General features: G+C 34.6%; 5 protein-coding genes across 5 annotated transcripts; 1 reads left to right on the top strand and 4 right to left on the bottom strand.

Moving 5' to 3' along the window:
• Window positions 1-21,963: 21,963 nt before the first annotated feature.
• LOC106143689 (maltase A1) lies at window positions 21,964-26,789 on the bottom strand. The gene is made up of 10 exons (XM_013345826.2): window positions 26,653-26,789; window positions 25,513-25,670; window positions 25,080-25,259; window positions 24,844-25,001; window positions 24,019-24,600; window positions 23,833-23,940; window positions 23,573-23,723; window positions 22,943-23,138; window positions 22,447-22,584; window positions 21,964-22,123 (listed from the first exon to the last, which is right to left on the bottom strand). The coding sequence occupies exons 1-10, from the start codon at window positions 26,682-26,684 to the stop codon at window positions 22,057-22,059; spliced, it is 1,770 nt and encodes a 589-aa protein (XP_013201280.2). The 5' UTR covers window positions 26,685-26,789; the 3' UTR covers window positions 21,964-22,056.
• A 3,122-nt stretch (window positions 26,790-29,911) lies between these two features.
• On the bottom strand, window positions 29,912-34,416 carry LOC106143688 (maltase A1). Its single transcript, XM_013345825.2, has 10 exons — window positions 34,272-34,416; window positions 33,368-33,525; window positions 33,100-33,279; window positions 32,861-33,018; window positions 32,203-32,784; window positions 32,017-32,124; window positions 31,773-31,923; window positions 31,315-31,510; window positions 30,427-30,564; window positions 29,912-30,024 (listed from the first exon to the last, which is right to left on the bottom strand). Exons 2-10 carry the CDS (start codon window positions 33,516-33,518, stop codon window positions 29,958-29,960), a joined length of 1,731 nt encoding a protein of 576 aa, XP_013201279.2. The 5' UTR covers window positions 33,519-33,525; window positions 34,272-34,416; the 3' UTR covers window positions 29,912-29,957.
• A 1,380-nt stretch (window positions 34,417-35,796) lies between these two features.
• LOC106143687 (maltase A1) lies at window positions 35,797-40,534 on the bottom strand. Its single transcript, XM_013345824.2, has 10 exons — window positions 40,328-40,534; window positions 39,644-39,823; window positions 38,977-39,134; window positions 38,351-38,476; window positions 37,759-38,214; window positions 37,572-37,679; window positions 37,345-37,495; window positions 36,727-36,922; window positions 36,337-36,474; window positions 35,797-35,934 (listed from the first exon to the last, which is right to left on the bottom strand). The coding sequence occupies exons 1-10, from the start codon at window positions 40,491-40,493 to the stop codon at window positions 35,871-35,873; spliced, it is 1,743 nt and encodes a 580-aa protein (XP_013201278.2). The 5' UTR covers window positions 40,494-40,534; the 3' UTR covers window positions 35,797-35,870.
• Window positions 40,535-42,629: 2,095 nt separating this feature from the next.
• LOC106143686 (maltase A1) lies at window positions 42,630-54,881 on the bottom strand. The gene is made up of 12 exons (XM_013345823.2): window positions 54,761-54,881; window positions 53,937-54,095; window positions 53,075-53,254; window positions 52,038-52,195; window positions 49,927-50,052; window positions 49,085-49,341; window positions 48,452-48,650; window positions 47,746-47,853; window positions 45,849-45,999; window positions 44,397-44,592; window positions 43,444-43,581; window positions 42,630-42,767 (listed from the first exon to the last, which is right to left on the bottom strand). The coding sequence occupies exons 2-12, from the start codon at window positions 54,091-54,093 to the stop codon at window positions 42,698-42,700; spliced, it is 1,740 nt and encodes a 579-aa protein (XP_013201277.2). The 5' UTR covers window positions 54,094-54,095; window positions 54,761-54,881; the 3' UTR covers window positions 42,630-42,697.
• A 5,895-nt stretch (window positions 54,882-60,776) lies between these two features.
• On the top strand, window positions 60,777-64,982 carry LOC132904364 (uncharacterized). The gene is made up of 3 exons (XM_060954523.1): window positions 60,777-61,547; window positions 61,977-62,214; window positions 62,293-64,982. The coding sequence occupies exons 1-3, from the start codon at window positions 60,777-60,779 to the stop codon at window positions 64,980-64,982; spliced, it is 3,699 nt and encodes a 1,232-aa protein (XP_060810506.1).
• The last annotated feature ends 7,107 nt before the right edge of the window (window positions 64,983-72,089 follow it).

Raw genomic sequence — 72,089 nt, 5'->3', positions numbered from 1 at the left:
ACGCTTGTCTGTGACGTCGGAGGTCCCGGGTTGGAATCCCGGCGAGGGCATGATGAGAAAAGAACTTTTTCTGATTGGTCTGGATCTTGGATGTTTATCTATATAAGTATTTAATATAAATTATAGTATCGTTGAGTTGGTATCTCGTAACACAAGTCTCGAACTTACTTCGAGGCAGTGTAATTTGTCCCGTATATATTTATTTTATTTAATGCCAAAGGGCATCATTCTATTACATTTTTACACGAAAAAATTCCATCACCGACTTCTAACGTGATTAGTTTGGATTTGAACTCACCAATAGATATCTTACCTACGTCAGATTTATATAAACACTACAGTGTTTATGAAATTAATCGACTCATTTGGAGCCGACTGGTTTCTCAGAAACTATTTGTTGTCTTTAGATACGAGAACATCTCCAGTAGGTAGAAATAAACGCTTCAAATGTGGATATAAATAGTTAGATCATACAAAGTACCTGTAAAAGTTGAGTTGGTTATAACTTATACATTGGTCACAAGGATATAGGCTGTGTTTAGACGCAGCAAGATTCTGTGCCTAAGATATAGAGCAATAAGACCTTGAATCAAATACTAAGGTAGATTTTTCGACGACCTATCTATATATATAAACCTCTTCCGTTACTGAGTGACTGACTGACAGACAACGCACAGTCGAAACTACTGGTCGTAGACAGCTGAAATTTGGAATGTAGGTTCCTTGGGATATGTAGGGGAGCACTAAGAAAGGATTTTTGGAAATTCAACCCCCAAGGGGGGGAAAAGGGGTAAAAACGTTTCTATGAAAAATCTTATTCCTTGGGTTTATAAACTTGAAACTTGGCATGAACACGTACATAGGCAAGTAAATATGTTTGACATTATAAGTTTTTTCAAACTACCCTCCAATCGTGATTTAGGGGGTGCGATTGGGTGACTGATTTATTAACGCACAGCCGAAACCGCTCGGTATAGGAGTCTGAGATTTTGAACAGAGGTTCCTTTAGTAACATAAGTGAGCACTAAGAAGGGATTTTTGAAATGTCAACCCCCAAGGGGGGGAAACGGGATAAACTGAGCCGGGGCTGCGGGAAAGTTCTAACGAGATACTGTGGCCCCGGAACGCAAAGGGCAACTGAAGGAACGAGGTGGGTTTTAGTCATACAAAGTCTGACACTCCCTTCCGTTCCACCCAGAGCGGGAGAGGTCATTTGATGATTTCCCATCCTTAAAAAAAAAGACTTTGTATGACAACTTTCTACTAATATTATAAAGAGGAACAATCTATTTTTTATATGTTTGTTTGTTTACACATGTAATCGATAAACTCCGAAACTACTGAATCGATTTCAAACATTCACCATTAGAAAGCTACATCATCCCTGAGTAACACAGGCTATATTTAATTCCAGTTGTAACAAGATTTCAGCCTGTGGAAGAAAAAGCCCTGTCGAGATCATTAAAAAACGCTATATATAACCGAATTACACGTGGGCGAAGCCGCGGGCGGAAAGCTAGTCTATTATAATTTTGGTCTATGTTTTTCTTATGGATATCGTAAAAGGGGTTGTGGGGCCTAATGGGATTAGAATTTTTAACTAGTTCCAAATTTCATTCTGGCCTGATAGTGAAGAAAAAATAAAAAACAATCCAATACATAACACCAAGTTGTATACGAAAATGTAGCTGAAAGATTATTAAGTTACTTTTCAATCAAAAGTCAAAAGAGATTGGCTTGGAACGAGGAAAAAGATTACATGGTATTTTTTGCTTCACCTGTTAGGCACTTATATTTCCGCACCAAATTTTTCTTTTCAGTTATAATTTGATTTTGACCCATTTATACTTCGACAACGTTAAATAAAGTAGTGTTAAGTAATAATTTATTCTGATCTAACTTAATTTAATTATATCTTTGTAAAAATTATCTGTAATGTCTTTTTCTTCTTAGTCGAACACTCTTGTCAGAGTGGTTTGTTTGTTTGTAAACTCTTTGTTGCACATAAAAATAAATAAAACAAATTACAAAACAGTTATTGGATTTAGAAGAATATGTACAATGGCGGACTTAACCCCTGTGGTCGTGGTTGCGCAGACAAGGTACATGGAGAGGTGTTCGGAGGGTCGTATCGGGAAAGATCCCGAGGACTGTTCTCTCAGTGATTTGCTTCGATTTCTGCCGGTTACAGACGTTGCGAGCATACTGAAGCATGGTAGACTTAGTAGCTTTTTTGATCAGGTCAGTCCAGCGAGTTGGTGATCGAACACGTGTTCTCTTAATCTGTGATGTAGGGTTAGTTTAAGATATGGCACTGGGAACAAAGTTACAATGCTTTTATCAGATAACTAAAGATACAAATCAACCGAAAAAAGTCATAAAAACGTATCAAATCGCCCGTGCGTTGAAATAATGTTATTGAAATGAAACGGTGTAAATTCTATAATTGCAGTTTTAAGACGCTCTGAAATCTGAAAAAGACTTACTTATTTCGTTAGGTATATGAATTTTAAATGAAAACAAATAAATGTAGTAAAGCAATCGAATTCTTTTTACAGTGACAGAGTGAATGCAGTGACCAAATATGTGAACTGTGCCAGTGACTGGATAGTTGATAGTAGGAAAAATGGACAAAAAAGCGGATCCAAGTAGGCAAGGGCATGCACGGCGGGCACGGCGGGACAAAACGCCGGACTTATCACTCGACCCATCGTTCGATGAGTTGAGGAATCGGTTTGATAGCACACTAGCGCACCAAGCGGGGAGTCGCGAAATTGCTTCGAACCCGAGCACTCACGGCAGCGCTATTCGGCAAGTCGTTAGCGGGAAAATTTTCAAGAAATGCAAGAGCGCAACTTTTCAGTTAGATGGCGCCACTTATACCATTGGTAAGTTTTGTAAGCATTTTCGTCAACCAAAAAGAGAGCGCCGTGTGGTTCCCGGCGCCAATATAAAAAGAATAGGACCACTCCATCTCCTTCTCACAGATGTCGTAAAAGGCGACTAAGGGATAGGCTTATAAACTTGGGATTCTTCTTTTAGGCGATATGCTAGCCCATGGCCTAAAAGAAGATCTGTCACTATTTGAATCTCAATTCTATCATTGTTACCTAACAGCTGAACGTGGCCTATTAGTCTTTTAAGACTGCTAGCTCTGTCTACCCCGCAAGGGATGTAGACGTAGATTATATGAATGAAAAAGAAAGAGGGTCGAAATGAGAGAATACTTTTTTTGTTTTATAATGATAACTTTAACATTATTTTAAAAGGATTTAAACATGTGCTATTATTATTTTGGTGGCAATTTTTTAATATTGTATTTTGATCTAAGAGGTTACTTTAGCTGAAGAACAATATTAAGATTCCTTTTGAGTAAGTTTCTCAATTCTTCAATTTTCCATGGTCTATTTTTATACAACGTTGGAACAAATCTTCTCAATAAATTAAATTAGCGAAAATTATACTTTTTCATCATAGTCCACTTTTTCTTAAGGGAAAAGAATGTCTATTAAAAAGTTTATGTGAAAAGGGAAAACTGACATGAAGGATAAAGTTTCATTATCAATTAAAATTCCTGACTTGATTAATTTATAACTTTTGATTTATTATGAAGTTTTTTATTAAGCGAAAAATTCCGTAACTTTGAATTAGCTATATTTTTGGAAGGTTACGTAAAACAATGGCATATGGATTTTTAAAAATATGTATTAAGTTTTGAGATGACTCTGTACGTGGATCTTGGTTTTTTCTTTCCCTAAAACATTGCATTTCTGTAAAATTTTTCATTAATTAATATGATCTGCGGGAATAGCTCTTGCGGGGCAGACAGAGCTAGCAGTCTTGAAAGCCTGATAGTCCACGTTCAGCTAATAGGCTTAGTGATAGAATTGAGATTGAAATAGGGACTAGTCCATCGCCTAAAAGCAGATTCCAAAGTTTACAAGCACAACAAGGATATAGTGGTCCTATTTATTTATGTTAGTGCCGGGAACCACACTGCCTTTTGTTTTGTTTCTGATATTGATTTGGATTTTTTTATTATAGTGTTTCATTATTATGTGTCATTGTCGTAACAGAAGTAGAGTGTATTTTTACCAAATTTGAGCAAAAAGCCAGTTATTACACACTAAATCAATTCAAAATTTGCAGTGATTTTGAGTGAAAAAAAGATATAAAAACTGTCGTTTCTGTAATGTTTGTATACCTAATTTATAGAAATATTGTGGTTACAAGTTAATGGTCAATACTAGTCAGTGCTAGCGTGCCGTTTCACATTCAAAGTTTCAGCCTACAGCCATAATTTGTTTTATCGTTGCAATAGATAAGCCGGAATTTACTTGAATTGCTTTTATATTCGTTATTTTTTTTTTTCATTTTATGAGCTTTTCAGTTTTTTACCGCCGTTTATTTTTAAGCTTGCGCTTTAGAAGCAATAGTAGCTTTATTGATAAACATAGAATTATTAATAAATCTTTCTACTTATTATGTTTGTCATCAATAAAAGATAAGTTTATCCTGTAGATATATAAACTGAAACTAAAAGTTTTTATAGAAGTTTTAGGCATTTCAATCACTATTGGCTTTATCTACCTCGTAAGGTGAAAAGACGTGATTAATGTGTGAACTTTTGTGACCAGTTTTAAGTCCAAAAACTTTGATACTCCTCTCTCGACAGTCGCGTAAAAACAGGATAGGGTAAAATCACCGAAGATTTTCAATTTACCTCTGCAAATGGTTGAGACGTGCTTCATAAAGGATTTACGAGGCCGATTACCCGGACAAACTTTCAGGCGAGTGATTTTAACTTCTTGATTGTGAGCCACGTGCTGATACAATTTTAATAATGTTTATCTTAATGTGTTGAATGGAAAAGGGAATGTTTAGAAGTTTTGATCATGTGAATAACATGAATAAAAGCAGGTTAATTAGAAAATATATAAGGAGAGTGTGAGCGTTAGGATGGCGCGCACCGGGTTTTTTGTAGAAATGAGATGGTTTTCGTAAAAGTCGGCTAAAGGTTAGGTTTAAAAACATGGGATTCTCCTTGTAGGCGATGGTCTAGCAATACGTCTGTCTATTGGCAAAGCTAACTATTTGAAACTCGATTCTATCATTGACACATACAGCTAAACGTGGACTTTCGGTCTTTTTAAGACCTTTTTAGGCTATAATTATAAGTAGCAAGTAGACGTAATTATAAGTATTTATATGAGGATGTAACTAAGATATTATATATATATATATATATATATATATATAGTCAGCAGAAACAAGAAGAAGAAGTGAGACGAACGAACCTTGATCGATAGGGAAAATTCTGTCAAGTATAATATCCCTCTACTTACACTAAACACTAAACATCATTAGATACTAAGTACATAATATTGTACTAGCAATACTGGGTATTTCGACAATGTCAACTTGACATTAGCTAGAGAAAATTACTAACTATTATCTTTTATATTGATTATATAACCTTGATTATTATTATCAATACAACTGTGAACAAACCAATTGTTTTTACGTTGATTTATGTATTTGATTCATACCAACCGCTCTGAGATACCCACAGTTACACAAAAGACTGTTTATATATGAGAGACTGTACATCTATACTGACATCTGCATATATCGTCAGTATATCTATACTGACGTGCTTGCATGAAAATAATGATGAATGTTGATGAAGCAAAAAACCGAACGCGTCATCTGACAAGGCTTTTAAATCATACCGGGTTTAACAATTGAAAAATTATCTATAATGTATGCATGTAGTAGTTCACTGCTATCCATATTGAATTCGATGCATCATTCTGTCTACGTATCCTATCCATTATTCGATTGGATACATCAATCACTCAATGCAATGGAATTTTACAGAGAAATTCTCAGAAATTAATTTCAATGCCACTTGAATAAATATATAAATGAATACGGGACAGATTGCACAGATTGAGTTAAAGCCTCGTTGTAAGTTCGAGACTTAAGTTGAGACTCTTAGTGTTAATATAGGTTCAGTTGGTCTAGATAGAAAAATAAACTATGTTAGAATTATATTTACATGTATCGTAGGTGGGCTATAAGGTAGGCCACAGTACTTTTCTAAATTTAAGTGTTATTTACGCCACCAGAGTATGCAATGCTCTGAGCTTTTTTGATAATGAAGAAATGAAATTTAGTATAGAAGACACAAACAAGATATGAAGAAGGAAGGCATAGTCGAACATGATCAAATCGACGAAAGATCACATCAAGAATACCCGAAGCCGACGAGCTTGCATGAAGAGTTATGAATGTGGATGAAGCGAAAGGGTTATGTAGGGATCATTGCAAGTGGAAATGATCTCTGCTTTCCGGGGAACAAGCGTGATTTTATGTTTGTAAATAAAAGAATACTAAATGAATGAAGACATATGAAAAGTGTGGTTCCCGGCACAAATACAAAACAAAAAAGAATAAGACCACTCCATCTCTTTTCCATGGATGTCGTAAAAGGCGACTAAGCGATAGGCTTATAAAATTACGATCCTTTATTTTAGGCGATGGGCGAGCAACCTGTCACTATTTGGATCTCAATTCCATCATTAAACCGAGCAGCTAAACGTGGCCATTCAGTCTTTTCTGGACTATTGGCTCTGTCTATCCCGTAAGGGATATAGACGTGACTATATTTATATGTACTTATGAAAAGATTGATGAATCTGTAAGGGAAAGAAATATATTTGGTCAATTCCTTGGGGAACAAAGCTTGGAACATGAAAGATTACCTAGTAAATCCTTATGTGGTTAAGAGGAAAAATGGTTTTTTTTTTCACGTATGTGAGTAGTATAATTTCTTTATAGCTAATAAGGCCGTGTAGAAAAACATTATACAAAATGCGATGAAACCTTCCGAGAAAAGGTATGTAATGCCATTGCGCTTCACTTATCTCATCATGGCTGGGACACTCCCGAGGTAATACTTTAAAAAATTCAGGACTGGTAGATTTTCAAACTTATAATTCTTCTTTTCGTGGGTAGGCTAACGAAACAATCTGTCATTAACTATAAACTTAATTCCAATATTCATCAATCCAGCTTTATTTGGACTTAGACACCCAATCCAAGATCCATGGTCAACGGCATACCTCGAGCTCCTCTCCAGAGTAATGAGGATGCAACCAGGACTAAAGCCAGAAGGAAGATAAATGCTAATAGCATTCTCTACCTGTGAAAAGTTTACTGCCAAAGTCTGTAACGAATTTGAAAGGGTAACAAAAGCGTTTGTTCCCTATTTATTGCCCTCCGCCACAAAAGTTCGGAACAAGGAGACTGGTTTTTTAAATTTCACCCTTCAATTTTTTCTTCGGCATCTCCAGTTGAATGGGGTTAGTCCATTGATTAGGTTAACATGATAGAAAGATTATCGATCTTCATAGAATTGTAAACATTTAGTTTTAGAGACTACGTCGTAACAGACGCTGGGAACAAATATTTGGATCGAGGTAAACATTTTGCAAGTAAGCAAAGCAGAATTTTTTTTCTGCCTTTTGGCGTGAATAAATAAATTTAAACTTTATTTCAATAACTAGCAGCCCGGCCCAACTTTCCAACATTGCAAACAGAAACATAATCCGTCCATAACTTTCCGAGATTAGCGCATTCATACAGAAAAAGTACTTTATAATATGAAGTGATATATACACTAGAGTTCGGCCGCGGCTCCACCCACGTAAAAAGAAAAATCTCGTTTATTTCTTCAAAATAACATTCAAATAGAGACAGGTTACTGGCCTGTCCTCTAAAAGTAGCTTTTCCCTTAGTTACCTTTTAAGATATAAGGGGTAAATATTAACAAGTAAGCATTCAATCTTTATATAATTCAAAATGCAGAGCCGCAATGCAATGCATGCAACGATTCGGAAATAAAAGTTTATTATAAGATTTAATGTTTCAATTTCTGTAAGTGTACTTAAAAACAACGACTAAAAACTTAACCTAGCTTTGGTTATAATTAAATCTATAAGTTATAGAGTTATAGACGAATGTTTTTAAAATTCCGTGCAAAAAAACCTGTAAGTTTGTCAAATTACCCAGCGTTCTGACGCGACTATCACGAACAACGTAGCTTCAAAAACCCCTACTGCCTTGACCAATAACGTAACTGGCCGCAAAACAAAAGCACAATAATGATTGTTGATAGATATTGCTCAATGTCCCGGGGATTTCAAATTCGGAACCACGGTTCTAATCAGCAGCTACCTGTGGCGGTTCGAGCATGTGGCTCGTCCGACAGTCGCGCGCAGGCTTCCACGCGGTTCAGTTGCGTGGTCGAGCTCGAGCCATGCCACCTTAAAAGCCGCCTCACGAATTTCCGTCCGACCGCGTCCCCGGCGCGGTTGCAACTGCTTGGAAAATTTTGAATTTCGAGCAAAACGTAAATTTTCTTCTTATTCCATATTTAAAATTAAAAAGCCGAAAATAATAATAGCCGTGCCAATCTTGAAGTCGGAAACCACCTGTTGGTCGCGATTTGGCTAAGTCCAGTGTCACAATCTGTTTACAAATGGGGACCCCCCACCCCTTCGCCAGTGACGCAATCTTTTATGGACGCCCCGTGTACATGTGTTTCTATGGCGAAAAACAACACTCACAACTTGAAAATAGATTTCCGCGTTCCCCCTACATTGCTAAACATTAATTATACGGTGTACCATTCTCTCATGAGTTATGATGCTTAAAATCTCCTGTGAAAATGGGAAACGTGCCCGTGTACCTGTAGGTGACGAAGCAATGTTTGCAAACACACGAAATTAGTTTGGAATTTAGCAGATGTAGAGTTAGCTAATGTTTTCTTAAATTGGCGTGAAACAAAAGACTCTTTATAAGAACTGAGTACGTTTGCATTAGTCTCGGTGCCTGAAAGAAACCCTTGTTTTCCGTTGAACGTCACGGCACGCCGTGAATCAATCAATTAAAGCGGTCCCGAGATTTTTCCACGCCTAAAAAAACAAAACTAAAACATCTTATACATAACAAGAATAACGTATTTTGAAGAAAAATATTGGAATAATTTTATTATCAGTTTTTAGAATAGTTAATTAAGATGAAACATTAAAAATTATCTTAATTGACGAAATAATATAAATTAGTATAACTGGTTCAAATTATTGATATAGAAGGTAATTAATATACGTCATAGGCAAATATCGAACGGAGATTTGAAAGTAAAAATTACATATCCGCTATCAGCATAATCGATAGCATCTCACTCTCAATACCATGTATTTAACGCTATTAAAAATACTAGGTTAACGGTCAACTCTGATATTTGTAAACCAGGTGCGTACTTGTTACATCATTATGGTAATAATTCATAATTTATGAGTTACGAACAGTAAACAAATGTAACCGTTTTGAGAAGTTTACGAGTGAGCTGGATCGTATCAGTGGTGGATGATTAAACATATCAGTGTGTGATAGTGCGTGTGATATTGTGATGATGCGGCGCGGGAAAGCGTTGTTGGAAGGCAGCAGGCAAGGGTCTGTCGACGGGAACAGTGATATGGCGAATGATAAGGAGTTGGTCCACAAGTGTCATAGTGACCCTGGAGGGGGGAGAGCTTTGGGAGCGCACAGGCATCGAACCGCTTCGGGCGCGCTGAGGAAATGCCTAGTGAATGTTGACGGAATCTCCTATGTCATTGGTGAGTGCATTAAGTTTCAGATTAGTGCTGTGATTGCACCGACGTTTTTTTGGATGACAATGGCAGTTCGTTAGATTAGGTCCCGGTTAGGAGGTCCCGGGTTCGAATCCCGGCCAGGGCATGATGAGAAAAGAACTTTTTCTGATTGGCCTGGGTCTTGGATGTTTATCTATATAAGTATTTATTATAAAAATATGGTATCGTTGAGTTAGTATCTCGTAACTCAAGTCTCGAACTTACTTCGAGGCTAACTCAATCTGTGTAATTTGTCCTGTATATATTTATTAATTATTTATTAGCTATAAATAAATTTAATTGTGCTTACACTCTTGTAATACCAAAATTAAGCTTTTCAAGTCAAGTATTTTGGGCTGTATCTACGTTGATTATTTAGTAAGTTTATTTTTTCACATTTATGGATGCTACCATATTCTTAGCAGTACTTAAAAACCGGAAAATCCATCTCGATAAAAAATCGTATAAGGCGACTAAGGACTGAAACTAAAAAAATGTTCATTAAGTGCAAGCTGCCATGCCAGTTTAATGAAGAAGAAAAATTCTTCTCAATCTTCCTTCTTTTGGTTCTTCTTTTTATGATGGGCAAACCACGTGTCACTTTCTGAATCTCAATTCCCGAAACCATACAACTGATCATAGCATTTGACTATTCACTCTGTCTACCCCGTGAGAGATAAATAAATGAAATTTGTGTGTATTAAGTGCTGGATCAGGGCATCAAATTATGCTAGGTCATGTCACATACCTTTAATCTTAATTACTCGAGTATTAGTAGTAATCCCTAAGGTATAGAAGCCTTTTACTGCGCATATGGTATCTTCAACATAGATAAAGGATATCCAGTTATAATACGCTTATGCCTTTGTGATGCGCTCATAATTTTGATAACCAATTTTCCAAGAAATTACTAAATTCCCTCGGAATATGAAATCAGTACTGGCAAATTTAAATTAGTCTTCATCGTACCGATGATTCCATTTAGTTTTCGTTTTCTTTAAGATTTCTTCTCAAGTGTCTAGGATTATAGACGGATAAGACCGTTTTAAATACTAGAAACTTGACTTTTATAGTCTCACTCTTCACCTAGGCAAAAAATGTGTCTTAACATTAAACGTTATAAAAAAATTATATTAGGAGTAATTTAGTCGATTGTAGTAGAATATTGAAAAGAAAACAATGATTTTCCTGTTCGTTTCGATGAAACCATATTAGGTGATTTCCACGTGCACGATGTCGCAGGCAACAGCCATTTTAATAAGTGATGAATTGATGCTATCACATTCCGCTAAAACTACGCAACTGACATGAAGATTTTTTTGACCACATTTCCCACGGGGACAAAGCCACAATCTAAAGCTAGTACTCACATATATTTTCAGCATGGAAACGGTTTCTAAAAAAGAAACTTTTCAGTTCAACATAACTTTATCGGCGAGCTTTAGGCAAAGATTTCAAAGCTCGAGGGCTTTAGATTCTCGTGCAAGCTTTGAACTTATAAGGAATTTTTCTACGTTTTTTCCTTTTTAAATTTCACAAACTCGCTCATGGGTACCTTAATCTTGTTTCCTCTGCCTGATACTTAAATAAGTTAGATTTAGTTTTTAGATTTATGTGTATGTGTATTTTTTACTTTAATCTCTGTAAGTTAAAGCACTTTATTATTTTGTCCTATTGTTCTTTGGCATACAATATTTTGCAATAACAAATGTAAGGCATTACTTATTGATTTTTGACATGGTTATGCTTCAAATAGTTATATGTAAACCGTTTTGCGAAAGAAAGTTATGCTTAAAAATTATGCCATAATACGGTATGCTAAATTATAATCTGGTTTGAATGTTTATGTTATTAGATAGAGGCTCCTTCTCCGTACTCCACACTTTATGTATGTATACAAAATTTCATAGAGATCGTTTCAGTTGTTTTGTCGTGAGAGACAGGCAGACACACATTTACATTTATAATATTAGGAATTTAAGGGATAGGCTTTTAAACTTGGAATTACTCTTATAGGCGATAGGCTAGCAACCTGTCACTACTTGAATCTCAATTCCATCATAAAGCCATAAAGCTGAACGTGACCTCTCAGTCTTCTAATGGGATATAGACGTGAGTGTATGTATGTATAATATTAGAATTTACAAATTATTAAGTATGGAAGGTACGATTTAGTAAATATACATATTGCGTCTTCCTGTTACCAAATGCTCAAACTTCCGAATTTTATCGCACCTTTTTTTTGATGATTCTACGATAAAAGGTTATCGTGATCATATTTGCTGAACTTTAAACCCACATTTTAATCGATTTTGATAAAGAGGTCGTCTTATCATACACTATTAAAAGTGAACAGCGAACTTCAATTTCATTTCCTTTGATATTCTTCCATTTTGATTTCAAATGGAAATGTCTTGGAAATATTACTCGTTTAACAAATACTTGATTTACGAACCATTATGTCCATTTTATTCTACATAGTATATATACTAAGGTTGCGGAGGTCGGACGGGAGTCTTAAACCTGACTCATCCAATCCAGGAGCCATGGTCAAGGGCGCACCCCGGGCTCCTCTCCAAAGTGTTGCCATGCTTCGGGGGCTGATATGTGTGTGTATTTTTTTAGTGAATCTTGAACTATAAACAGTCGAAAATAAAAGGAAAAATCGCAATGTTATCAACCAAAACATTATATTCAGGCACGAGTCCTTTATCTATATATACCGACGATACGCCACAAACAGGCTGGAACAAAGCTTCGATTAATGCTACATCACGGTATCTGATATGTTATCAGTGACGTCATTGTTAACATCACAATCTAACCGTGTTTAACATCGCCATTGTAACGTTAAGTACATATTATGACGATGGCAAATAGCATACATACAGATTATCACGTCTTTATCCCTTACGGGGTAGACAGAGTCAACAGTCTTGAACGAGCGAGAGGCAACGTTCATCTCTGTGACTTAATTATGGAATTGAGATTCAAATAGTGACGGGGTTGCTAGCCAATCGCCTAAAAGAAAAAGTTTACATAATAGGTTTTTTATGTGATGATAAAACATATTATTAATATCTGTATACAATATTCTTCCTCTGCCTAAGGTATAGCCAACCATTCTTATTTAATCGATTAATACCCACCTTATCTCACTCTGCAGAGTAGGGATTTACCTGTGAAGGGATTATTCCTAAAGTCTGGGACTTATAATGTTAGCCTTTGGTGACAGAAGATTGTATTGGACAATATTGTGTAATTCCCAGTGCGAGAGTCACTTTAAAATATAATTTTCAATAATAATTGAACAGGGTTCTTTAGGTAACATAGCAGGACAGTCACTATATTTAGTTATCCATACTGATATTACAAATTAGAAAGTCTATTTTTTTCTAGAATTTGATCAAATGTGAACTGCCTTATTTTCTTTTCAAAATCTAGATAATTACTGATGGTCATTGTGTGAACTTAGCAAATTCGGGTTAAAAAAGCAATCTGATGTGCAATTAAAGAACAAAGAGACATATAGAGTTATGCTATCCATGATCAATAACAAATTATTTTTAAATGCAGCCTGAAATCATAGGAATTGCCTCCTCCCACCTCTGGTGCCTACCCATACCTATGATATGGGGCTTGCAATTCGGCATTTGTTTTCTAATATTTATTATTTACATATTTATGTACATCAAGTAAAAAAATAGAACTTAAACTAAAGAGAAATTCATTACAAGGGCAGTACTTATATCTAAAGAACCTTCTTCCAGTAGGAACACGACAGGAAAATGTAAAGAAAGCCATTGGCTTGTGTACATAATTAATAAGATATAAATTTATATTGTTGAAATAAGTTGCCTATACAGTAAAATTAAAACACTGCTTAAGATATTATAATATAATCTATAGGAACCCCTTTGCGCGCTTCTGCCGAAAGGCTGTTAGGAGGGCGTCGAGCCTTTGCGTAAGAGCGTTCTGCTGGGATCTAAATGCTCTTTAAGCAAACTATGTTCTCATAGTCTAAAATAATGTTATAAAGTACATAGGTAGACTTACCAAGCCATCAGTTCCTCAGATTAATGCACTATCATGCATGTCGGACAATGGTAACGCCACCTAATTACGTCAAACATATGTTGCTTGCCATTGTATGCTAAAGTGATACTTTTAATATTGATAAGCTTATCTTGTCCCATTCAAATCCAGTTTGGTCGGTTCAACTGATTTTAATTGAAATGAGCCAGGAAATTGATATTTCGACAGACATATGTCAATGTGACATTTTCTAATGATATTTAACGGTAAGTACAGTGTAGTAATAACTGACCGCGTAGTTTTAGAAAGCCCTTTGATGTGCAGAACAGTTTAATCACTTCATGCTGTGAATGACACAATTTTTAAAGCAGTAACTAAAGTGATTCAAATACCCTCTAACTTTTGAACCAAAGAACATTTTGAAAATATATTCAAATACCAAAATAAACTTATATGTCTATATTATATATACTTTAACAAAAATAAATATAACGGTACGCAACCCTAGTCCGTATCTCACCATGCCGCTTTTTTTCAAATGCGGTTGATCTGAGGTTATGTTGTTTTTCAGTTTTTTTATACAAAAAATTATTAACAAACGACCAAATCTTCAGCTTCTCTTGTTCCCATTTTCAAAACCTTTCAATAACAGTAGCTAGAATTTTTTTTTTTTTTTTATAGGCGTGGCTAAGTGTCTTGTTTTTGAAAACTTTTACATCAAAATTTTTGTAGCAATTGTTCCGACTCTTTATTGTGAATAGGGTAAATTAATGGCATAATGTGAAATCGTTTATTACCTTAGCAACATGTTTACGACATCTATGGGAAATTTATGAGGCGGAAAACCGGTATCGGGAACCACATGAGAAACTTTTAGCAACCACGCTTAATGAGTCCAATGTATTAATTAAACCGAAACTCTACCCCATTACAAATAACATCACGTGTGTTTTAATAGTAAAATAAAATGCAACATTCGGCAGCACTATATTTACTTCCATACAAAAAGTCCCGAATATTTTTTTATTTTATATGGTAACACTTAAATTTTATTACGCAGTTCCACGACGGTAATTAGTTTAATGAGAGCTCGGATGCTGGAACTTTTTAGCGAATGCAATTCTGAAAGTGATATTCCGTTATTACTATTCAAATTGTGAATGCATTTGAGGAACAAAGGTTAATTAATTTACTCGTATGCCAGTATACGATGGTAAAGTTTTTGGTTGTTATTTTCGTACTACCCGTACACTTTTTGAGCATATACTTATTGGGTTTCATATTAGTAGGTACTTATAGACTACACTGTATATATTCACATTGGAGCCGTGTGGTTCCCGGCACCTATATAAGAATAGGACCACTCCATCTCTTTCCCATGGATGTCGTAAAAGGCGACTAATGGATAGGTTTATAAACTTGGGAGCCTTTTAGACGACAGGCTAGTAACCTTTCACTTTATATGAATCTCAATTATATAAGTAAGCCAAACAGCTGAACGTGGCCTATCAGTATTTTCAAGATACTTTTGATACTTTTTGATTCTGTCTTTTAATTCACAATTAAAATGAAGAACTTTTTTTGGACTTTTCATTTATTACACTTAAAAGCCGAAAATATGTAAGAAATGGGAATCTACGTGCGCCACGTTGGCAGAACCTAATAAATATTGGATCATGGTTACCCATCAAGCAGTTGCCTGAACACGAGGTGATTTTACTCATCGTGAGAGTATACATACATACATATGATCACGTCTACATCCCTAGCGGGGTAGACAGAGCCACCAGTCTTGAAAAGACTGATAGGCCACGCTCAGCTGTTTGGCTTAGTGATAGAATTGAGATTCAAATAGTGACAGGTTGCTAGCCCATCGCCTTAAAGAGGAATCTCAAGTTATCAAGAGTAGAACGAGTATCAAGGTAAGTAATTAAACTTAATTACGTAACTCAAAAAAAATAAATCACTAAGTACATAACCGAAGTAAAATTTGAATCTGTGCATCCTACTCTCTATTCCGCTACCTTAACCGTTCGACCACCGACGCTTTACTAAGTAATTTGATAAATTGAGCAATGTTGATAGAAGAATAACCATTATATTTAATGAATGCCTATAGTTGTTACACTGATTTGTTTCTATAAATGGATGTAGTTATCACAAATGTGTTCTGAGATAGCATGGTGTTGGACTATGGGTGAAGGAAAATATAAAAAAGGACTTTTAAAAAGGATAGGAAATATTCTTGTAACTTATAACAATGTCTAAATTTTAATTTTCCTTTCATGTGACTATTGACTCTTTTTAAATAAAATAAAAAAATAAATATATTTAGAAATTAGTTCGAGACATATGATACGAGATACTAACCTAAAGATACTGTATGTATAATATATTTTTTGACCAAATCAGAGAAAGTGCGTTTCACATCATGCCCTGGCCGGGATTAGAATCTGGGGCCTTCAATTGACAAGTTTCATGTATAACACACATAAATAAAAATAAATAGATAATTATAATTGAAATCTACTCAGCCTATTGTTAGGTATCATAAATTTAAATTAAGAAAATTAAAAGTTGTACAAACAAACTCCTAAGTATGGATTCATTTGTTTTTAACAAAAATATACAGATACACTCATTCTTGTCAATTTCTATCTTCAGTATTGTGCCGATACACTCATTCTAAGGTGTAAGTTGGTAACGTGTATGTAAAAATTCGTCTACAAAATAACTTCAAATTTAAACTCAGTCAAATTCAATATAATATTCCAACTCTCCGGAAAACGTTAATATGATAAATCTCATAATAACTAGTTTCACATAGCATTTATAAAGCCTGGTGGACACTTGTGTTTCATCCGGACCGTATGACCTTTCACTGACATTTCCAGAGCGATTTTAGGTCACAACAGTTGTTGTACACCGAGATCAGAGTATAAGGAGATATGTTTAAATGAACCTGGTTGTATCATTACATTATATTCGTACAACAAAGAAATAAACATTGTGTTTCGTTAAATATTTAAAATTTTGAGTTCCCTACAACCGTCATGATTGTTCTACCACATGTTTGTTAAATTACGTATCACGTACTAACGGCACAAAATTTGCATTTCAATAAAGAACTTTAAAAGATACAAAAGAAGAATAGTAGAAATAAGATAATTACTAACTTTTTTTTCTTCAGCACAGAGTTGAAATAAAAACGATGATCCAAAGTCCCGCTGTATGCAACAAATACCTATACAAATCAATCTCGGCTTACATATCTGCCTCTATTACTGTGATCTATGACAGTTGTGCCCGACCGCGCTAGATTGACAATTTGCAGCGGCGACGTGTGTTTTCGCTGCCGGTTCGACAGCGGTCGAGTTTATTGTGCACCAAGCTTTATGACGAGACCGTAACTATTTCGTCGGCTTCGTGAATACTGTGTCGTTTCAATGTACTGAATTGATTTTCAATTTATTTATTTATTTAAATTGCACTTTGTATTTTTTTATGTTTTTTTCAGAACAGTGTCTTTTTCTTCTTGTTGTTAATACTTTGATGTCTTGCCCATCGAGCAATCCATGGGTTTTCTGTTCTATGAAAATAAGTAAATTTTATATAAATGAACTTTTAATTTTTTAATCAATTAGATCAATAAAATAAATTTTTATTATTTTTCCAGAGATAAAGTCATTAATTTTTTCTATTTATACTTGCTACCCTTTTTACGGGTTTTTGCACAATATATACATACCTACAATATATAAATATCTTATAAACAAACAAATTTATCTCCTCGTAAAAAAGATTGAGATTATATTATTATTTTAATGTTCTAACACTGTCTTCTTATATTCGTCTTCATACTTCCTCCACATTAAATCCTTTATGTACATAATTCTGAATCTCAATCAATCAAATCGATTTATTCGAGTTTATCGCCAAAGAACAGGTTTGACGAGTGGCGATTACCATTAATCGCAGTTAAATCGACTATGTTTAGGTTATTTCTAGTTATAAAAACATAGAAAAAAATTGATTGAATCAATTCGTTACGTCAATGACCAGAGTTGAATGTTTTACTACTTACTGTTATTAACATAGTTTGTTTATTTAGTATGGACATTTTTGTTAAAAGTGTATTTTTTTTATATATTTTGCTATGAAATGCCAAATAAATAAAAAAAATTACAAAGCAAATCTTAAGAATGACCCATATGAACTAAAAGTTTAAATAAAATACATTAACTTTATTGACCTCTGACGGATATCCAAGTTTAAGAAAAAATAAAATGTTCATCAAAAAATTAACAGCGAAATGATAAACTTAAAGAAAATATTATTTATTTAAGTTTATCTTTATTCTTATTTATGTATGTCTCATCAATTCATTTGTGTATCTTTTCTAAATCTCGATCTCAAATTGACACCTCATTATCTAAATATATTTGCTATTTTGTAAAGGTTGTCTGTTAGAGAATGCTATTAGTATTAAGGCACGTTTCTACATGTAAGGTTCGATCAATTTTTAATTAAATTAAATAATACTTTTCTTAATGGAACAAGCACGCATTACTAATTAATAAAAGAAATAAAAGCTTTTAAATATCATTCTATCATTACACTAACCAAATCAATAAATCAAAACAGATTTGCTCAACATATATTGTTATACGTATACGTACCTACCTACGTATAACGTATATGTATATTGTATAGTGGGCCGACAACAGTAATAATACAATGAACATTAGGAAACATGATCCAGTACATTTTGCAATTTAGACGGGTATGTGGCATACAATTCAATTGTATAGTATATTCGATATTACACATCGATTTGTAGTAGTTAATTATAAAATTCATCATTATCTCAGTCTTATAACCAACATGTAGTAAGTACATACATTTATACAATCACGCATCCCTCATAGAGGCGTAGACGGAGACTGCATCTTTCCACTTACTACGATCATTGTATACATATTCACTTCATCGGCATTCATAACTCTCTTCATATAAGCTCATCAGTTTAGGATAGTCTTGATCTGACGTTTCGCCAGCCCCCGAAAATCTATCGCTGTCCCGTTAATAATATTATTTCTCTCTGATCTTACTTAAACAGTACACGTGCATACAATTAATCAATTGTACAACTATATCACTGCAAATATAATTAATGGTGAGCTTTGACGTAACCTACATGGCATTGATGTTAAACATTGAGAAATTGTTAAAACACTTAACTCCACACCTGAGATCTGTATCGATTTAATCGTGAATCTAACGATTTCAATAATGTTTCGGGGTTGTGCAATCACAAACATACTCACCAATTAGTGAGTGAACGATATGTCCAGTCGCAAGGCTATGTGAATGGAAGCCAGTCTGGTGTCTGACGCGTTGTTACCGTCTAGTGCAGTGTTGATGGAAAATGGAATTAGAAACGAGAATAAGTGAGTCATTTTAGCAAATTCCTTGGTTGTTTCCACTATTTTTGTCGCAGTTTAAAAAAAAGGGTAAAATGTTATCATTTCTACATGCTAGCACTATTTTTGTATCGCTCTAGATGTACCTAGTCTGTAAAACACAACTAATTGTAAATTCCTACGTCAAAAGACGCGGTGTCAAGATGCCTTAAGAACCAGGGCATCAAAAAAAACATGAAAGTGTTTTTAATATACTAACAAGATTATTTATTTAAACTTTATTCACGTAAAATGAACAAAATGTGGACTTAATGTCACTAGGCATTCTTCGAACCTGCAGCTCATGGGAATTTCAACGAATCTTCTCTTATATGATTCCTTACATTTCTCAAGAAACGTACGAGTCATATTCCAGTTTCTTACGGCCAATAGTTGTGCATTTTTATTGGTTGTATTTGTTGTTTATGCGTATTCCTGACTGATTTCTTAGCTACTGACTTAAAAGGTTGATATGGCTTACAACATACAGCAATTTAGATAGTTTGGTAAAATTTCGATTTGGTAATTCTAAGCCGTTATGATGATGATATCATAATGTTGCATGACTGCGTGTCACCGACCTTGGGCGAAAATTCCCATGGCATGGGAATTTTTGCATTTTCCCAAATACCCAAGTTGTTAACCGCTTTTTTACAAATTCTATGGACAAATGCATTAAAGAGTGTATAATAGCCAACTTAGAAATCCACATATCTAAGAAATGGAAAGCTTCCATTCTGATCTGTTAAAAATAACCAAATTTTAGGAAATGTCTATATTACTAAATTATAGACTATTTTGAGTTCTATTTTGAGTACATTCATAACAATATTCATTAGTATTCGTAAATCATTCCGATCCTACGATTGAGCTGAATTTTAATAGACGCCATTAACAACGTTGGATATTTTGTCACATTTTTTTACGATATAAACAATGATGGTGGTAACGATAGAGTTTAAATAAAATACGTGATGGACAGGGGGGCACAGGTTCAAATGTAATAAATTCAAAATTATGTATATTGGTTTCAACATTGTACTAGCTGATACTCTTACGGTAAGGGAAAATATCGTAAGGACTTGAAAATTCAGGCAACTAAATTTATGACTATGATTTAAGTGATGATGATATATTTATGTGTAAGCTAAAATGTCTAAAATATTAATGAATATTGCAGTGGAATGAGAGATAAAAGCAACAAAATAGTTGATATTTCAATTAGGTTACATATAAAAAAAAAATATTGAGGTTTTAAATAATATTTTTATTTACAGGTAAGCAACAATATCTTCTAAAACGCGTCAATATTGTAAGTGTAGACGAGAAACAATGTAAGTAAAATATAAATATAAACATCTGTGAAACATGCGGTGTGGTTCCCGGCACCAGTGGAAAAATAATAGGACCACTCCATCTCTTTCACATGGATGTCGTAAAAGGCGACCGTCCAAAGATTGCAAACGCGCAATGAGCAAAAATTAATTCTCGTACGAAGCGATTTTGTTACAAAGAACTAGTAATAGCTCATTATCAACCCAGACACGTGCAGGAAAATGTCCAAGTTATTCGCTTCATTAGTAGATAAGAGAACTTTACGATAGTTCCTAATCCCCTTGAAAGTTTTGGAGCAAGAGCGTCGGAATAGTTCGTGCGGCCTGCCACATACTAAGTTGGTAAATGTCTACGGCATAAAAGTTACATTTGACTTCTTTTTTCAATAAGTATCTAGTATTAATATACACAGATTTATACACGTTAAAGCGTAAAATTTTCGTTTTAAGAAACTCGATTTATTGTCATTTTCTGATACTTGTTAAATTTTCAACGTTTAACTATCTCGAACTTAGTTTCATTATCCTAGTTGATGTTAGTTTAAGTGTATAATAAAGACCTTAAAGAAGTAGAGGTCACGTGGAAAGATTTAGACGGTACCTATATTAAACTGCCAAGAATAAATCCAAAATAAAGCCGACGTCACATCGTTTGCATTTCACCCCTCAATGTGTCTTATGCATAATTCATATAAAAAAATGAGATCTCATAGACACTGAATTCACAAGTACCCGAAATTTCTTATCTATTTGCCGTAGTCACGTTTCATCGATAAGCGAGATCAAAGACTTCTTGTAGTGGATGAAACCGAGACAAATGTCAGGAGGAAGATGATGATCTTTGCGTCTTTTTATTCTTACATGTCTATGGCTTTTAACCATAAATATTTGGTCCAAAATAATGCGACTTCACCGTCAAGTTAGAAGCCTTTAAATTGTTCCTCGTAAGGACAATTGGGGCACGATAGTGAGTGATGCATCGTCTGCATGCTACCGCAGACACGATTATAGCAACTTCCACGCACAAGAGAACGTATTTGCACTCTCCAACTCTTACCTCTTAAAGAAGAGATTTGCGTCATAGGGTGGTTATGAGAGTAGAGGTGGTGTGAGGAGTTGTCGAAAGAAAGGCAGACATAAAGATCTGTCTTGCCTTCAGTCGCTTCATTAGGAGAGATTTTTGGTGGAATATGGTTTCTTTGTATAATATTAATTTAAATGTTGAAGTGTGGATAATTTCTAAATCAATAATCACAATATATTAGAATTTAAAGTCTCTTTTTTTCTCTGTCTGTGTGTATGCGCTAACTTTGCTCTGATTTTGTTATTGTTTGGAATATCATAAGGAAGACGGTTTTTATCTATAAATACTCCCTGTGCGAAGTTGGGGCGGGTTAGTTTCAAATAAATCAATTAGAAATCTAGCTTGCGTCTATTTTATATTTTGCATATATTAAGTAAATTAATCGTCGTCCTTTGGCAAGTTTAATCTGTAGGATCTTAATTTGAGAAAACCGAGGTTCCTCACAAAACTCTCATTACTAGTGCTTCGTTCTCGACTATATTCACAGCTGAAGCGTCCACGTTAGACCTGGAAATTAATAAATAATTACTTAATTAATACGTACAAAGAATCTAATTAATCAAAATTAACCTTGGTTTTGGCAATTTTTTGGATTCTTTTTAGGCGATGGGCTAACAATTTGTCATATTTACTGAATTTCTATGCATCATTAAATCTTTCAAAAATATAGTCTTATCACTATTGGTTCTAATTATCCCGTAAAGTATAAAGACGTGACATGATGATGTACCTATGATTATGAAAAAGGTCACAAAACTATAAAACTTAATATAAAAATATTATACGAAAAAGTTAGTCATACGACAACTAATAATATGAAAATAATTTACCCTGATTTCTTTGGCGATTTTATGCTGCTCACGACTACTTCCAAATTCCCGTTAACATTCTCAAAGTATCTCAAATCGATGGTGTGTGGAACGTTTCTGAAGTTAATGACCACGACGTAATTTTCACCGTTGTACCATCTGAAAAAAAAAATGTTATTATGTATCCATCAAAGATGATAAAAAAAATTTAACTTGCGTTACCCTTCTCTGCAGGTAAGACGTAAATTGATTGATTTTTCCTGATAATTAAGTATTATTTGTCTTTCTTTTCTTTATAATAAAATCCAAAAATCGAAATTTAATGAGAAATATAAAATAAACTTTACAAAAGAAAAACTATTTCAACATGTAAAATTGCAAACAGTTACAGAATATAATGAAGGTTACATAATTTAAACCCTATAATTAAGGGAATAACATAAAAATCGACCCCAACCACATTCACAGCTGCTTAAAGTACAGAAAAAAATAAAATTCAATAAGTCTGATAATATACCTTCTGAAAGCAAAGATGTCATTATTGAAAGCAACAGATTCGTATCTTCCATGTCTAAAAACATTTTCAGCACGCAGTTTCACAAGGCTTTTGTAAACGTTAATATGTGAGCGATCAGTAGCTTTTTGTACTTCCACATTGAGGGTTTCATAACCGTCAGCTACAGGCAGCCATGTCTTTTCTCCAGATGAAAAACCTTGTAAAATACGGAACTCAAATTTAATAGAAAACACAGCTTATCACATAGGATGAAAGTCGCATTCATGGTGTCAGCTTCATAAAGACCATCCATTCTATTTACTGTTTCGTTGATTAAAATGGTAAAAGTAAATTAATGTATCTCTTTTTCATCAGAATGAATTCTCATTTGCCTGCTCTCTAGCAGCTGTTTGCTAACTTATTAAAGCTGATATTTTAGTGAAAAAAAGCTAAGTTTCTACAATAAGAAAAGAGAAGAGGTGATCTTGTTAAAAACTTTTTATGGACTTCTTTTTGATGTATTAAAGCTTTTTTGAATCGCTTTCTACGATATTTTCATTTAGAAATAAAAGTTTTAATCTTCTTTGCTGGAAATATAAATGAAAAAAATGGAATAGAACATGACTAAAAATATTCCAAAAATATCCTCACCAGCATTTTTATCAGCATTCCATTGAAAAGGCGTTCTCTCAGGATCTCTGGAGGTAATCCAATAATTGATAGGGTCATCAGTATTGCAACCACTTGGATCAACAGTATCTTCCCAACTTACGTAACCATCAACCATTCCAATTTCTTCACCCTAATAAAAATTAATAATTAGATTTCTGAACTCAAGAGATATTAAAATGGCTACATAATAAAATGGCATTGCATGGTCATTAACTGAAATAAATCTGTATTCGTCTTACCATGTACGTAACGGCAATCCCAGGTAGAAGAAGCATGATCATATTAATACCATCCACAAGTTCAGGACTGAACCTAGACGCGACTCTGCTTCTATCGTGATTCCCAGCCTGATAATGAAATAAAATTTAAGATCCTAGACATACTGTAAAAATTTCTACTTTGTCTACAACTGCTAACATACTCACCACCCAGTTTGCTAATTTGTTAACTGGTTTGAATGTTAGAAATGCATCAAGTGTATATTTTATTTCAGCTGCGGTTGAATCTCCATTTACATTAGAAATAAATAAAAAGTTAAATGGCATATCTGCGCCTTCTCGATCGCCCTTCCCAAAGTATCTTACAATATTTTGAGGACTAGAATAAGCCTCAGTCATCATTACTCTACTTAATCCATCTTTGGCTTTAAACTCGTCAAAGACTTCTCTAAATTCGCAAACCATGTCGAATGTTTCATCTTGATCTATTGTATATATATGATTCAAATAATTATAGTCCATTGGGTCAGCATTTAAATCTCCTGATAGTGGTTCATCGGGATACTTTCCTCCATGCAATGCTTTATCTACTTCGAACAAATGTACAATAGAGTCAATTCTAAATCCAGCTACACCCTTGTTCAGCCAAAAACGAATAATATTCTTCATTTCTTCTACAACTTCGGGGTTGCGGAAGTTTAAGTCTGGCTGACCGATCACAAATTGATGGAGGTAATATTTGCCGACTTCTTCTCTGTATTCCCAGGCGCTTTTACGGAACACGCTTACCTGTAATCACATAACAAAACAACAAGTTTAAAATGAATCGATTTTTATTCACTTTAAATTGCTAAACGAAAAACAAAACACTCGGCATGGCCTACATACATACATTTATGACGATTGGATATACGGTTTTCTGTGATTATACTTATTATATCTATGCTTTTTTCTTCAACACAACGTGATCTGAATGTTACTTCATTACAATCAATGGATTAAGAGTTCCAACGAGCAGTTAAGTTTTCTTACCCAGTTGTTAGGCGGGCCAAGTTCTCCATTTTCGTTGACTACACCATCTTCCCAAATAAAGTAATCATAATATTTTTTATGACCTTTTAGGGCTTCTTCAAACCATACACTTTCGTTACTAGTATGATTGGGTACGAAGTCGAGAACAATTTTTATATCTGAAATATTTTTCCTTATCATAAATTAATCGATTTTTGAAGAAATTAAAATTAAAGTTTAACAAGAACCTTTATTACCCAATTCATTTGCTTTATTGATCAGTTTATCAAAATCTTCCATAGTTCCATATTCTTCTTGAATGTTATAAAAATCCGCTATATCGTAACCGAAATCATACATTGGCGATTTGAAAATCGGAGACAACCAAGTTGCTTCAACGCCCAAGTCCTTGAGATATTCCAAACTTTCGGTTATACCTGTAATAATTGTAATAATAATGTTTATTAATGATATACCATTTACTTGTTAGTATCAGACACAAATTATAAAAATAATAATATTGCCAACACACAACATCAGTTCATAGTTTACTGATCAAATGATTAAGACACGTTCACGTTGTAATTTTTCGCGTGACTACCTTTTTTTCCATCTTCTTTTTTTTTGTTTTTTTTTTTTTGGATTATTTTGGATATTATTATTAAGAAAACATATTTGCTTTTTTAATACCGTTTAAATCTCCAATGCCATCTCCATCACTGTCCTTGAAAGATCTAGGATAGATTTGGTAGAAAACAGTGGTCTCGAACCATTCAAGTTCTTTCTCCTGGCTATAAACTTGTGCCAGAAGGAACAAGGACAAAAGAATGAGACTCTTCATTATGTGCCTGAAATTAAAAAAAAACAATAAAAAGTTTAAATATAAAATATCAAAAATGAACTTAAAGTTGCATGCGTCAAAATTTATTAGTTCTGATAAAGAACATACATACATACATAAAATCACGCCGTTTTCCCGGAGGGGTAGGCAGAGACTACCTCTTTCCACTTGCCCCGATCTCTGCATACTTCCTTCGCTTCATCCATCACTTCATTCATAACTCTCTTCATACAAGCTCGGCGGTTTCGGGTACTTTTGACCTGACCCTTTACCAGGACGTCCTTAATTTGATCAAGATACGTTCGTCTAGGTCTTCCCACTCCGACCTTTCCCTCCACACTCACCTTGTATATCTGCTTAGTCAACCTGCTTTCATTCATCCTCTCCACATGACCGAACCATCTTAACATACCCTTTTCTATTCCTGTAACTACATCTTCTTTCACATCACAACATTCCCTTATCACGCTGTTCCTTATCCTGTCACTCAATTTCACACCCATCATACTCCTTAACGCTCTCATTTCCACTGCATTTATTCTGCTTTCATGCTTCTTTTGCCATACCCAACTTTCACTCCCATACATTAATGTCGGGACCAACACGCCCCTGTGCACAGCCAGTCGAGCCTTTTTGGATAGTTTCTGACTGCTCATAAAGGCAAGCAAAGCTCCATTAACCATGTTCCCCGCGTTCATGATAAAGAAATCGAAGTAATACCTATAAATTATTCCAAAATATCAGCTAACTTGTTTTTTTTTTTGTACAATGAAGACTTATGAACTTGGTACAACATAAAAAATAGAAATGCCATATATATGAGTATTCAGGTAAAAAAAAAAATATTGATTTCAAAATATTTAGGTCCCAAAATTATATATTTTGTAATAATAAAACAGAGTTTAATTCGGTGATAACCCACTCTCAACTACTATATTTAACATTCGTTAGTAAATTGAAGGAACTAAATGAAACACAAGATCACTCACCTATTTGATCTAGTTTCGGTAACAATATGCATGTATAAATAATTTACGCTCTTTTTATTTCAAACTGTATCAAAGATAAGGCACTAATCAATCGTTTGCCAACGTGGCAGTCATGAGATAAATCTATAGGATTTTAGAGTTATCTACCACCAAAAATTTTGGTTATATCATCTTTAAGTTCCCCGAAAAAGGAAATAGAAGCATGACAAAGCTGCACTTGTTGTTTTTATCGCTAATTCTGTATGATTATGCATTTTTTTTTAATTCCTCTGACTTCATTATTTCTCTTGCTATAACGTAGAAATATCGCACTCGCATCTCACTAACGTATAATTTGTACCCCTCGCATAGTAAATTAGTCCCCACAGCACGCGCGACGCCAACGCGCGAATAACAAAGAAATCAAGGCGTTTGACCGAGTAAAACTCGCACTAACCCCTCTGTTTTTCTCTTGCTATAGCGTAGAAATATCGCACTCGCATCTCACTAATGTATCATTTGTACCCCTGGCATAGTATAGAAATTGGCCGCCGTAGCACGCGCGTCGCAAACGCGCGAATAACTATCAAGGCGTTTGACCGAGTGAAACTCGAACTAACTAACCCCTCTGTTTCGCTTTTTATCATGACTTGAAGCGGGATAGTTTTCCGAGCGATGAAAACGGCGCGGCTTGACATGCTACTGGGGCAATTTAAGGTCACCAAGGTTTAAAGATTTGGGGCAAGGACGTCTGTATCGCAGACTGATAGGACGATAGACGACCTTTGTCACATCTGGTTCAAAGGCTCTTCATAGCCATCCAATGCAGTTATTATCTTGAATATCGATAAGGCAAATTGGAATTCTTCTATTAAGCGAAGCGAAGCAACCTGTCACTATTTAAATCTCAATAGGCTTTCAGTCTTTTTGAGGGAGGGATAAAGAAGAGGTTTTTCCAAGACTTGTGACGATGAGTGTGGTTCCCGGCACCAATACAAAAAAGAATAGGACCTCTCCATCTCTTTCCTATGGATGTCATAAAAGGCGACTAAGGGATAGACTTACAAACTTGGGATTCTTTTTTAGGCTAGCAACCTGGCACTATTTTAATCTCAATTGTATCATTAAGCCAAATAGCTCAACGTGGCCATTCAGCCTTTTCAAGACTGTTGGCTCTGTCTACCCCGCAACGGATATAGACGAGACCATATGTATGTATGTGACGACGAGTTAGGGGGTAAAGTTGCGATAAGGGTGTGTGTGTAAATTAAGACTATCTAACTAGACTTATATTATCTCCATTTTTATCAAATATAATCGTGTGCCAACGTGGCAAGGTGTCGAAATAAACGATAAGTCACCCTTCAGATTGATCTTCTTCAAATTTAAGATTTATTTATTTTAATCAAAAAATAGAATCCCAATCTAATCCGGCATTTTTCAGTAAAATCAATTTTAGCGTTGCATTTTCACCAAGAAATATATAAATTTTTAGCATTACACTGATTCATTACCGTGTAATTTTCTGTCTGTCTTATTCCGATGATTAGATGAAAGATTTGTTTGGCATATGCCGCTCCTTATGCCCCTTAGCGGTGTAATAGTAGAGGTTTACTCGAAATTCTCGTCTGAACGGAATACTTATACGAGTATCAAGATTTATCGTTTCACGATGGCGAACTCGCCGGAATACTGAATGGGACATTCGAATCTTTTCAAGACTATTGGCTCACCACGTAATACGTACAAATATATTTAATCGTAACATGTAGGTATAGTAAACATCTTTAAAATAAAACATAAATGAATATTACTACTAACTAGTGACCCGCCTCAGCTCAGCACGGGTAGCATTTATAAACCTTCATCTTGAATCACTATATGTATTTAAAAAAAACTAACAAAGACTAATAAAATCGACATTTTTTAAATTCCTTAGAAATTTTATTCAGCGAAGTGATATAACACAATTATATTTACTAAATAAATAATTATTATTACAAAATATAAATATGGATATGTCAAACGATCTTTATTAATGATTTAATAAGTCATTATTTATTTACATTTATATTTTATTTTAAAAATAAATCTATTTATAATATAATAATAATATGAAACTGAAAATGTCTCTGCTTTTATTTATAAATAGGTCCTAATTCTAAAAATGTTTGTAAAAAAATATTTTTTTAAGATACATTTACCAGATGTAGGATTTTAGACTTATTCACTTTATGAAGGGCCCTAACAAACTACCAGAGAGCTCTTCTTAGAACAAATACCTCACGGAACTAGCTACCCTCAATTCGCTTTTGTCTTTGGGTACTATAATTTCTGCGTTACTCTTTCCATTCTTCTACTCTATGCCACAAACATTGTGAAACAAAGATACAAACAAACAAAAGACGGCTCTTTCCCAGTGGGGTAGGCAGAGACTACATCTTTCCACTTGCCACGATCCTGCATGCTTCCTTCACTTCATCCACATTCATAATTCTCTTCATGCAGGGTCGTTTCGAGTTTCGAGTATTCTTGAGCGGACTTTTTACCAGAATTTCTCCGATTTCATTAAGGTACGTTCGTCTAAGCCTTCCCACTCCATTAGTCCCATTCACACTCCCTTTATACATATATTTGCTTAGTCAACCTACTTTCATTTATTCTCTACACATTACCAAATACTGATAAAATTTATTTATTCAGAATTATGGTATAATTTCGATGAAAATATAAAAGTAATAGGACCCTTTGTGCGTTCGTTGCCAGAAAAACATTGACTAATTACATTAGTTACTTATTTTGAAGTTTTGTCAAGTTGAGGATATACATATAAATGAATAAATAGTTTAAGAAATCATATAAAAAATATTGCTATGCCTTATTTATTTTAAGTTTTTTTTTCTCTTTTAGTTAGTTGAATATGTTCAAGAAATAGAAAATAAAAATAAAACAACTGGGTAATTCTAAAACGTATTTAATTCGTGATCGTAGATTGAACTACATACATACACATGGTCACGACTATATCCCTTGCGGGGTAGACAGAGCCAACAGTCTTGAAAAGACTGAATGGCTACGTTCAGCTATTTGGCTTAATGATAGAATTGAGATTCAAATAGTGACAGGTCTCTAACCCATCGCCTAAAAAAGAATCCTAAGTTTGTAAGCCTATCCCTAAGTTGCCACTTGGCCACGTTAAGCTATTTGGCTTAATGATGATAAGATTGAAAAATTTAATAGTTTTTGCAGAAAAGGTATAGGACAAAATCAAATCAAAACAATTTTTGCAGTAAATTTATTTTTATTAATCAACGGTAGGTAGGTATTTACAAAACTTTCAGTACTAGTGCTTCATACTCAACGACATTCACAGCCGAAGATTCCACGTGGTTTCTGGAAAAAAATAATATTCATCATTTTTTTTTTATTGTATTATTATTGTATTGGTCATCATTTTGATAATTTTGATTAACTTTTATTAATTACTAGCTGTGCCCGCGACTTCGTCCGCGTGGAATAGTTATTATGGGAATCATAGAAGCCCTCATGGATGAATAATTTTCCACGTTTTTTTCACATTTTCCATTATTTATTTGCTCCTTATAGTTGCAGCGAGATGTTATATTTTATAACCTAAAGCCTTCCTCGATTAATGTTCTATTCGACGCAAGAACAATTTTTCAATTCGAACCAGTAGTTCCTGAGATTAGCGCGTTCAAACAAACAAACAAACAAACTCTTCAGCTTTATAATATTAGTATAGATTATGCGAGATAGTATGTCTAGTAGTCTTACCCAGCTTCCTTTTGTGAGTGTATGCTGCTAACTACTACTTCCAAATGTCCATTGACGTTTTCAAAGTACGTCAAATCTATGGTGTATGGAACGTCCCTAAAGTTAATCACTACGACATAAGTGTCACCATTATACCATCTGTAACAAATGGACTAACTTTAAGAACAGCATCAAATGACGTACTTGCAATACGTTAAGTTGACAAGTAAGAAGAAAGTGATCTGGAAGTAGCTAAAAAAAGAATGAAAGATCATGATAAGGGCAAATATGTAGAGTCTGCCCTAAAGGAATTAATGTTTGATAAATGTTTTTGTTGATATTAAAAGTATCATAATATTAAAAACTTAAAATTGCAAACATTGTATGATTAAACATTATGACGGCCTCTGTGGCGCAGCGGTAGTGCGCTTGTCTGTGACACCGGAGGTCCTGGGTTCGAATCCCGGCCAGGGCATGATGAGAAACGAACTTACTCTAATTGGCCTGGGTCTTGGATGTTTATCTATATAAGTATTTATTAAAATATAGTATCGTTGAGTTAGTATCTCGTAACACAAGTTTCGAACTTACTTCGAGGCTAACTCAATCAGTGTAATTTGTCCCGTATATATTTATATTTATTTTATTGTATGATAAAGTCCAAGTTCTATATTTTATCTTTAAGCTTAAATTTATCATTGGTGTTAAGAATATTATTCAATAACCTCTTGAGATGATACCGTATCTATTGATGACCTGCTTTATATAAAACAACTCTAATATTATCAGAAAAATTTCAAGATTGATCACAATAAGGAGAAGAAATATGTCAACAACTTCAATTTTAAAAGGAACCAAGATAATTTGTTGCTTTCTCAACTTATAAAGATGTTCGTTAATAAATTTTACCTTCTGAACGCAAAGATATCGCTGTTAAGTGCAACAGATTCATATCTTCCATATCTAAAAACATTTCCAGAGCGCAGATTCACTAAAGCTTTGTATACATTCAGGTGTGATCTGTCAGTATTTCTTTGAACTTCTACGTTGAGGTTTTCATAGCCATCAGCCACGGGTAACCATGTTTTATCTCCAGTTGAAAACCCTTTAAATGAATAAAAGGAAACAATCAATTTTGTAACAAAAAAAAAACATTATTGCAAATCAATGATATTCCTTAGGTTTCCTTAATATAAGTTTGTCTGGAACAAATTTTCAATTGCCTTAGATCCACTACTATACATTTCATATAAATATCTAAAAGGTTCTTTAGTTAAATTATAATTGGCTTTAATTTTATAATGTACAATACGAGTACTTCGTAATGTACTTTTAAACAATACATAATTATATATGTTTAACATTACCTGCATTTTTGTCAGCATTCCATTGGAAAGGCGTTCTTTCAGGATCTCTGGACGCTGTCCAGTAATTAATAGGGTCATCAGTATTGCAACCACTTGGATCAACTGTATCTTCCCAGCTTACGTACCCATCAACCATTCCGATTTCTTCACCCTAAGTAAATATCTTATAGTATTATCCAATAAAATCACTAGAAATCACTTCATCTTTATTTGCAATTAATTTAAAACTATAATTAATACATACCATGTAAGTAACAGCTATGCCAGGTAGAAGCATAACAATCATATTCATACCATCTACTAATTCAGGTCTATATCTGGATGCGACTCTGTTGTTATCGTGATTCCCAGCCTGTCGACAAAAAATAATTATCGTATGTATTATTTTTATTACTATATTTTAATCGTAAACATTCAAAATTAGACTCACCACCCAGTTTGCTAATTTGTCAATAGGTTTAAAGGTCAAAAATTTGTCGAGAGCATATTTTATTTCAGCTGCTGTTGAATCACCATTAACATCAGTAATTAGATTAAAGTTGAATGGCATTTGTGCACCTTCACGGTCACCATTTCCAAAGTATCGCATAGTATTCTGAGGGCTAGAATAAGCCTCAGTCATCATGACTCTGCTTAATCCATCTCTGGCTTTATACTCTTCTAAAACCTCCCTCCATTGATAAACCATTTCATATGTCTCATCTAGATCTTGGGTATAAACGTGATCTAAGTAACTATAATCCATCGGATCAGCATTTAAATTTCCTGAACGTGGTTCATCAGGATAGCTGCCACCATACAATGCTTTATCAACTTCGAATAGATGAGATATAGCATCAACCCTAAATCCAGCAACACCTTTGTCCAGCCAAAACCGTATAACGTTCTTCATCTCTTCTACTACATCAGGGTTACGGTAGTTTAAGTCTGGTTGCCCAATTACAAATTGATGAAGATAATATTTTCCAACTTCTTCTTTGTATTCCCAAGCACTTTTACGGAATACACTAACCTGCAATTATATATCAAATTTTAATGTAAATTCAAGTTTATTTTTTTATAAATATTATTACAATGTGAAATCTTACCCAGTTGTTAGGTGGTCCTAATTGTCCGTTTTCATCGACTACACCATCTTCCCAAACGAAATAGTTATAATATTTTTCATGACCTTTTAGAGCTTCGTCAAACCATACACTTTCGTTGCTAGTATGATTAGGCACAAAATCAAGAATTAATTTAATATCTGAAACATTTTTAGGTAATTCATATTTTACTTAAAAAAGTAAGTATTTAATTTTTATTATTTTAAATAATATTAACTTACCTAGCTCATTTGCTTTACTGATTAATTTTTCGAAATCCTCCATGGTACCATACTCTTCTTGGATGTCATAAAAATCTGCTATATCATATCCAAAATCATACATGGGTGATTTAAAAATGGGGGACAACCAAGTTGCTCCAACTCCCAATTCCTTGAGGTATTCTAAATTTTCGGTTATACCTAAAAAAAAATAAGAATTCCTCATAAATATTTATTTTACATAAAATGTTTGGTGTGGTAATGTAACAATATATAGTTTATTATATACCGTTTAAGTCACCAATGCCATCTCCATCGCTATCTTTGAATGACCTTGGATAGATCTGATAGAAAATCGTAGTCTCCCACCAATCCAGTTCTTTTTCCTGGCTGTAGACTTGAGACAGAAGAAACAAAGACAAAACGAGGAGACTCCTCATTTTAAACCTGTAATAATAATTTTAATTTATAGGACAGTAACAATCTTTATAAATAGTGAGCGTTGTGTGCCCGGCTAAAATGCGTATCTATCTTAGTAATCAGTCAATAGCGAACAAAATATTATATTATACAGAAATGTTAGCATCTTCCTAATAATTGAGAGTCATAATATAATAATTTAAACAAAGTGTTCAATTACAGCTCTATTCATTGACCTGTTAGTATTTTTTCATTGTTTCTACTGCTGAACAAAGATCAGTCCCATATTTTTCCAGAACCAAAATATTATATCATTAAATTATTATCAAATAAAAAATAAATAATGATCGAAATCGTTTGGAAATTTATTGTGAAATCAGTGTAAACAATGTAACCTAACAAAGCAGTTGAATGATACTTTAAAATGTGAATAGGCACGTAATGTTAATGACATCGGCCGCAAAATCTATTAACTGCTCAAAACCTCGATTAAAGTTACCCTTTCAAACTTTATAAAGGTTAAACCGAGGGTCAACCAAACTTGATATCTACTAAGCGTAATCCATCAGATACTTAATCTTTACTGTGAATTAAATCGCTCTTTAATTAAAGGCCTAACTTGTGACCTAAGACGTTAAAATGATTTTAATTTGTTAATTTTAAATTGAATGTAATAAAAATGAAAAAAACAAAACAGAAAAAAAATCCTTTATCATAAAATAAATACCTAAATATTTTCTTTAGTCTTAAAATTGATACAAAAATTCCCTCACCTCTTATTCGTCCTCGTTCCAAACACAATATGTTAGGTCGAAATACTATCGTCCATTTTTATGTCATACTATATCAAAGATAAGGCACTGATCGTATGGCAAGGTGGTGTGATAATACGGATTATATTTATCCCAGTTTCAGATGAGTACCTGCTAAATTTATCTGACGATTGTAGCTCTTAAGATACTCTAATCAAGATGACTTTAGCTTTTTTACTCAATATTTTTGGGTAAGATTTAGTTGCGTTCTCAACTTTTTGGGGATGATTCCAGTCCATCTTTGACCACGATCATGGTGTCGGGTAAGTCAGGTTCTGACATGAAGCATCTCCCGGCTGACCTCGCAACATTTACAGACCATTTACAACGTTTCACTCAAAAGTTTACACAAGACAATCACTTTGTGAACAAAACTTAATAAGAAACTTTGGATTATGACTATACGAGCATGCACATCCAGTTCCTGAAGTAAAAGCCTCGGTTAGCAACATATCTACATGGCTGCGGTGGGATTTGAACCTACTCCTATCTACCCTACCCACCTACTCTTTAGTGTAGTGTGGATGTAACCGGGACTTATGCCAGAAGGTACATAAAAGAATAAATATAAACCTGGGCGTCACGCTTTTATAAGTGTTCCTCGAAGTGTTTTTCTTTTTAACTAAGCCATCTAGTGAAAATAGTATTTCAGTTTTTTCGCGAATGTTGGCCCTATCTATTCCGTAAGGAATAAGTCCTCAAACAAACTTTATCTAGTGGCTATATAGCCTCTTTTATAGTTACACTAGCTTTTGCCCAGGGTTTTGCCGTGGAAAATTCGATAAAAAATTCAAACAAATCTATCGAGCAGTTAAGCCGTGAACGAAAATAATAAGCCAGACTTCCGCATTTATGATATTAATATGGCAAATGAATTGTAATCTACTACATTTCATGCTTTGACGAGGAAAGCGATTTTTACTCAAAGTGACTGTTATCTTATCTCATAACTTACAGTCTAGACCCCAAACCTAATATTCCGTCACGAAAATAGCAAAAATATAAATAAAAAAAAAAATATTTTTATTTATTTAAACATTATTGTACAAAATACAAATGTATAGCACAGAAGTATATAAACTATATTTTTTGATTAGCCTACAACTGAATTAGATTTGAAGTTTTACATGTTGATTCTAAAAGTACTTATTCTAGGGGGTACTGAGTGATAATTTCCCTAAATTCCCGAAACAACAGAAATAAGTTTCTATGTTTAACGCGGACAAAGCCGCGGGCGTACTCTATTGATAATATTGAATCAGTAGTTTTAATAACAAATTTTTAAAACCAATAAATAATATCGGTATTCATAGCTTTTCGTGATTATCATCTTTTTTATGCGTTAATTCTGGTTGCGTGCTTAGCTCGCTGTGGAGGGGCCAAGGTACCATGACTACGATCTTGGATCGATTCCCATCTGAGTTCCATTCTTCGATTATGTATTTACAATTCTACAAGTTTGTCGCAGATTTTTTTAATAAAACACTTTAGTTTTTAGAAATTAATTTTATTATCACTAACCATTTTATAAAAATAAATCATAATCAATATTTTTATTCGTCAAACTTTGAGAACAACGCCTTCAAAACCGGCCAATGGGAATGATTCCGCCTTGAACCGATCACTGAAACAAAAAAGGGGTATTTTTTTATAAAATTTTAAAATTCGCTTAGTCAGAATAAGATCAAATAAATAGGTAATTGCAGTTTATATATAAAAGTATATTACGATACAATAAGTGAGTGATTGCCAAAGAAGGCACATTCCAACTGTTGGATCGAGGAACGAAAAATTTACATGTAAATTATGTAGTGTATAGGTGCGCTAAGAGTGGGTTTCCCAAAATTCCCGCGGGAACTCTTGTTTCCTGAAAAATACTACGGCCTTTGTGCCTAGTTAAAAACTGTAATTTATTTCCTTAAACATGCTCATCCGAAGATCATTATCTCTTTTATTCCCAAAGAAACAATGTAAATTTAACAGTTGCGTCATTGGATTCAATTTCAATTATCTGTTGCTCTATTACCCTTCATTCTTAGGCGACTGTACGCTTCGCACAACGACCTTTACATTTCCAGAGACGTTCTCGAAGTGTGTCAAGTCGATTTCATACTCCGTGTCCCTCATATTCACGACGACAATGTAAATATTGTTATTCTTCCATCTGGAAATATTTGTGTAGTTAGTGAAAAGACAATAGTGCCTAACGCAAGTAATACTTGAGGTATCATTGAGATTTACTTCGTTCTTTTTAAATTATCTAAGAGCACCTAAGTATCTAATTGTTATTATGTTATCGCAAGAGAGAAATATGGCAAAGGAAATATTATTAGCCTTGAATATTATTTTGTGATATTATAAGAAATAACATTCTTAGCAACAAATTTCTAATTACAATGTATTGAAATGAAATTACCTCCTAAAAGCAAAGACATCTTTGTTTAAAGCCAGTGAATCATAGCGCCCGTATCTGAAAACGTCATTTTGCCGGAGCTCAGCTAGTGCTTGGTAAACCTTCAGATGAGACCGGTCGGCTGATTTCTGCACTTCCACATTTAAGATTTCATATCCTTCAGCCACGGGCAGCCATGTCTTGTCGGCAGTCGAAAACCCTGTAAAATCCAAGTAAACTACTTATTGACTATATTTTTGTGACGGATGTAAACTTACCAGGAAATCTCTATATTCTGTGTACTTGCGGTGGCTGATGATAGAGAAGTTGGTAAAAAGAGGCTTATACTCGTACCTAGCAGTGGACCGTAGACCGTAGACCGTAGACCGTGGACCATAGTTGTCTGTCATGATGTAATCAAGACCGAATTCCATGATACATACATACATAAAATCACGCCTCTTTCCCGGAGAGGTAGGCAGATACTACCTCTTTCCACTTGCCACGATCTCTGCATACTTCCTTCGCTTCATCCATTCCATGATCGTTGATAAAGTTTAGCACGAATTATGGATCATATTGTTTACAGTACCAAAGATTCAGCTTTTATTTACATTAAGTGTCGTACAATATGATAATTACCAGCATTTTTCTCTGCATTCCAATGGAAAGGTGTACGTTCTGGATCTCTTGATGAAAGAACATAATTGATAGGATCATTCGTATTACAACCACCCGGATCAACTGTATCTTCCCAGCTCACGTAGCCATCAACCATACCAATTTCTTCACCCTTCAAATAACAAAAAATACCATTAGTATTAAATTTAAAATATTAAGTCATAAAATTTAAATAGTAAAAACCATACCATATAGGTTACAGCCACTCCTGGCAGTAATAGCACAATCATGTTTATGCCATCTACTAATGCAGATCCGTATCTGGTAGCCATTCTAGGATTATCATGGTTGCCAACCTTAAAAAATTAATTATTTAAAGATTTCTTGTGATAAATTTAAAATAGATATTGCGTTTACATCCTTAGCTAAACTTACCACCCAATTAGCTTGTTCATCTACTGGTTTGTAAGTTAGAAACTTGTCAACGGCTCTTTTTATATCAGCAGCGGATGATGATGCATCTACGTCAGTAATTAAATCAAAGTTAAAAGGCATCTGCGCTCCTAGTAATTCACCTTCTCCAAAATATCTGACAACATTTTGTATTGAAGCATATACTTCAGTCATCATAACTCTGGTCAAACCATCTTGTGCTTTGAATTCGTCAAATACATCTCTCCATTCGTACACCATATAGTAGGTTTCGTTACGGTCTTTGGTGTAAATGTGATCTAAAGAATCATGCGATCCCGCGTCAACATCAGTTCTTCCTGATGAAGGTTCGTCAGGATAAACGCCGCCAAAGAGTTCTTTGTCGACTTCAAACAAGCAATTTACGGCATCTACTCTGAATCCAGCAACACCCTTACCCAACCAAAAGCGTATGATATCCTGAAAATAATAAAAGTTTCTTCTGTACTGAAGGCAAAGTTGTATAAAGTTATTAAGGATTTTATGGCCTCTGGTCAATAATATGAAACGTTACTAAATTATTTTGTAAAAAGTAAGGATTTTAGAATACACTTACTTTCATTTCTTGGACAACATCGGGATTTCGGTAGTTAAGATCAGGTTGACCAATAACGAATTGATGTAAATAGTACTGACCCACTTCCTCTCTAAACTCCCAAGCACTACCTCGGAAATGACTCAGCTAGAAAAACAAAATGGATTTAATTATAATTGAGACTTATGAAATTATCAGTAATATTGTTAATTTCAAAAATAACTGTTGAAATATAATGTAGGTATATGATATTAAAAACATAGTAATATTCAGATAGGAGCTAGGTTTTGTATCTTCGTCCCCACAGAATGTCCCTTTTCCCAAGGCTGTTTATCTAAAGATCAAAGAACTTTCCCGGTTAAAGCTAAGTATTAGTGTTATGTTAGATAAAAGAAATTGTTGGGGTTATATTATTAAAATTACTTTGTTACTTTGAGTTTGTCTAGCCGGCGGCAGGGGTTTTTCCTTTAATACTTGACCCAAATTTTTGACTGGGCTTCATAGATAAGAATGCTGAGGACGGGCTAATTGTTTTTAATTTTTTTAAATACTTCTCGTTTTTTACATTAGCCTCTTGGCTTTTTCTCTCGCTTGCTTTATACTAATATGATGTAAAAGATACCAAGTTTTCATTGAGATAATATTACCCAATTATTAGGCGGCTGCCTATTCCCGTTCTCATCAATAACACCATCATCCCACACAAAGTAGTTGTAGTACTTTTCGTTTCCATTAAGAGCTTCTTGGAACCAAACACTCTCATTTGATGTGTGATTTGGTACAAGATCAAGGACAACTTTTATATCTGCCAAATAAATCTCAGTTAAGATATCAAACTTCACAACAATGATAAAAATAGGCATTTCTTATATTTATTGATTTAAATAAACTATTTGTTTCAAAGAGACACAAAGAGAAGTAAGCCTATATCAGCATCTTTAGAACAGCTCTGAAATGAATGCTGGTCAATAAGGCAAATATTTAGAACCAACTTGATGCTTATACACAAACAGCTCAGCGGGAATACTATAAGCAAAGATTCGTAATAAAATAGCAGAGATAACAAATTGGGTTACTACATGGGTTTATTAATGTTAATGTTCGTCATAACCTGTTCTCACATATGTACATACATAAAATCGAATAAGCTATATCTTGCCACGATCCCTGCATACTTTATGACTCTTTTTTATAATTCAAGCTCAGTTTTTTTTTCGATACTCTTGACTTAATTCCCACACACAGTTCCCATTCACACTCTTCTTATATATTTGCTTAGTCAACCTATCTTTATGTGTAAGAAATACTACTTACCGAGTTCCTTAGCTCTCTCCAGAAGATTTTCAAAGTCCTCCATAGTACCATATTCATCATGAACAGCATAGAAGTCTGATATATCATAACCAAAGTCATACATAGGTGATTGGAACATCGGCGACAACCAAATGGCACCAACTCCTATCTCCTTGATGTAGTCCAATTTAGATGTAATACCTGTTCATAAAAATCTTAATTTATGTAGAACTCTGACAGTATTTACAATATAGGAGACTATACTTGAAACCATATACTGTATAAGAGTTCAGATATTTGGTAAGGAGTAAAGAAAGGGTGCGCTGTTGGAGAGTAAACGCAAGCGCAGCACACTTCCTCTATGATTCGGCTCGTAAAATCGAAAGGTTAATCGTGAGCAATCAAATCATTCATAAATTTATATACGAGTAGCTTTTTTTCGAGGATTTGCTTCCATTTCAAATGGTTTAGTAGTCCGTAGCTATTCTTTTAGGGGCAAATGTTTTAAAGAAACATCGGTTTCAAAGTCTAAATAATTTAGTGACACATAAGTTAGTCTGTGTTTAAAACCTTTAGTTCTCTCTGAAAAGGAACCTGGGGTATTTTCGTTTAATTTACTCAGATTTATTATAATCATAACAATGTTCTTTGTACTTATGTTGGGAATATTTTTAAATTCACAAAATAAGTTTTCAAAATACATACCATTCAAATCACCAATGCCATCTCCGTTGCTGTCGGCGAAGGATCTGGGGTAGATTTGGTAGAAAATGGTGGACTCCCACCAGTCCTGAACATTCTTATTACTTTTCCTTACTATACTCCCATGACAAAATACTATGAAGAAAGGCAGAATGTACGCCGCCTTCATTTTGTATTAAAAGATTGACGACTAGTCTTAAGACAAGATTAAACTGATATATATACCCACCTAAACCTTATGAAATTTAAAAGTATTAAAAAGGGCCAAGTTAATGTAAAAGATTAATTAAAAATAAAATCAAAAGCAAAGCTGTAAAGAAAAGTTGGTTAATAGGGTAACTATTTAATACATTAAGTACGTTATTTACGAGTATTTCCGAAAAAAATGTATGCCTAAAACCAAATATAGCGTATTTATTCCCAATAAAACATATGTTGACGTAAACCTTCAATTTCATTGATTTTCTTACAAGAATTTTGGATTATTACTTTCCACTACAATTAACTTTTTTTTTTTTTTTTTGGACAAATTACACAGATTGTGTTAGCCTCGAAGTAAGTTCGAGACTTGTGTTACGAGATACGAACTCAACGATGCTATATTTTTATAATAAATACTTATACTTATATAGATAAACATCCAAGACCCAGGCCAATCAGAAAAAGTTCTTTTCTCATCATGCCCTGGCCGGGATTCGAACCCGGGACCTCTGGTGTCACAGACAAGCGCACTACCGCTGCGCCACAGAGGCCGTCAAACTTAAAACCATTTACTTTATTTTAAATATTAGTAACTTGCTTAGATTAGAAATTAAGTAAACTACCGTTTCTTAGCATCAATCCTTGGCTTCAGCACAACCGTGCACCTACGTATTTTGTAAGAATTATATCGGAGGATCTATCAGTGATAAAATTATATCAATTGGTATGGCGCGTGGTTGAAGATGAGAAAATATTATTGTTTTTGACATTATTCTTATTTATTATTAATACTGGCTCAACACAATACATCATTAAAGAATAAAAATAAAAAAATCGAGAAAATTGAACTGAAATTAAAGTAAAAAAAAACACGTATGAATAACATGTCTTTGTCGTGTTATTATTTAAAGAGAAGCTGCCTTCTCAGATTTAAAAATTATAAGATTTGAAAATGAAATATATAAGGTACTAGATAATTAATTCATACAATTTACATATGTATATCCCCTGCGGAGCATAAAGTCTTGAAAGAATATACTAGATAGTGCTAGGTTTTCAAGGAAAAACACAAAAATTATAAGGTAAAAAATGAATTTGTAATCCAAGTACCTTCTGGAATTTTCAAACTTCACTGACCTATATTTATATATTTATTTATAACAATTACGTAACTCATGAAAATTCCATTGAGTGATAATATAACTATTGGAGGGCCTTTCATAGGTATATTTTATCTGCGTCTCAACACCTGTAGAGATAAAAGAAATAAATTTTGTAAACAAAACACTTCTGCAAGAAATATTAATAAGATTTTATGTAAGTGACAATTTTATAGTTATTTGTTCTGATTTGTACAAAACAAGTTAGAACAAATAACTATAAAATTGTTAATACTATTGCTCATTGCCCGTGTTTAATATTTTAACTGGCTTTTAACCGCAGCTTCGTTCGCGCAAATTAAGCGTCACCTTCAAATAGCGACGAATTTAGCACCAGGCGCAATTTACAAAAAACAACGAATAAACCTACACGCGCGAATTAAACACCACGTACAAAAAACAGGTTTATCGCGAATCTCACGGAAACTCATATTTTACCGGTATGGAAAGCACTCTTTATCCTTTTCCAGATTCTTCATTAAATTAATTAATAAGATTGGTTCGCTACATAATACGTAACAAATTAACTTACATTGGCATTTAAATTATTAGTTGGGATTGACTAACTTGGTCGTAAATTTATCAAATTAACTACCTATTGTATGAAGAGATCTTACATCATATTTATACTGAAAAGAATTAAAAGGGTTTTTCCATTTGATTAACGGAACGGGTCGAGTCAGCTCATTCGTTTTGTTCCTTTGGATATTAAAGTCAAGTATTTAATATTTAAACCTATCTGCATACACATAATCACGTCTATATCCCTTGCGGGGCAGACAATTAGCAAGAGGATGCCTGACTTCTGTTAAAAACGTTTCTAATTTTATCCCAAACCAGTTTGTTTTATACTGTTCCATATTTTTAATGTACTCTTCAATTGAACAATAAAGCATTTATTTACTCTCTTACTTACCACTCACTATTATTAAATCATATATATAATAATAATAATACAAAAGTTATAAAGAAATTTGTTCGCTTTAATCAACATTTAACAAAAATACATTTTTTACACCTGCATCCTCAGCACCAAAGCTTCATCTGCTGCCAAATCTAAATAATTAGCCTGCACGTTGTCACTGAAATAGAAAAACTTGAGTTCTAATTAAGCACAAAGTCGTTACAAATTTAATTTTGTCACTGAAGATTAAAGTTAGGTAAATAAATAAAAAAACAAAAGAATTTATTAATAGAATTAGTCGCGACGAATGTGACTTAGAAAATTTAAAGTATAGACACAGCATCAATAAAAAACATACATACAGGTAATCACATCTATATCCCTTGCGAGATATAGAGTGAACAGTCTCTAAAAGGCTTAATGATGGGTTTGAAATTCAAAAAGTAAAAGGTTTCTAACCCATCGCCTAAAAGAAGAGTCGCCTTTTAAGACATCCATACGAAAGAGATGGAGTGAGTGCGATAAATCATTTGTATTCTTATACAAATGAATACATTATCTATTATATGTATGATAATACATACATATATTCTGCCCCCGCTGCAATGCACGCGCGACGCAGTTTTAATCTTCTAAAAACCTATTCGCTGTTTCGCTTTTTTATATGACGTGAAACGAGACAGCAATAGTTTATCGCGCGGTATAACCGGCGTCGCTCGCGCCAAACTACGGTGGCTGGTGCAATAAATAGAAATCCAAAGTTAAACTTGTGCAAATAATTTGGCCGCAAACGAAAAAGACGGTAAGTTGAAAATGCATAAATATTTTTTTTAATAATTTTAATTATTCATCACCTGTAAGATCTTGGAGATAACACACTGCTGACTTCGACCTCCATGGACCCAAATATCAGATCAATTACAGTCAGGTTCACAACGTGGTAGGTTCTACCCACGTTCATCACTACCACATACGTATCATCATTATACCACCTGCAAAATTTATTAAAAATTATATAATTGTTATTATCATTTGGTTCGGGGTTAGGAATAGGTCATTTTTACTTTTTGTTACTTTAGAAAGAGTAAAATCAATGGCAATGTAGACTCCTCTTCCTGGCTATATTCCGGTCACATCCTCACTATTCTGGAGAGTCAGCCTTTGACCATGGATCCCTTATTCAGGTTTTTACACAAAGGGACTCCCATCTGACATCTGCAATCTTTGCAGAAGAACTTAATTCATATTGGCTCAACGTAGATAATTACCAAAGAAAGTAAACTATAACATTTAAATAATGCAAATTTTCTCCCTGACAGCTGAAATATGATATTTTGTTATACCTTGTTCCAACAGCATTCACTTTGTTATTTCCAACGCAAACAAAACTTTATAATTCTATTTTTAGTAACTAGTAATCATTCTAAAAAAAAACAAACATTATCAATTTTTGACAGATCCCTCTTCTATTTAACATAGAAACACTGCTGTCTAATGATAGTCGTCGTACCTGTGATCGTAATTTAATTAACTGACCTCCTCACTTTTGACCATGGTCAGAAACGTACCTAGGCTCTCTTCATAAAAGACGCAGAGTACACGTAATTTCATAATCATATTGACAAAAAAATATAGATAGATAGATATAACTCTTTATTGCACCATAAGAGTAAAACATACAAAACAGCACAAAACAGACAGAGATGGTAGAAAGGCGGACTTATCGCTAAAGCAATCTCTTCCAGCCAACCTTATAAAAACTTAATTAAAATTTATTTTACAAAACTTACTTAATTTCATATTTTACCTCTTAAATGCGAAGACGTCATTATTAATAGCCAAGGATTCGAATCTGCCGAGCTTGAATGCTGGTCGGGACCTCAAGTTGGTCAGGGTCCGATACACCTGGTAGTGAGACCTCATGGCTGACCTCTGGGCTGCTACGTTGAGATGCTCGTACCCATCAGCCACTGGCAGCCAAGTGTTCTCTCCGCTAGTAAAACCTGTTAAGGTATTTTTAGCTTGTCATTCTATTTTCATTCATGAGCAATAGCTGATTTCAGCTCCAACAAGGGGAAAGATCCAGGCAGATTTTTTTTTCTAAAGTAAGACCTACATCACGCCTGTTTTCGGACAGTTATGTACGAGTAGAAACTACATCTATCTACTTGCCAGGATCTCTGCATATTTTTTTTCTTAATTCTCATCGATCTCGTAAAGTTTAGGGTACGATCAAGGTATCTCTTCTTGGCCTTCTCATTTCAAAGTTCTTATTAATACTCACCTTGTGCTTAATTAATCTGCTTGGAAGCTACATGGAAAATAAGGAACTTATTGAAACTTGTTAATTAACTACTCATGTTACTAACAGTTTTAATTTTTATTATGTTACCGAACTTATATTAAACTATGCGAGTAAAACAATACCCCTTTCAGTTTTATTCAAAACTATAAGTTGAGTGTGTATTTGAAAATCATGCATTTTCAACCTTAAGCTTGGCAAATAAGATTCCATTTTCAGTGGCAAAAGACATCCTTAAAAGGGTTACGTCCCAACGGGTTTCAAAATGGAAAACTTAATTTTCTCTCAAATATAGGTATTTTATTTCAGAGATTTCTGGCGTATATTCGGGTGGTATTAAATTTTGAATTAATTTTATCAGACTAACTATTCATCGATCGTTTGCTTCCGTATATGGTAATACTTAATTTACTTTTTACCCCTTTGGGAAAATAGCATATTTTATGTGTGTATTAGATACCTACCATAAAAGGCTAACCATTTCATCTACTATAAGTACTAAATAGGGATTATTGATTCCGGAGCTCGTGAGTTCTCCCGCGTGAATAGAAATTTTAATTTCCATTACAATGGGTATTTTAGAAAATATAAGAACCACCAACAAAAACAACCTACATGCCAATTGAAACTCAGTATTGAAATTATTTTCTACTTAAATTATATATAAATTATCTCGACTAAATAAATAAATAAATTCTCTCGACTTCACTAAGTAAAGCTTCGAATAATCCAAGTCATAATCATCGTACCAAATTTCATCTTATCAGTTCATGATATTTTTTTTTAAATTATTTGTTACAACAGCAAATTATAGTATAGAATAGTACGAATATACTCCACATACATTTTATCTTCAACTTTATCTACACAATTTTACTTAGGCCTATAAAGGTCTAAAAGTATCTTCGAAATTTTTTCGTACCAAGTACATTCAAGTCCTTGAATAGGTCAGTATACCTGCGTTTTTCCCTTTACTCCATTGGAAGGGCGTCCGGACTGGGTCTCGGGAGAATTCTATGTAATTGACCGGGTCGTCGGTATTGCAAGCCCTAGGGTCTTTTGTATATGCCCAGGGAACGAACCCATTGGTCATACCGATTTCTTCACCCTGAAATTTATTAGATACATTTTGTACACAAAAATTATTGTGTTCCAGTTTAATGTGGCAAAAAGTCTTTTTGAGACTACAGGCTCTGTCTATCTCGTAAGGAATAAAGATATAAGTCGAGGAAATACATGATATTATTATATTATATGCCCGTTACTCGGTAGAAAAGTCTTAATTTCCCGATTGCATGTTAACTTGTCAGGTAAGATAAGAATATAACGCATTAAGTATGTACTTGAGAATGAAATAAAAATGACAAAAAATAATAATAAAATGCTCCTTTTGATACTGTAGCTCTGCCTTTAATTTTTGACCATTCCCGCGGGAAAATAAGGCAGAAGATTCATTAAGAAGATCTCAGATAATAAAATATATAATATGATGTCTTGTTGTTTTCCTATAACGTTATTTTTTATTGAATCATTTAACATTTTGTATCTATATACATATATATCTATATTCTCTCTAGCTTTCACTGAAGTGTTGGTTATAATAAAATCTTTTAAGATAAAACAAACAAGATAAAAATCAAGTGACACCACGCGAAGATAATGTATCTCTGCGTGGTCCAACATGTTTAAATTTTCCTTGTCATTCATGGACAGAAAACTCTTTGATTACATGTACTTACGTAACACATGTCAAATGATAAATACTTGTTGTATGAAAACCTATACTAAAAGTTGCCTTCCAGTATTTTCGAGATACATGCATACCTATTATCACGTCTATATCTCTTGCGGGGTAGACAGAGACAGTCTTAAAAATATTAATAGGCCACGTTCAGTTGTTCTCGAGATTGTTGGCTCTATCTTCCGATTTAGATTAAATATGTATTGAAGATGTTTGTGTTGCAGTTATTAATATGTCAGTGCACTGAGCGGTGTCTTTGGTTCGATTTCCATCGCGTGCAAATACCTATATGCACTTATGTTTTTTTTTTTAATATTGCTCGGAATCTGGTTTGACTTTTGATGTGACAACAAATAATACAACATATAGTTGTAGTGTGTATTAAGTCACTAATTAAAAAAAGTGAAATAATTATAGAAACGTTAGGTAAAGTTTTAAACTAAGAAGTATATTTAATCTATCAGTCCAAAGCCACATCCGACAACTTATGTCTTTTTATCGCCAGTAAACTACCGCATCCACAGGTACATGCATCAATAAGAAAACGATAATGGAATTCCGAATTTTCTGGCAACACATTAAACAAATTTTATTCTAGATTTATATTATATATTGTCTATGAACGACATTCTGCCAAGCAAACCCGCGAAAGAAGATATTTAAATACAAATTCCCTTACTTGGCATGTTTGCTATTTAGACAGTGAAGAACTGACTTATACCATCAATCTTCTTATATTTGGTTCAAACACTAGCTCTCTACGAAATTTTGTTACCCAAATCTATACTAATATTATAAAGCTGAAGAGTTTGTTTGTTCGTTGGAACACGCTAATCTCAGGAACTACTGGTTTGAATAGAAAAATTCATTTTGCGTTGAATAGACCATTTATCGAGGAAGGCTTTAGGCTATATAACATCACGCTTCAACTATAAGTAGCAAAGAAATAATGGAATATGTGAAAAAAACGGGTAGAATTATTCATTCTTGAGGGCTTCAATGATGCTCAAAATAACTATTCCACATAGACGAAGTCGCGGGCACACCTAGTATTTTATAGTTTCAATGAGTAACTTATCATATGTAAAGGAGGGCATTAAGTTTATTACCCACCATATAAGTGATAGCCACGCCCGGCAGCAAAAGTATAAGCATATTGAAAGCATCCACCAATTCGCTCCTGAAGCGGGAGGCGACGCGACTCTTATCGTGATTGCCAATCTGGAACGGTCAATTAATGGACACCTAAATTACTTAATTTAGCTATTGACTGCTACGTATCACAAGCCGGCCACGGAAAATTCGCTACAACGAAAGTACATTCGAGGGTACGCGGGTGACTAATGAAAAAAATGCAAATATACTATAGTACATTTCTTTAGGTAATGATATAAAAGTAAACAATCTTGATATGTCTACTTAAGATGGTTAATCTAAAGTAATAAAGGTTTTAACTAAATATGAATTCTAAAGTATAATAAATGGGTATCTCTTGGATAGGCGTCTCGTCTTCACCGTCAGTTACCATCAGGCGATGGTAGAGAAATGCCTAAATTGCCTAATCCAAAATAGATGATTGTTCTGTTAATAACTTAAATAGCTACAAGCGCAAAACTTCTGATTTTGGTACTCTCTCTTCTTTGGGACAGACCTGTAGAACATATCCCTTGACAATTGAAACAGCCTTAACATAAAAATAAAGCTTGCATCTATTTAGAGTATTTGATTTAAAAAAAAACATCTAAAATACATGGTTACAAGAGAGACTTTCGCACAGCAGTATAACAAGATAGCCATAGACAATAAAAAAGTATCTTACCACCCAATTGGCACGTTTATTCAGCGGTTTGTATGTCATCCAGCGATCCACGATGTATTTAATGTCCCTCGCATCAGTTTCCTTTCCAAGTTCCTCTAAGAGGGCGAAGTTGAAAGGTATGTGGGCCCCGTATAATGGCCCTTCGCCGTAATATTTCACCGCGTTCTTTATGTTGGTGTAAGCGTCGGTCATCATTACCCTATGAAAGTTATTGTATAATTTAAGTGGTATGTTTCATGTGGTTAATTTTTCAGGCTATAAAGGGGTGTAATTATAACCTCGGCTCTTGAATAATTGCCTGTCTTTCAAGAGCTTTCGTTGAAACATTTGGCTGACACTGATAAATATATGAACTTTAATAAATTGTACTTCAAAAAACATACAAGGCGTTGCCAGCAAATCTCATTCTCAAATGAAAAAGTAAATTTAGAAAAAAGTAGTAAGGAAAATTTTCTTTTTATTTCTATGAAATGGATCTCATTCTTTTCTTCTTGGTACATACATTCAATTCTGCTAAACTGTAATATAGTTTGTCGGCAGTAGCTCTAGTAGGCGCACACTATTATGTACTTACATAAAATAGTATACTTATTACTAGATAAGCTTATAAATTATCTACTTATATTACCTTACCTGGTCATATTATCTCTAAGAGAAATAGAATCGAAAACTTCACGAAATTGCGAGACGATCTCATAGTTCTCTTCCAAGTCTTTAGTATAAACATGTTCCAGATATCCGTAATCGTTTGGGCCCAGCCCTGGTTTCCCGGTCAAGGGCTCATCAGGGTACCTTCCACCGTACAGTTCTTTGTCAACTTCAAACAGATAGTTGACTGATGTCAGCCTCATTCCAGCTACGCCTTTCTCGAGCCAGAATTTGATTATACTCTGAAATTTCATAAAAGCTCGTGAATGTAAATTTATTGTAGCCTATAAATTATTGTGATGTGTCACTGTAATTAATCGTCGAATATACCAAATTTCGAGACGCTCCTTCTGCCTCGTGGCTGTTTAGTTTTGATTGCATGCTCATTATTACGCTTGGGAAGTAGAGTCTGGGGTATGCCTTTGACCATGGATCCTGGATTGAATGAGTCAGGTTTTTACACGGAGCGACTCCCATCTGACCTTTGCAATTTTAGGATTCTACTGTCTGGATATTTTAAGTCCAGATAAAAAAGAAATTAGTATCGCAATTTTCAACTAACTTCCAGATAGGTACAGTTTCACAAATTATGGCAATTTAACTTAACAATTTCGTAACTTATAAATTTATGGGAGCATTACTTTGAAAATAATTTCAGGAATTTAACAAACATGAATCCCAAAAAAATACCTTTTCCTCATTTTATTAATATACGTTATTGAGTTACATCTAAACTTAACCTTACAGTCTTTTCAAGACAATTGGCTCTGTCTACCTCACCAGGTATATAGACGCGCATATACGTAATGTGTATCACTATGCATTACCTTCAACTCATCTACTACAACTGGATTTCTCATGTTCAAATCGGGCTGACTATCCCCGAATTGATGCAAATAATATTGATCCCGGCCCGGGCTGTAAGTCCAAGCACTTTTCCTGAACACGCTTATCTGAAACAAGATATTCAACATCAATAACATACTAAAGCAGTTAAGGTATTCTATAATACGAGTATAATGGTGGTGCACAGTGATTAAATTTTATATTATAAAAACATAATATTTTTAAAAATGTAAGTACAGCATAATTTTGAACGTACCAAAATTTTTTGTTTAACCTATTTTTTATTTGCTATATATTCACATAACATAGGGTTTAGACACGCGTAGCTGTCCATTTGGTAATAGAAAGAAACTTACAAAAAACAACACACGGATTACTAATTCATTTTATTATCTGGAATAATTGGTTGTTTATTAAACATACATACATAAATCACGCCTCTTTCCCGGAGGGGTAGGAAAAGATCACATCTTTCCACTTGCCATGATCACTGCATACTTCATTCACATTCGTAATTCTCTTCATGTAAACTCGACGGTTTCGGGTACTCCTGGCCTGACCTTTGGCTAGAACGTCTCCGATTTGATCAAAGTACGTTCATCTAGGCCTTCCTACTCCAACAGTAATTCACACTTCCTTTGTATATTAAACGACCAATATTTATTTCATTCTAGTTAGATACGCTACTTCATTAGCTTTGTTGTATTCAAATTTAAAAACCGAAGCGATCATTTCAAATTTCACAAGAAAAGTAAAGGCTTATCGAAACGCGCGGAAATGATGGACCAAAAAAACCTTTTAAGATGAAAAGATAACAAAGAGTGGAATCGGGAACGCAATTACTCTTGTATTTTCAGAGCCAGTTACTACGGAAATGGACAAAGTGGGCTGCGAATAGACTCACAGATATATATAATTATGAAATACTGACCCACTAGATATGGTAAAGTTGATTGGTAGATAATGCTATTAGCATTAAGATAATCTAGGGCTAAATAAAGTTGTGTATATAAATTAAATAAAATATGGAAAAACAATAGATTTATTTGGATTAACTTTTACTATGACCGGATACAACAAAACTGGTATTACAGAGTGAGCGGAAGTAAGTTGTCACAGATTAAACAAAAGTATTAGTGTTGTCAGGAAGGCGCCAAATTTAAATTAACACTTAAACAGTGTAATTAATAAAAAAGGAGTCTAATAATACAAATCAGGCACTCCAAAACAAAGGGTGGTTTTAATTCTATGAGCAAGCATCCTCTTAATTTTAGAATTGTGCTCATAATTTCGATTTATTAATCCTACTTAGTCTATCATGAAGTAAATTTGTTTGCCAACACCAAACCCTTCACTACATTAAATTAAAAATCCTAACATTTTATTTAAACAGTTTCTCTGTTAAAATGAAGTGTTAAGAATTTCAAGAAACAATTATTTTTTTGTTACGTACCCAATAAACTCTATAATATAATAATATACATGCCTATGTATAATTATGTCTATATCCCTTGCGGGGTAAACAGAGCCAACAGCCTTGAACAGACTGATAGACCACGTTCAGCTGGTTGGCTTAATGATAGAATTGAGATTCAAATTGTGGCAGGTTGTGTGCCCATCGCCTAAAAGAAGAATCCCAATTTTATTAGCCTATCCCTCAGTTTCCTTTGACGACATCCATGGGAATGAGACGGAGTGGTTTAATTCTTTTAATGGTGCCAGGAACAACACGGCACTATAATAAATAAATAAATACGGGATAAATTACACAGATTAAGTTAGCCTCGAAGTAAGTTCGAGACTTGTGTTACGAGATATTAACTCAACGATACTATATTTTATAATAAATACTTATATAGATAAACATCCAAGACGCAGGCCAATCAGAGAAAGTTCGTTTCTCATCATGTTCTGGCTGGGAATCGAACCCGGCGGGACCTCCGGTGACACAGACAAGCGCACTACCGCTGCGCCACAGAGGCCGTCGATAATGTAACAGATATCCTAATTTAACGAAAAGAAATGAATGCACGTTCCACTTAACTCCACCGACAACAGTTACGTAGCTCTTAAATTTAAGAAGAAAACTTACCCAATTATTGGGGGGACTACTTCGACCTCTATCATCCATATGTCCATTCTCCCACACATACCAGTCATTGTAAAACTCATCCTTGCTGGAAGACTTCGTGAACCACTCGCTTTCATTGCTCGTGTGATTGGGCACAAATTCTAACACAATTTTTATATCTGAAAAAAGATTTTTAATTATTTTCTATACAAAATAAATATTATGTATTCTATATTTTGTATTTTACTTTTTTTTTCAGAAATATTTACCATTGCACCTAGCTGTAGCTACTATCCCTTACCTTAATATGATGATAAAACGACATACATATAATTACGTCTATATCCTTTGCGGGGTATACAGTGCCTACAGTGTTTAAAAGACTAATAGGCCACGTTTAGCTGTTTGGCTTAATGATAGTGAAAGGTTGGTCGCCCATCGCCCATAAGAAGAATTCCAAGTTTATAACCCAATCCCTTAGTCGCCTTTTACGACATCCATGGGAACGAGATGGAGTGGTCCCTGGTCCTATTGTTTTTTAATAGGTGCCGGTTCCCGACCACAAGGCACAGATAGAGCTATCTATAAGAATTACTAATAACTTTGTGTATGAACTTTAAAGTAGGTACTGATCCGCCAGAACAACAAATCGGACCGAAGTCAGTAACTCGTGATAATTTGCCAAGGCGTAATGCATAAATTTACGTAATGGACGAAGTTATGAATAATAAAAGGGTCATAGTAAGTGATTATTTTCGTATTCAAATTGACACAGTTTCTATTTTTATTGTGGCTTATAAGTACTATATATACTGGCTATAGGTATAATAATAATGATTATATTTTGTTTTTTGAAGTTAGGACTGGGCAATTTTTTTTTATTACTTTAATAAGTAAATTTTTTTCATCAATATAGAGACTGATCTGATATACTTGGCACGGCGTTTACAATTTTATTACACCAAATTTGAACCGAAATCAATGTTAAATTTTATTTTGGAAAGCCAAAATAAAATTTAAAAATACGTTTGTTTTAATGAAAGTATACAAAAACTTACTGAAATCATTAGCCCTTCTGATCAACTGCTCAAAATCGTCCATTGTACCATATTCCGGATGTACGGTGTAGTAATCAGATATGTCGTACCCAAAGTCGTGCATTGGAGATTTGAAGATCGGAGACAGGAATGCAGCATCTATCCCTATCTCCTTGAGATATTCCAGCCTTGAAGTTATGCCTGAAATTCATGATCAAAATTACCTTAATTGTGGGCAAAAGTGGGTGGTAGAGCGTCGGTGGTTGAATTGGTTAAAATGTGTGACGCAGAAGGGCACAGGTTCAAATCCCACCTTGGCCATGTACCAATGACTATTTTCAAAGTTATGTACATTAGTTTGAATACTAACATGAGGAAACATGCACATTCAGGCAACTGGATGTGTAACCATGGATTCAATATGGGTAAAGTTTACCTGCAAAGGTTGCGGAGGTCAGATGGGGCTCGCTTCGTGTAAAAACCTGACTCACCCAATCTAGGACTCATGGTCAGAGGCACAGAGCATGTCACTGGACTGACTATCCTCCAAGACGAAATACGCAATTCTCAACCTTGTAACAAATTGCATTTAACGACTTGGATAAAAAAAAATGCATTAGGAACTACAATTCTGCTGAGTTCAATTCCCAGCTAGAGTGTCTCCTCCTCCTGCCTGGAAAAAAGTGGCTTAATAGGGGGTCAATGATTTAACCTCCTGCAGGTGATTAAACTGTTGGTCTCCGCTGTCATCACTGGATGACAGTCGTAAACCCATGTCAGAAAAAGTAAGGCGGCCTGAAGAATTATCTGACACATCACACACAAGATTAAAATTTCTGCCACAGTTACTTAAGTTAAAAAAAAACACATAAAAATGTAGTACCGTTAAGGTCTCCCACTCCATCTCCATCGCTATCCATGAAGGATCTCGTATAAATCTCATAAAAAACAGCGCTCTCCCACCAATCCTGGCCGATATTAACATTTTCATACCTCCCGTAAACGGTTACCACTAAGCATGTAAGTAATATCTGCCACATAACTGAAAAAAGTTACAATTTCTTCATATTTATTATCTATGCCGTGTGGTTGCCGGCACCAATACAAAAAAGAATAGGACCACTCTATCTCTTTCCCATGGATGTCGTAAAAGGCGACTAAGGGATAGGCTTGCAAACTTGGGATTCTTTTTCAGGCGATGGGCTAGCAACCTGTCACTACTTGAATCTCAATTCTATCATTGGGCCAGATAGCTGAACGTGGTGGACCATTCAGTCTTTTCAAGACTGTTGGCTCTGTCTACCCCGCAAGGGATATAGACGTGACCATATGTATGTATGTATATTTATTATCTACATACATACCGTCACGCCTGTCCCTCATTGAGGAAGGCAGATACTAAGGATTTCCACTTGCTACGATCCTTACTATCCACACTAATATTATAAAGAAGAAATATTTGTATGAAGGTGTTATGTTGCCGAACGTCTAGGACTAAAGACGTAAAACGAGTTACCACTTCCAAAGCGCTAGTGTGCAGAAGAAGCAGTCAAATATACTTATATTTAAGGGTAATTTTACTTGTTCAAAGATGTTAATAAACAAAAAAGATTAGGAGTATACTTCAGATCCAATATCGGGTACAACTTCAACAAACAAAAAAGCTGATAAGATGTATTTAGTATTTAAATTAAATAAAGAGATTACCTTTCTTTTGTGACTGCGAATTGAATAAGACGCATTCATGTCGATCCCATCTTTTATATCGCTAGATTGTTTAAAAATATCGTTTGGTTTTAAGCTACAGAACCTATGTTATCAAATATTATGAGAACAGTAGCCAGTGACCGAATATGATATCATTGTTTAGATAAACATCCAGAAATCATAATGCGAAACAGTACAGTGTCATTGGACCATCATAAGATGGAAATTTAAAACTGATGTGAAAAAGGTCGCGCATTTAGGTTTATGGTTAAATTTACTTATATCACAGTAAAGGGAATATGTTTGCTGCTCCGATATTTTTAAAACTGCAGTTGTTCTTTCTTTCGAGCAAATAATAAGTCATTTACGAAAGTAGAAATAGCTTTTATACGCGCTTCCTACGACATCTCTACAAAAAGTTCTGTGGTAAATCGTATAGGTACTTTTGTTCATACTAGTAATATAAAAATGAACCTGATTTACGTGTTTGTTTGTCCAGGTTTCACATCAAAACCACTGAACCTATCTCCGCCGTTTCACGCGGACAAAACCGCGGGCGAAAGCTAGATTCTATGTTATTTCAATTTCTATGATACACATTTGTCCAATGAAATCAATTCCATTATGCACATTCTAAATTTAAACTAACATTGCTTTATATTTTTACAGGTAAGCTTCAATTTCCAAACTTCACATTCGTAAGGTAAAACGCTTGAAATATAAAGTCATAGACTTCGGGATTAACCTATTTTAAGCTTTATTTCGGTGGATTAATAACTCAATTTGCATTTCTGCTAAACGGGAACTTTAAACAGGCTTTAAAAGCTCAACGAGCGATGTTTGTTTTTGACGTTAAAATGGATTTTCTAGCTTTAAAAGTTAATTGTAGGATGTTATTGGCCCGCATTTCGCTGTGGTTTTTGAACCCGAATAGAATTAACAATTAGAGAGAGATTATCGTCTGTTTATGGCACACTCGACTGACCAATACAGGGTTATGTTGTTTACTTACCCATTAATATATTTATACATACATGGATTACGTTTTGATCCGATGCGGGGTAGATTAAGCCAGCAATCCCAAAAAGACTGAAAGGCCACGTTCAGCATGGCTTGGTGATGAAATTTAATTTCGTACTGTTTGTAAACTTTTTATAGAAATATAACATCTTACAAAACAGTCATTAGATTTAAAAGAATATGTACAATGGCGGAATCACTTATTTCGACTTAATAAATAAAAGCAATTAAAAAACAAAAAAATGATGTTACATATAGAGAATTTTATTTGTCGACATTTCACAAATCATAAAACACATGATTCTAAAAGTCACACGCAACCCGGAAATACTGGTCTAGTAAGTTAACACCGAAATCCGAAATTTTCCGAGTCAACCCTGGAATGGCGTGTGCATCTTTTATGTTACAAAGAACACGGTTATTTGATGTTCATATGCGCCTTCATATATTTAAACATTTAGAGGCGCCTTAAATAAATTATGAGGCCCTTCCTTGCCAGATTCAACATTGAGGATTACTTTGATGTAATTTTCGTGTGATTAAAATTCCATACATTTTGCGGGTTAACATCTTGTGGGAACTGCTGACCCTTTGTGATGCTTTAGTTTCTATGTGGTTCAAAACAAAGAATATAAGGTAAATTTTGACGTGGCCTCTTATAGTTGATCCCGGAAAATCACCATAAGATTATCTTATTCCTACCATATGTTATGATGTGAAAGAAGATAATTAATTACTGGAATAGATAAGGGTATGTTAAGATGGTTTGGTCATGTGGAGAGAATGAAATATAGCAACCTATTTAAAAAAAAATCTTATTTCTAGCTGGGAATAAAGGAATCGAAGCCTAGACCATTTCATGCCATTGCATTACGTCAACACATTCGAAAATATATCCAAAGAGCTTAAACTAACATCAAAAGAGAGGGTACATCTAAGCTTCATGTAATCTCCTTAACCGCATCCCATTAATTATCCAACACAATTTGGTTATTTTCCAAAACGTCACGGAACACACTCTTTATTAATCTTACTCGTATATGGTTGGATTAAGGGAAGAATCATTAACTCATCAGTTTCCCATCAAAATATATGTGTATGTACATGAAAGTACTTAGTGTTATCTTCGGCAAAAATAGGATTTCACTTGTATTTAACGAAGGTGAATGTACTTCAGTGTATACGGACATTTGCAAGCGAATTCGCAATACAATAGGTACCACCAAGATGTATGGTTCCCGACAAAATCTGATATTATCTTATTCGTGCCAGTTCAATAGTGAAATATCTGCTAAATAATAAATAGGTACTTAAGTATATCTTTAATGGAACTCGGATTATAAAACAAGCAGCCGATAATTTAATTAATTATGAGAAAAACACACACAAACACATAATCACGTCTATATACCTTGCATGGCAGCTTCCTTCACGTGTTTACGTGGCTTAATAATAGAATTAAGATCCAAATAGTAATACGCTGCTAGCCCATCGCCTAAAAGAATCCCAGGTTTATATGCTTATCCCTTAGTCGTCTTTTACGACGTCTATGGGAAAGAGATGGAGAGGTCCTATTCGTTTTTCCATTGGTGCTGGGAAAAACAGGTAGGTACAACATTTTTCCGAGTCTGGTTTATCCATGGGTATTCGTCATAAAATTTAGTATTGTTGAATTAGTATTTCATAAGTTTCAAATGTATACTTACTACCATATACATTAACTTTCTCGAACAATGGTGTAACCTCTCTTCTTTGAGGCAGTAACGACTTCTACCGAGTCCTAAATAATGCTTTCAACTGCTCTTTTATTGGTACTAACCTCGTGTATAATGTATAATATGCCAATAAAAGTAATGGTCATGTGAGTGCTTATGAGTTTTATCTAGAGCAGAAAGGTGTTTTACAGGTATTAAGTACCTTCTTATGTATATGTCAGGAAAGTTAATCTTAATTACCCCTTAAAATCATCACCACCCTGGTTTTTTTCCTGGTAACGTGTAGACCCCGGTTCTTGCAATTATTCCTATGTTTTTATCCAGGAATTCAAAATTCATATATGTATGTATGTAGCTGAACGTGGCATTTCAGAACTTTCAGTAATTTGTAGCTCAGTTACAAATGAACCTGACCCGGTTTAAAACTTGGTTACAAATTCTTATTAATTCTTCTTAGTCAGTTACTCCAATGAAAAGAAAAAGAGTGCTCGATCCCTGCTTGAGCAGTTATTATCCCTTACTATTTATATACATAAATACTCTTATACAGGATATTTGTAGGATGAATCATTGCCAACCTTCAAAATTGTTCAAATCAACACTATTTTTATCTCATTCACAAGGAAACTACTGTCAAGACATAGGTACCAATGAATAATTACTATTTATGTCTGGTAGAGAAAAAAAGCTTTGTTTTGCAAAATTACGATGCCCAACAGGTTTCATATTGTACTTAAAAGCAGTACAATCATCAATCAATCAACTGATGTACTTTATGATGTGCAGTAAAGATTTTGAATTGAATTGAATTTGTCGAATGTCTACAGAAGTTCCTCTGTATTAATATTAGGTTTTAAGATATTTATTCCCAAAAAAGACAAAAAATCACAAACAAGTGAACATTATTAAAAAGTATAAATATTCGCCTCATTCGCATACCACTATTTTGTCACCTCACACCCAAATAATACATTTATTATTCACCGTCAATAACTATGTATTTATCTTAGCCACCTCAGTTTTTATATTCAACTCAAAAAACTGAAATAAAGATACTAGGAAAAGTCATAACACAGAATTGAATGTGCATTACAGAAATGTTGCATCTGACAAATTGCACGGTCCATGGAGCCGACGCGAGTAAACTCCTCGCCTGCAGCTAATTGCAATTTATAATTAAGTTCGCAATTAGATTATAGGGCACGTGGAGCTTTCGCGCTCAGTTTAGTCTTTAGATATTACACTTGTTAGATTATGTTATGTTCTTCATATGTATGTGCAATGAATGGAATTTCATTCAATCATTCATTCACTTGTTAGCTTCCATGCTGAACTGGTAACTAAGAAAAAAACATAGTGCCAGTTGCTTCTGCTCCCGCGCAGATTCATACATACAAACAAAAATCACGCCTTTTTCCCACCGGATAGACGGAGATAACGTCTTTGTAAAAGTTGATCATGTCAAAGGTTTATCTTGTAATTTTTCTTTCAGGCGTTGAGATTTTTCAGAGGGATGGACAAATTGCAAAAATTTGACAATATCTCAGAACCCATGTTACTAAGTAGGTTTTCGAAACTGTTGGCCGTCTTGAACCCTGTACTGGCGAAGGGATAATAGTGTTTATGTGTGTATAAATAAATTCTAGCAATGTTTAAAGCATACAACGCACACGTTGACTGGCTTATAGTTTCAACTAAAAAGTTTTTTTTGTGTATAGCTCGTAAGAAAATAAAAGCCATTATGTGTATATAATGGATTTTGTTTTTTTACGAGGTACATAATTATTAATGCAATGCTAAGCTTTTTAAGAGTTTAAGAACACCTTTTTCTAGATGATTTAATTATTCAGAGATGCCAGATAGATAGATGCTTAAATAAGAATCATTAGTTTATAAGCCTATCACTTCTTGAGTTTATAATATGACATAGTACACCTATCCATTCATATCTTTCAATTGTGGTAGACTCCTTCTAATACTCTCTCGGCGACAAATTGGTTAAATTCAATAGAACTATAATCGGATTCTGGCCATTTTTGTGAAGCAAAGCGTCGCTTTTGTTCAAATATATCGGTTATCATTTTTATTTTTGTGGTGAAGTTAACTGATATATATATCGGCACAGAATTATTTTATAAGTAATAGCGGTTATAAAATTTCCACAATATCAATCCATCATACAGCTGAAAGTGGCCTTTCAGTTTTGACTGTTGGCTCTGTCTACCACGCAAGATATACATATATAAACGTGACTTTATGTAGATAGTGACATGTTGCTGTATAAGCCTTTAACATAAAAGAAGAATCTCATTTTGATAAGGTTTTTTTACTCGATGCCATTTTATTTTAATCGCTACTAGTCCCATATTCCTTAGTCGCCTCATACAACATCCACGTAAATAAAATGAAGTGGTCCTATCCTAACATTTTAACCACACGGCGCAAACAGAAGAAGAACAATAAAGGTAATTATATATGTCTTCGCCAATTATTTATTTTTTAACATATTTTTTATAAACGCAACACTACATATACGCACTCTTTCACGCACGCACTCAATCCTATTCCTGTCCCACTCTCACACATTTCCCAAATTTCGAAAAAGAATTTTAAAAAAAAGCGCGCCAATTTCGTCTCCGCGCGCAACTGCATCGCTCTCTGCATCGGTTGTGAATATTCGCAAAATTCATCAAAGACGCTAAAACTTTATTAACTACGCACCCCGGGGTTAATTTGTGAAGTGCAGTGATTTGTGTTTCCCAAAAACTACCCTTTGGATCGTGGAAGATACCGGCGCTGGACAAGAGCTCGAGTTACGGATCAAAGGTTCTCCTTGTCCATTTCCTTCCGCGAGACCAAGTGTTCCTCACGAGCCGTATCCCTATCTGCTATCCTCACATTACTCTTCTTCAACGCAATACTTCTCACACGCTATTAATATCGTATATTTTACTTAATTCCAACGCACCACGCAACGCATCTCATTACTACATACTTAACTACCTACATTACGCTACACTTTCATTCGCTTAAACACTCATAAACTCATATGTTTCTCTTAAATATAATAATTTATTATCTTATATATTCACAATAGAATATATATTACGCATAACAAATATTCGTTCAATTGTATTTTTCGAGATAATTTGATATTTTTTGTTACGAATTTGCGTCAAATTATTTATCGACATCGCCGCCATATTTATTTTCACCGATTTATTTTATAAATTTATTTTCTAGTTTCATTAAAGTAATTTTTTACATATTTTCAATTTAAAATGTCGAAACAAAAGTCTGAATGTGCATATTCTCCCGAAATTGTTCGATTAACAGCAAAAAAGGAACATCTTTTTGCTATTATTCAAGACGCATATACACTTAGTAAAGATATTTCCGATGAAACAAACAAAGAGCAGTTCTTGATAATGATACAGTCGCTTGAAAAAACTAGGACTGATTTTATGCAAACGCTCGATGATTTAGCCATAGCTCAAATCTCTTTTGATCCAAAATCAAAACCGGATTACTCCAGTATGAAATCTTTTGACCAACTTTATTGTCATATTAAAGCTTGCGAAAATAAATACAACTGTAAGATTTCCAGGTGCGATCAAAAGTTTGAATTGTTGAATAAGAAATTACCCCCGCTTAATTTGATATCATTTGATGGTACCCCCACAAAATGGTCACTCTTTTATGAAAACTTTAAGAGTTTAATTCACGAAAATCCCCGCTTGACGGATGCGGAGAAGGTTCAGTATCTGGTAGGCAAACTAACAGGTAAAGCCCTAACAGTATGTTCCGGTATACCTCCCACGTCAGACAATTATTTGATTATTTGGAACGCGCTTTTGGAGAAATACCAAGATATCAGAGTCCAAGCGTCATTTTATATTGACCAAATGATTAATTTTAAGACTGGCCAATCGCTTGATACATTCTTGGAGCAATTTTGCTCGGCCGAATCTGCGTTACGCAGATTAAAAATCGATAACTTGTCCGATTATATTTTTACGCATATAGCACTCAATAAACTTGACAAAGAGACAGTAAGGTTATTTGAGCAAATGCATTCATGTGTTGAGATACCTACTTTTTCTCAGATAACGCAATTTGTCAATCATCAAAACAAGATACAAACGCTTCGTTCGTCTGCCTTTACTATGAACAAAACGCTACCCTCGAACGCTAATAAAAATACTAACAAAAATAAACCAACGCATAATTATTTCGCTAACACCGATCAGATAAATACCAAAACAGACATACGTAATTCTAATTCTAAAAACTCACTATCTTACAATTGTTTGATATGCAATTCTCAACCTTCACACGCATTGTATAAGTGTCAATATTTCTTGAATCAGACTCCAGTTTCCAGAAATAATTTAGTCACTAAGTACAATTTTTGTATTAATTGCCTCGGATTTCATAATGTTGCAGTCTGTCGTTCTCAACGTAACTGTAATATTTGTCAGCAAAGACATCATTCTTTGTTGCACATGCATGATACTCAAAGTGCTATCACACCGTCTAGTCACAAGGCGACGTCAGTGAGCTATCCGTCTCACTCGCACGCACCGTATTCAGCCCCTGTTGCCGATACGCTCACACAGTCGAATTCTATGCAGCAAGTACACGCAGACTCGAATACGCGCGCAAATTTAAATAATGTTGCGCTGTCGGTTGTTACTTCGTCTCGTTGTAATGAGCTAGGTAATACCGTTGTTTTACCTACTGCTTCCGTTTATGTTTTTAATAAGAATAAGCGACATAATTTACGTCTATTTTTAGATTGTGGATCTATGAGCCACTTCATCACAAAATCTTGCTGTGATCGATTAAATTTAAAAATAACTCCCGCTTCCTCCTCGATTAAAGGTATCGGTCAGACCGAAAGTGTATCATACGGAGTCACTACTCTGAAATTCCATTCCCGTTTCGATCCTATGTGTTCGTATGATATAGTTGCGCGTGTTATTGACTCGATCACCGACCACCTACCCAACTATGAGTTAGATATTTCTAAATTAACTCACTTTAGTGACTTACCAATGGCTGACTATAATTACCACACGCCCGGCGAGGTGGATTGTTTAATTGGTAACGAGCTCTTCCCGTTTCTGTTAGGAAGTGACAAAGTGACTTCACCGCATTCTTCCGTAGTTGCGTTAGAAACTACTCTTGGATATGTAGCCATGGGTAAGGCTGCTGTTACGCGCATCAAGCCCTGTCGCAATGCTAATAATAAAACTTTCTTTTGTTTTACTGAACAAACCTCAACGCTAGAATCAATTACTCAACGCTTTTGGGAACTCGACAATGTCCCTCATAAAACTCATATGAGCCCTGACGATCAGGCCTGTGAAGAAATCTTCAAGTCAACTTATTCTCGAGATAGTACCGGTCGTTATACTGTGCATCTCCCGTTTAAACATAATCCTTCAGAATTAGGAAATTCTCATTTTATCGCTAAACGCCGTTTACTGAATTTAGAGAAAAAACTTGATAGTAATCCTGATTTACGTACAAATTACAACGACACTTTGCAAAGTTATATTGATAAAGGTTACTTATCTAAGGTTGAAAATGCATCGTCGGATGATAGCTCTTATTATATTCCGCACAGAGCTGTTTATCGCCCCGACAAACTCACTTCGAAAACTCGTATCGTTATTGACGCCAGTAGTAAAACTACTAGTGGAAAGTCCCTTAATGACCTTCTTTATACAGGTCCAAATTTACAGACAAGTATATTTGACCTTTTATTAAATTTACGCATGTTCTCTGTGGCCCTATCTGCAGACATTGAAAAGATGTATTTTCAATTGAAACTTACTCCCACTCATCACGCTTTTCAACGTATTTTATATCGATTCGATTCTAGATCTGATATCGATACATTCGAGTTCAATCGTGTATCTTTCGGTATATCAAGTTCCCCTTACCTTGCCATGAGAGTCATTCGCCAGCTAGCTGCCGATAGCCGCGATCAATTTCCTCTCGCCGCCACAGAAGCTGAAACTCACATGTACATGGATGATTTCATCACATCTATGGATGGCGTAGACGTCGCTCTAAAGGCCAAGTCCGAGTTGATCCAAATGTTTGCCTCTGGTGGTTTTAATCTCACGAAGTGGATTTCTAATAGTCCCGACCTCTTGGACAAGTCGTCCGCAATGCAAAGTGAAGACGTCATACAATTTGATACTAACGCTTCAACTCCACATAAGATAGTAGGAATGCAGTGGTTACCTACTACTGATCATTTTCAATTCTCAACGAACGCTGATATGCAAGAGTGCACCAAGCGCTTCATTCTCTCGATTACTGCGCGCTTGTTCGACCCATTAGGGCTACTAGGCCCGGTGGTCACATACATGAAACTGCTCGTTCAAGAATGCTGGATGGCTGGCCTTGATTGGGACGATCCAGTGCCTCCCGCGATCTTAAATAAATGGACACAGTTTCATAATGAACTTGCTTGTCTAGAACAAATAAAAATTCCGCGACATGTCGGATTACGTTCTCCGCATGTCATTCTTCTAGGTTTCGCAGACGCAAGTGAAAGGTGCTATGGCGCTAATGTGTATATTCGCGTTAGTCAAGATTCATACTCACCCGGCTCTGTCCACTTGCTCGCTTCTAAGTCTCGCGTAGCTTCACTATCTAAAATGCCACTCGCACGACTAGAGCTGTGCGCCGCTCTTCTTCTCGCTAACCTTCTAGACGCCGTTAGACATACTCTTTCCCAGAGATGTCATATCAACGAAATATACTCGTTTTCAGATTCATCTGTGGCGCTTACGTGGATTCATTCTCCGCCGTATAAATTCCATACATTTGTGGCTAATAGAATTACTGAGATTAACTCAAAACTTCCCGCTAAGCATTGGTTTCATGTAAAAGGCATTGAAAATCCCGCAGATATTATATCTCGCCCTGTAACGCCTAAAGCTCTAGTCAACAATCAATTTTGGTTTAATGGTCCCAATTGGCTAAGCCTTAGTTGTTCTGATTGGCCATTGAAACCTTTTACGATTAATCCTAATGGTTGTTTAGGAAATTTAGAGACTAAAACAATAAGTTTAGTCGTTCAAAGTCCTGAAGATATTCAGACTTCTCATCCAATTGAAATTATGGCTGAAAGAATTTCAAACTGGTTGAAATTATTACGCTCGGTTGTTTATATGTTACGTTTTATACAAAAATTAAAATCTCAACAACCTATTTCTGTACAAGATTTAGAATTTTCTGAACTTTATATAATCCGCTTTGTTCAAAATAAGCATTTCTCTAAAGAAATTACCGCTTTGCGAAATGGGAAATTATCTGATAGTTCTCTACTCAAGTTAAACCCTTTTATCGACAAGGAAGGCCTTCTAAGAGTCGGTGGGAGATTATCAAACTCTGAACTCGATTTCGGTCAAAAGCATCCCATTTTATTACCTTCTAAAAAATTTAATAACTCAATTGATTATTGATTATTATCACGTTACTAACCTTCATACAGGACCTTCACTATTACTCGCTCTTATAAGACAAAAGTTTTGGATACTATCCGCTAGAAACTTAATTCGTCAACGCGTACATAAATGCAATATTTGTTTCAAACTTAAACCGAAATTCACTTACCCTCGCATGGGAGATTTACCTACCTTTCGCATTTCAAAAGTTAAGTGTTTCGTTAACACTGCTGTAGATTATTTAGGCCCCTTTTTTATTACACATATTCGACGCCGTGGAATCAAAAGCCACAAGGCATATGTTTGTCTATTTGTGTGTCTCGCCACCAAGGCGTTACATTTAGAATTAGTTTCTGATCTCAGTTCAGAATTGTTTGTCGACGCTTTCAAACGCTTTATAAGTAGAAGAGGTCCGGTTTCTATGATCTATAGCGATGGCGGAACCAACTTTATCGGCGCTAAACGAAAACTTAGTGAAATTTATGATTTATTACAGTCCACAGCTCACCAAAATTATATCAGTAATTATTTATTGACAAATAAAATTCAATTTAAACATAGCCCGCCGTACGGTCCTCATTTTAACGGTCTAAGTGAGGCTAATGTTAAGAGTGTTAAAACTCATATACTCAAAACTGTAGGCTCTCAGATCTTAATTTACGAGGAGTTCACAACTGTCTTAGTTCAAATAGAGGGTTTGCTGAACAGTAGACCCCTTTGTGTGCTAGGTACTGAACCTGAAGCAACTGCTCTCACTCCAAATCATTTTTTAAATGTTACTCCTATAAAATTTCTTCCCGCTGAAAATTACCTTGAATCGCCTGATAATCGCTTATCACGTTATCAATTGTTATGTAAACTCACGCATGATTTCTGGCGTCGTTGGAGCCAGGAATATCTCACTTCCCTTCAACAAAGAGAAAAATGGACTAAGTCCTCAGAAAATATAAAACTGGGTACTGTAGTCATACTCAAAGACAATAATACGCATCCTCATTGTTGGCCCCTGGGAGTCATTACAGATGTTTACCCGGGTAAAGACAATATAGTTCGAACCGTCAAGGTTCGCACTTCTTCTGGGAGTTATATACGTCCAGTAATCCGGGTTTGCCCATTGCCTACTCAATAAATGTTATTACCTAGATTTATATATTTTAGGTTGTAAGTTTTAATTTTTTTGTTATTAGTTACGTATCTACTCAAAATTTGCAATTGTATTTATTCCTAGTTCCTGTATGTTGTTTCATGTAATATAGAGGAAACCTCTAGGCCGGCAGACTTGTCTTCGCCAATTATTTATTTTTTAACATATTTTTTATAAACGCAACACTACATATACGCACTCTTTCACGCACGCACTCAATCCTATTCCTGTCCCACTCTCACACATTTCCCAAATTTCGAAAAAGAATTTTAAAAAAAAGCGCGCCAATTTCGTCTCCGCGCGCAACTGCATCGCTCTCTGCATCGGTTGTGAATATTCGCAAAATTCATCAAAGACGCTAAAACTTTATTAACTACGCACCCCGGGGTTAATTTGTGAAGTGCAGTGATTTGTGTTTCCCAAAAACTACCCTTTGGATCGTGGAAGATACCGGCGCTGGACAAGAGCTCGAGTTACGGATCAAAGGTTCTCCTTGTCCATTTCCTTCCGCGAGACCAATATATACATATGTATAATTACTCAAAGAATAATTCTGAGTTGCTAGAGACGAATAAATCAAAATTTAACCCATAAAATGATGACATAAAGCAACTTTAATATTTCCACACAAATGATTGATCGGCCGTCGGAAAAGTCAATAATTTAATATTGTAAAGTATTTCGGCATATCGGATTTTCCATTGTTCATTAAGCACTATTTATTGACGGTGAATAATGGACGTAATATCATTTACATGCTTCAATTATTACAGTTAAAGGTATAAATAAGTTTAAACTGATGAATGAAAAACTTTTCTCGAATGAACGAAATGTACGAGAATATGTGCATATTTGTCTTTCTCTTATCTTTTCGCGCTCTTTTTCAGCGTTCGGTCGCTGTTTGAGCCTGGGGTGCACTTAATGACATTTCTTTTTTTTTATTTAGAGATATTTTTTTTAAGCTGCATCTAGCGCACATTACATTCTTTTCTAAAAGACCAACGTAAAAGCTTTTAATAATGACGAAAAAAGTAATATACATACATATAATCACGTCTATATCCCTTGCGTAAACAGAGCCAGCATTCATGAAAAGCTAGCATTGCTAGCCCATACCAAGTTTATAAGCCTATCCATTAGTCGTCTTTTACGTCATCCATCGTTTAGATATGGAGTTGTCCTATTCTTCTTTCTATTGGTGCCCTTAGCGCTTTTTACAACTTCCATGGGCATGAGATGGAGAGTTTTTTCCATTGGTGCCGGGAACCACAAGAAAATAGAAAAAGAAAGACTGTGTTAAATCCTCGACAATTCAAATAATAAGTTAACAGATTTCTATGCCCGAAACTTAACGTAACTTTAACACTCACAGTCAGTACAGCCTTATCATTACACAGCAGAACTAAGTTGGCGTTTCCCACACACGCCAAACCGTGATCAAACTTAAGTGCTAAGTTATAATTCAACTCCAAACATGAAAATTTAACAACCACTTGACTTAGAGATGTGGGGGCTCATTATGAAGGGTTAACTTAACCTCAGAGTTGCAAAGGGCTTGAAACATATATAACGTTTGTTCAAGTAAAATACTGTCTTAATACTCAGTCATTTGTAACGTGGCAATAAAGGTGGAGTTATAATTTGCAATTACGTTAAGTACTTAGCTGTTTAAGTATGTATGTTATTGAGTGTAAAATTTTAAAAAGTAATCCCACGCTTAAAGTTGAACAACACACATAACCACACACCCATATCCACGGCAGCCTTCATACATACATACATACATATGGTCACGTCTATAACCCTTGCGGGATCGACAGAGCCAACAGCCTTGAAAAGACTGAATGGCCACGTTCAGCTATTTGGCTTAATGATAGAATTGAGATTCAAATAGTGACAGGTTGCTAGCCCACCGCCTGCTAGAAGAATCCCAAGTTTGTAAATCCTATCCCTTAGTCGCCTTTTACGACATCCATGGGAAAGAGATGGAGTGGTCCTATTCTTTTGTATTGATGCCGGGAATCACACGGCATTCATTTCCGTGATAAAGCAGATATAATGCAGGAAACCTGCCTATGTAGGTATTGCCTCGTCTTGCGGAACGCTGCAGACTATCTGGAACACAAGTGCCCTGCTATTCCGACTCTGCCGGGTGCAGTAAGAAGAAGCAGGCCGAAGAAATCCTGGATGAAGACGCTGCTACAAACCAGCACAGAAGCAATTGCTTTATAGCTGACAAATTATTGGAGTTTATCTTTTAAAATTTATATTTGAATGTTTCGTTACAAGTTTGGTCTCTGTGGCTAAAGGTGTAGTGCTTGCATGGCCTGGTTAAAATAGATATTGATAAGAGTAACTTGTTTCGGTTAGTCTCCAGTCAAGTGTCAGACTTAAGCCTAGCTCTATATGTATCACTATTTTTTTTTTCATTTTTTATTGAACGTATCCTTTAAGTTTTTTCAAGACTGTTGGCTCAGTCTACCCAATAAGAGATTAAGATGTAATACATACCTATATGTATTTAGTAAGGTTTAAACTTTTGTTTAAGTAAATTACAAATATTTTTATACCGCACTAGCAATTTTAACATAAATTTTTCGTCCGTTTTAATATTCCGGATTTCATGTTTCAATTCATTTCACCGGAATGCGCCCATATGAAAATGTATAAAGAATTCCACCTCTTGCATTTGGTCTGTTTTCTAGGAAAATTTAATCCACTTTCCGTTAAATATGAAAATTCCAAAATGCGATTAATAATTATTTTAATCCGCTGTACATTTTATTACCGTTGAATATACAGTAAAATATCAGCAACTACTCGTATATTCTGTACGACTTTTTCCAACCAACGACAAGTACGTGGCACTTAAGCAAATAAGTACATTAAATAACTTTCTTTTTATTCGTTGTTATTTTATGTTCGTCATTCCAAAGTCTTCAATTGAAACACAATACACAAGTTCTTGTTTCACTCAATAAATTTTGTCTCGAAAATTACTGGGCTTTGTTTCAAAATCAAAAGTTTATGTATGTTTAATCAGTTTATATTCAGATATCGGTAACTGAGTTTGTGAAAACGGAACGTGAACTTTTAACGACATACAGACATTCTTTTTGATCAGTGGAATTATAAAACTTTGCTTAAGATCATGAAATAACGATTTTATATTTAGAATGTTATTTATTTTGTCGAGCATTGGTTGTTGAACGGTTAAGTTCTGATAAATAAAATGTAATGCATAGGGTGGCAGGTTCAAATCATTAGTTTGATTCGATTAGTTTGAGGAAGAAGAATGTTACTAATTGTGCTACCTAAAAATTATATCATAGTATCATAACCTAAGTAGTTATAATATACTGTATGCTTATCTAAGTAACACATTTAATACTGTTATGATGTCGACTTATTCATTTATTAAAACTTCATTGCACAAAATACAAATGTATAGCACAATTGCCGGACTTAATACTAGAAGGATTATCTACCAGTCAACCATTATTAGGTCTGACAGAGAACGTTATGTGGGGTCAAACTAAATAAATATATTTACACCTTATACTGAGAGGTGGTTAAAAAAAATACGAAAAATTTTGTTCACCTATTCAAGTTACAAAACCACTGCATACATCTTTTAGTTTTTTTTTTTTATGCGATGGAAAACGTAGACGCCAGATACTACTACCAGAGCAAATTGTTAAAATCAAAGACTTTTATATAGTTTTATTTCCTTTTTGGCAATAGCTTCTAACATTCTCATAACCCGATAAAACTTGCTTTCGAATCTTACTATTCTAACCATTGGCTCTGTAAGGCATTTACACGTGGCATGTGTGGGCAATTTGTCTGGAAAATGCCCTCTTAATATAACACTAGTTAGAAGCCGTACTAAACTTCTAAGCAAAAGGCTTTAATTAAAAATGGAACCAGACACCGAGTACAAAGCGAGGACACTTGTCGCTCTAAATAACTCCGTGACTCCCTTTGATAACAACTTGGGGACTGGAAACACTGAGAATGTAGATAGTCGTCTGCACATTTGTTTATCCATATTTGGTATTATAAATGCGAACATCGTTCTTGTCTGTTTCAAGTTCACGGCTTCATTTTGGTAATGTGCTTTTTTCTTTACTCTATCCTGTTTAGTTCGGCTCGCTAAATACATCAAGTCTTTATACCTTACGGGGCAGACTGAGCCTAAAGTCTCGAAATGACTGGAAGGTCCCGGGAATGATGGAATCGAAGTTTAGATCTAAACAATTTGTTAGTCTATCAACAAAAAGAAACATATTTGCTCACAAATAAGGCTTGATTCATTTCCCCCATTCTTAGCCACTATTTCCCTACCTAATGACCCAATATTAAATCAATAATCGTATTAGTTCAACATCTAATAACATTGTGTAATGTAAGTCCATCTGTTTACTTTCAATCAATGGATTCAATTTACTAAAAGCGTAAACCTAGGCCAATTACTATGACATACATATACAATCAATGAAGTATATATAGCACGCTGTATGCAATGTTCAAGAGACGTAGATGTATGACCAATTTGCTAATTGCTGTTGCAATTTTCTAATGAATTAATTGATTAAGCGTATATTTTTTTTTAATCTGACTTTCAATAATGAGTATGTCAGGATTTGGATATACCACATTCAGCTGTTTGTCTTTATAACAGAATTGAGATTCAAATATTGACAGGTTGCTAGCCTATCGCCTAAAAGAGGAATCCCAAGTATATAAGCCTATCCATTACATCGCCTTCCACGACATCCATGACGAAGAGATGAAGTGGTCCTTATCTTTTTTCTATTGGTATCGGAAATCACGCGTATAGTTAATACCTAGATAGTATATAGTAATACCTGTAACTACGACAACAAATTCAATATTCCATGTGGAACACTGAAACGCTAATATGCGTCGTGTCACAGCACAGCGGGTGATCAAAGGCATGATCAGTATTGGTTTGTAGAACAATCACAGATCTGTGATTAAATGTGGTTACGGCATTGACAATAACATTTCATGTCTATATTTGGTTGATTGATTCGATAGTGTTTATGTTTTCACTAGCTGTGCCCGCGACTCCGTCCGCGTGGAATAGTTATTTTGGGCATCATTGAAGCCCTCAAGGAGGAATAATTTTCCCCGTTTTTTTTTTTCACATTTTCCATTATTTCTTCGCTCCTAATAGTTGCAGTGTGGTGATAAATAGCCTTAAGCTTTCCTCGATAAATGGTCTATTAAACACATATATTTTTCACACCAGAATTTTTCAATTCGAACCAGTTCCTGAGATAAACACGTTCAAACAAACAAAAAAACAAACAATTCTGTTACCTTTCAGTCTTTTGAGACTTTAGGCTCTGTCGACCCGAAGTCGACAATAACATTCACGTTAGAAAACGTACAGAAAGAAGAAAGAAAAAACACGAATTTTATTTTGTTTTTATCACCACATCACCATTTATTGTCATCTCATAAATTCACTGAAACAATAATTAGAATTTGTGTAGTAGATTCTTGTGATCGGCGATGGCCTAAGCGAGATACCTTTAACATATATTGTCATTTCCACCAAGAATAGGTTGGTAACAAAATCAATGGGACACCAAAGAGAAAAGAAAGGAGTCAAGAAGTCACAGCGGCAGCAAGAAAGTAACTCACCCTTGCCATTTTGGCTGTTCTAAAGTTAGAAAGCTTATAAACTTTGGATTCTTCTTAATGGAATAGCAACCTGTCACTATTTGAATCTCAGTTCCATCACTAAACCATACAGCTGGACGTGGCCTTGCTTGTAATGTAGGCTCTGTCTTCTCCGTCATGGGTAATTTACCATCTCTGATGTAAAATTGATAGGTTAAAAAAGCTGACCATAGGTTGGTGATAAGTAATAAGTAATCATTAACCATGATGTTTTGGCCGTCGAATGTCTGTTTTGCAGAGTTTCTGATTAAACGCAATTTTTTTAT

The sequence above is a fragment of the Amyelois transitella genome, chromosome 2, assembly GCF_032362555.1.
Source record: "Amyelois transitella isolate CPQ chromosome 2, ilAmyTran1.1, whole genome shotgun sequence".
In the NCBI taxonomy this organism is placed as follows: Eukaryota; Metazoa; Arthropoda; class Insecta; order Lepidoptera; family Pyralidae; genus Amyelois; species Amyelois transitella.
Note: the sequence above shows the minus strand (reverse complement) of the source record. Positions and strands in the feature narration are given on the sequence as shown.

Excerpts from the sequence above, each read along its gene's own strand:
- LOC106143689 (XM_013345826.2), bottom strand. The coding sequence starts at position 26,684 with ATGCATATTGTTACCGAAACTAGATCAAATAG. Across the intron at positions 23,941-24,018 it reads ACAAATTAGCAAACTGGGTG|GCTGGGAATCACGATAGAAG; the intron begins GTGAGTATGTTA and ends TTTCATTATCAG. Across the intron at positions 22,124-22,446 it reads AAATCGCCAAAGAAATCAGG|GTCTAACGTGGACGCTTCAG; the intron begins GTAAATTATTTT and ends ATTAATTTCCAG.
- LOC106143688 (XM_013345825.2), bottom strand. The coding sequence starts at position 33,518 with ATGAGGAGTCTCCTCGTTTTGTCTTTGTTTCTTCTGTCTCAAGTCTAC. Across the intron at positions 33,280-33,367 it reads TGGCATTGGTGACTTAAACG|GTATAACCGAAAATTTAGAA; the intron begins GTATATAATAAA and ends ATTTTTTTTTAG. Across the intron at positions 30,025-30,426 it reads CACTCACAAAAGGAAGCTGG|AAACCACGTGGAATCTTCGG; the intron begins GTAAGACTACTA and ends ATTTTTTTCCAG.
- LOC106143687 (XM_013345824.2), bottom strand. The coding sequence starts at position 40,493 with ATGAAGGCGGCGTACATTCTGCCTTTCTTCATAGTATTTTGTCATGGG. Across the intron at positions 37,680-37,758 it reads ATGAACAAGCTAATTGGGTG|GTTGGCAACCATGATAATCC; the intron begins GTAAGTTTAGCT and ends TAATTTTTTAAG. Across the intron at positions 35,935-36,336 it reads CAGTCGCCTAAGAATGAAGG|TGATCGGTTCAAGGCGGAAT; the intron begins GTAATAGAGCAA and ends TTTTTGTTTCAG.
- LOC106143686 (XM_013345823.2), bottom strand. The coding sequence starts at position 54,093 with ATGTGGCAGATATTACTTACATGCTTAGTGGTAACCGTTTACGGGAGG. Across the intron at positions 53,255-53,936 it reads TGGAGTGGGAGACCTTAACG|GCATAACTTCAAGGCTGGAA; the intron begins GTACTACATTTT and ends CATGAATTTCAG. Across the intron at positions 50,053-52,037 it reads GTAGTCCCCCCAATAATTGG|ATAAGCGTGTTCAGGAAAAG; the intron begins GTAAGTTTTCTT and ends ATCTTGTTTCAG.
- LOC132904364 (XM_060954523.1), top strand. The coding sequence starts at position 60,777 with ATGTCGAAACAAAAGTCTGAATGTGCATATTCTCCCGAAATTGTTCGA. Across the intron at positions 61,548-61,976 it reads ATAAACTTGACAAAGAGACA|CAAAGACATCATTCTTTGTT; the intron begins GTAAGGTTATTT and ends AATATTTGTCAG. Across the intron at positions 62,215-62,292 it reads GTCTCGTTGTAATGAGCTAG|ATTGTGGATCTATGAGCCAC; the intron begins GTAATACCGTTG and ends GTCTATTTTTAG.